General features: G+C 43.7%; 1 protein-coding gene across 1 annotated transcript; it reads left to right on the top strand.

Annotated features, from left to right (window-relative positions):
• The first annotated feature begins 13,648 nt into the window (after nucleotides 1-13,648).
• On the top strand, nucleotides 13,649-59,534 carry LOC145864280 (long-chain fatty acid transport protein 2-like). Its single transcript, XM_082969782.1, has 10 exons — nucleotides 13,649-14,221; nucleotides 23,902-24,123; nucleotides 30,202-30,360; nucleotides 39,903-40,027; nucleotides 40,477-40,671; nucleotides 54,563-54,653; nucleotides 54,851-55,049; nucleotides 55,293-55,390; nucleotides 55,960-56,090; nucleotides 56,290-59,534. The coding sequence occupies exons 1-10, from the start codon at nucleotides 13,744-13,746 to the stop codon at nucleotides 56,461-56,463; spliced, it is 1,872 nt and encodes a 623-aa protein (XP_082825908.1). The 5' UTR covers nucleotides 13,649-13,743; the 3' UTR covers nucleotides 56,464-59,534.
• The last annotated feature ends 10,991 nt before the right edge of the window (nucleotides 59,535-70,525 follow it).

Genomic DNA, 70,525 nt, shown 5'->3' with positions numbered 1-70,525 from the left:
CCAGTCCAGCCTGTTTTAGTCAGTAATAACTGTTACCTGGTATCCAGTCCAGCCTGTTTTAGTCAGTAATAACTGTTACCAGGTATCCAGTCCAGCCTGTTTTAGTCAGTAATAACTGTTACCAGGTATCCAGTCCAGCCTGTTTTAGTCAGTAATAACTGTTACCTGGTATCCAGTCCAGCCTGTTTTAGTCAGTAATAACTGTTACCTGGTATCCAGTCCAGCCTGTTTTAGTCAGTAATAACTGTTACCAGGTATCCAGTCCAGCCTGTTTTAGTCAGTAATAACTGTTACCTGGTATCCAGTCCAGCCTGTTTTAGTCAGTAATAACTGTTACCTGGTATCCAGTCCAGCCTGTTTTAGTCAGTAATAACTGTTACCAGGTATCCAGTCCAGCATGTTTTAGTCAGTAATAACTGTTACCAGGTATCCAGTCCAGCCTGTTTTAGTCTGTAATAACTGTTACCAGGTATCCAGTCCAGCCTGTTTTAGTCAGTAATAACTGTTACCTGGTATCCAGTCCAGCCTGTTTTAGTCAGTAATAACTGTTACCTGGTATCCAGTCCAGCCTGTTTTAGTCAGTAATAACTGTTACCCGGTATCCAGTCCAGCCTGTTTTAGTCAGTAATAACTTACCTGGTATCCAGTCCAGCCTGTTTTAGTCAGTAATAACTGTTATCTGGTATCCAGACAGTTCTAAGAGCATCCCAAAATTGCACCCTATTCCCTATAGTGAACTACTTTTGACTAGATCCCTATGAACCCTGGTGAAAAGGAGTACACTATCATATAGGGAATAGGGTGCCATTTAAGGGAAAGCTATCTCTGCAGTCCTTGACTGGGGGCCTCATTCCTCCAGTTGGGGTTTTTGAGCAGTCCTCGACCGGGGGCCTCATTCCTCCAGTTGGGGTTTTTGAGCAGTCCTCGACCGGGGGCCTCATTCCTCCAGTTGGGGTTTTTGAGCAGTCCTCGACCGGGGGCCTCCTTCCTCCAGTTGGGGTTTCTGAGCAGTCCTCGACCGGGGGCCTCCTTCCTCCAGTTGGGGTTTCTGAGCAGTCCTCGACCGGGGGCCTCATTCCTCCAGTTGGGGTTTCTGAGCAGTCCTCGACCGGGGGCCTCATTCCTCCAGTTGGGGTTTCTGAGCAGTCCTCGACCGGGGGCCTCATTCCTCCAGTTGGGGTTTCTGAGCAGTCCTCGACCGGGGGCCTCATTCCTCCAGTTGGGGTTTCTGAGCAGTCCTCGACCGGGGGCCTCATTCCTCCAGTTGGGGTTTCTGAGCAGTCCTCAACCGGGGGCCTCATTCCTCCAGTTGGGGTTTCTGAGCAGTCCTCGACCAGGGGCCTCATTCCTCCAGTTGGGGTTTCTCAGCAACAGCACAGCAACAACTGGCTGGATGATAACTGTTTGATTATCGAGTAGGACTGCATCCCAAATGGGACCCTTTTCCCTATACATGTATAGTGCACTACATTTGACCAGAGCCCTAAGGGCCAGATAGTCAAAAGTAGTTCACTATATAGGAAATTAGACCCTGGTCAAAAGTGGTTCACTATACAGGAAATAGGACCCTGGTCAAAAGTAGTTCACGATACAGGAAATAGGACCCTGGTCAAAAGTAGTTCACTATATAGGAAATTAGACCCTGGTCAAAAGTGGTTCACTATACAGGAAATAGGACCCTGGTCAAAAGTAGTTCACTATACAGGAAATAGGACCCTGGTCAAAAGTACATACTGCAGCTACCTGCGTTATCTGTCAGCAACAGAGAGCAGATATTACATCTATATAGACTAGGTAGAGCCTATACCTTGACCAGGGGTCAGAGAGCAGATTTTACATCTATATAGACTAGGTAGAGCCTACACCTTGACCAGGGGTCAGAGAGCAGATATTACATCTATATAGACTAGGTAGAGCCTACACCTTGACCAGGGGTCAGAGAGCAGATTTTACATCTATATAGACTAGGTAGAGCCTACACCTTGACCAGGGGTCAGAGAGCAGATTTTACATCTATGTAGAGCCTACACCTTGACCAGGGCAGAGATAGTGGCTGTGTACCACCCTCAAATTCATATCTGGGCATCAGACAGTTCCACTGCTTTTATTATAATCAATTTTTCATATCCGTGATTAATTTAGACCTGGGACACCAGGTGGGTGCAATTAATGATCAGGTGGAACAGAAAACCAGCAGTAGTCTGGATTTGAAAACCCCTGGTGTATGGTAGAAGTCATGGGTCAACAATGAAACCCGTTAACAGAAATAGGAAATAAAAGAATGAAAACTGATATGTTTATTGATGTATTTATGAAGCCATGGTCTAATGTAAAACCCACAGCCATAAACACAGAGACAGTGATTGAACGGTGTTGCTGAGATTTATTACAATGTAATAAAAATGTATGTTTGAGCCTTCTGACTCTCCCAACAGGACAGGCATGATTAGCTTAATCAGGTAATATTAATTACAGAGAAATCATTTTATAAGTTAGCATGTCATATCACTTAATCCGGCATAGCCAAAGACACGACATTTGGAGCCCCCGTGCGAGGAATCTAAAATAGGATGAAGGTTTCATTTTGATTCAGCATATAGAAAATTGAAAAGCAGATTACATAATATACCAAGTTGATTATATACATTATGGGAATTGTAGACTGGAAATATTGGTGCGTGTGTGTTCCGGAGAATAGCCTCCGTGTTGTGCTCTGACGTAGTCAGTGGGTAGCATAAACTATACATGTATGTATGATGGCTGATAAAGCTATCTGAGAAATAGCGCGTTTAGCCAAACGCTAAGTATTTCTGCCTCTCGCGTTTCAGACGCGTGTTGGCTAGGTCATTATTAATTTCTCGAGCGAGGACAAAGAGCCAGCCGATTGAAATTTAGGAGAGATTAGCTTGACCAGCGATAAGTATCTCTCTGTCTCTCGCGTTTCGATGCGAGTAGACCACGGTGCAATTCGTTGTTTCCCGCGAGTTCCGGTTAAAACATCGTCAAATATCGCCGAAAAGGGTTTGAACATAATACGTTATAAGTAAAACCTTTCCCTTGCCAAGGGAATCCTATGTTGAGCATTTTTCAGGCATAAAGTAGCATTAGCTTGCTCGAGATGCTAAGCAAAAAAAAAAAAAGAGGGAAAACAGCCAATTTGTTTTGTGCCACATTGTAAGTCATCCGACTTGCGGAACGAAAGTCCCGCCCTGGGTACTTCCGTTTGATTTCAGTGTGTGCCCTCTGAAGAAGTCACCAATACTTTCCTTCAAATAATTAGTCAGGTGACACTCAAGTCGTTACTCGTGATATCCAGACGGATATCGATGTCTTTTTCAATTGAACTAATAAGTGAAATTGCCAGATTTACATTCTCAAGTTTAAATAATATCCAAATTGATGAGTTTTCTAAATGAGACATTGTAATCTTTTTCCACATTAACCTAGATGAATAAACCTCTCAGGTTAATTCAAGTTTAAATCCCATATAGCCTATACAGGTTTGATTTATCATTAAAATTGATCAATCAGTAAAATTTGGTTTTTGCAAAACCCATTCAGTAATCCAGTACTGACAGAAGTCCCGCCCAGCGGGAATCCCATGTGGCTTCGGCCCAAGGACCATAGTGGGGAGTGTTCCCAACATTTAATCTACTGTTTACACTTATGATATCCAATCAATGGAGATTGTATGGATTATCATCTCATTCAATTTAATAAGTTAAATTGTTTAACAAACCTTAATGTTCTTGCAATCAAATGAGACACTTTTTAAATTTTCCACATTTAACCTAGATGAATAAACCTCTCAGGTTAATTAAAGCTTAAATCCCAAATAGCATATACAGGTTTGATTTATCATTAAAATGGATCTATCAGTAAAATTTGGTTTTTGCAAAACCCATTCAGTAATCCAGTACTGACAGAAGTCCCGCCCAGCGGGAATCCCATGTGGCTTCGGCCCAAGGAAGAAGTGTACCATAGTGGGGAGTGTTCCCAACATTTGATCTACTGTTTACACTTATGATATCCAATCAATGGAGATTGTATGGATTATCATCTCATTCAATTTAATAAGTTAAATTGTTGAACATACCTTAATGTTCTTGCAATCAAATGAGACACTTTTAAACTTCCCATATTAACCTGGATTGAGCAACCTCAGGTTAATTCAAGTTTAATACCCAGATAGCCTACCCAGGTAGGATTAATCATTGGCATTGATTAATTAAGTCAATTTGCTTTTGCAAATTCATTCACGTCCAACTTCCACATTACTGGTACAGTACTGATGGTTCGTCAACATCTATAAATAGATTAAACTTGTCTTTGCAGCTTCCAATGAATTCCAAACCCAAACATTGAAAAAAAAATAGGAACATTTTTCCTCTACATTTTTCTAATAATGTGCAAGCTACCAAAGGAGGTGGTCACCACTCCTCCGCTAATTAGTGAACCTCCACCCATAAAAGGATTGATCTCTGACCTCAGCAGTGATACCAACCCTAATTATGCCATTAGAAAAACAACAGCCGAAATTGCGAACGCTCTCCAAAATCAACCATCAAATACAGGCTTTGTGACTGTTCTCTCCATTTTAGCACTTGTGTATCGCCATCAAAGGTTGGCATCGGTCCAATACCACAGTGCACAGCTGAAGCACGTGCAAGACATGGCTAACATGAGGGCACAGGTGGAGAGAACTGAGCAACTATTGACAAAAGCAGGAAATGAAAACATTATGCTAGTCGAGGAACTGCGTTTGAAATCGGAACAATTAAAAGTAATTGCAAATACTTATGACGATGAACGAGCACAAACTCTCCAACAAAATCGTCATCTGCAGGAACAACTCGATTTAGCCAAAACTAAATACGAGGTAGTCCACGCCAAACTAGATAAATCTGTTGAGTTATCTACAAACAGGAGCACGCAATTCCATAACATGCAGGCAGTTTTGTTGAACGTTACTCAAGGTAACAATGTTCTACTCCAAATTCTGCAGACCAAAGACGATCAGTTGATGAACACAATGACAAAGTTGGATGACAAATCATCAGAACTTATTGAAGTCGCTGACCAAATGAATGATGAGAGAACTCAGGTGATGAGGATGGAAATATTGATTTCTAAGCAAGCAAAGGAAATCTCATCACTGAATCTCGCTCCGTACTCGAGACCTCTATCTGCAAACCATGACAGATAAGTTTGAGACCGAAAGGAGCAGGTGTGACACTCACGTGTCCAAAATTGGTACTCTAAGCGCTCAAGTGGACTCTGCAATGCAGCAGAAGACCACCCTTAGGTACCATCTGGAGGAAGTCCAGAATGGTCACGCTCTACAGCATGACTACCCATCCAAGCAACCGGAGTCCGGTACTCAAAGGAGTGAAGACGATAGGTTTCAGACATTGCCTCCATCAGGTGTCCCTCAGTCTTCTCCTCTTGGCCATTCGGCACTGAGTAATATGGAGCCTCTTGGCCAACAAAGCCAAAGCTTGGCTTCTCTTGGCCTGTCGGCCCCAATTTCTCCACAGGATGAAGCCAGGATGGCGCGGAATACCTTGACAAACTTGTCAAGAATTTCCCCACCTTTGACCCCGTTCCAGGTCAGCCAAACGATACTGAGACGTTCCTAGCTGACATAGAGGACGCGTTGGGTGGCTACCCGAATGCTACGGGTTCTGACAGGGTTTACCTATTGAAGCGAACGTCGAATAGACACGTGACGAGGTTCATTCGCCTACAACAGCAACACGTGCTAAATGACTACGCTAAACTTGCCACAGCTTTGATATTAGTGGATATTAATTCAGTGGTTCTGCGACTCGCAAACACGATAGCTCACTGGCTAACACCGTCAAACAAGCTCGGAACGAACACCCACAAGCTTTCTATCATAGGCTTCGTTCAGCTTACTTTGGCCTACTCACGGAAACAGGAATGGAAGAGCTGTTACCATTCAAACAAATGTTTCTGTCGAACATGTATCCCACCTTCATTACCTACTTGGGCCCTGCAGCCCACGTTGGCTTGCCTATCTTACAACTCAGAGAGCTTGCAAGCACAGCTTTTGAGGCATCAAAAGTTCACAACGCTAAGAGCCCTGACCACTCGGTTTTGAAGTTTGACCAGGAGCACTCACTCCAGTTAGAGGGTGCATTATCAGGTATTGGAGCGCCGAGAGATGACGCACCACAACAGTTTCTACCACGAAACCATGATTCCAATAACCTCCGCGGTCGAAATAACTGTAAAGTACGTAGCCATCAACATGACTACCGCTACAATCGACCCGTTCGCTACGTTCCTGCACCCAACCCACAAAAAGTGTCAGAGCACAAGGGTAACAAAGGGTTGAAGGACGATCAAAACGTAGACCAATGTTCTCCAGAAGTCCCACTACGGGAAGAACTTAAGCGAGAACAATTTGAGAAAAGGGTAAAAGATAAGTCACAAGGACTAGACGGGGAATTACCGGACACCAGGTCCGCAGAAATTAACACCCATAGCAAGGACGTTAAAGTTCAAATTTCTCCCGCTCTCATTCAAGACCCTATCCAGGGCCCGCTTGATCAAGCAACAAGCCCCAGGGCTTTGTCTGTAGACTCTGATACAAAAGTTGCAAAGAAAAAGGTCAAACGCTTCGTTAAAGCCAAGCCCACTCAAAATCGGAAAAGTCAATCTGCTTCCACCTTGAACAGAAATGGCACATCACGTCGTTGCGAACGACCACTCCACTTTGTGGGGAATATGTCCACTAACCACGAATCTAAACGGCCATACCTGGAAACAGTCCTGGAGGACTGCTTAACTTGTCATGCGCTAATTGATTCGGGTGCGACAATATCACTCATCTCTCAAACATTGTTTGATGATCTCAAAAGGGCTTTGAAGCCAACTAAACGTTGGTTAAAAGTGGAACGATGCGACACTAAACTTCGAGGGGTCACTCAGACTACCTCGCCTCTCACATTGAGAGTCATGCTGAAACTACACTTCCAGGACGTATCGCTCGTTCACCCTGTGTATGTTACCAGCCTCGAAACTGTAACCCTGCTACTTGGAGCAGACTTGATGGATCGGTTACTCCCATTGATGGATTGGAAAACCAACCAGGTATGGTCACAGGCCACAGTGCCTTCTCCACTGACCACACTGTCTTCCCCTAACGCTAGCTGCAACGCAGTCCTTCACGAGGGGTATCTGTCGAAAGCACCCCTTTGGGAAAAGACATTTAGAAACCTCTTGGTGCAGAATCCGATCCAAGGAGATATTACGATATCTCGACACATTCCATCAGCCAATCTGATTGACCATTCTTTTCATGATTTCGAGCCAGCTGTCTCTGTGAATGAGCAACTTCCCTCCTCCTTGCAGTCGTGCAATACGGTAGTTGAGATGAACTTCTCTTGCCCTTTGGACACTTCCGCAAGCACTGCGGCCGTCTCAGCAAGAAAAACATTGATGCGCAGAGTACACTCTGCTTCCGATGATACACCTTCCGCTTTGTTGGGGACTGTCACCCCTTACAATGACACTAATGGCGTCAGTCCAGCAACTGACCCGATGACTCCCACTGGTGAAACACTTTGCGATATCACAGACCGATATCCTCGTCTCAGTTTGCAGGTACTGAAGAGGTTGCCACACGCGGACGCGGTGGTGACTGACAGACCTCGACAGCCACTGAGGGTGTTGAAGCACAAACACCAGGAGATTTGGTTGAAAGGGTACAGCCATTCTCATAATAACGCGGCCACTGACAACTCGTACATAGGGTCCGACCTTTTCGTTTGCGCCTCGGTCACCAACACCACCCGCTGGTGGGGGGTCCCGAGACACAAAGGGGGGGAATAGTAGCCCAGACCCATGATGAGCCTCATTGAGGCCGGTGGGGGGGTCGAGACTACGGAAAACACCGTACGAGGCCGCCAGAGCATAAATCAAATCTAGTTGTAAACTCCCCTATGAGAACAGTGAGGAGCAGACAGGCCCCTAGACGGGGATTATCTTAGAACACGTCTAAGATAGTACTGAGGTGTACCACACTGGTCGTAAAGGAAGTCCAATGGACTTGTCCACCTCCAAAACAAATGGCAACAATAATCATTCCTTGAAATGTGTAGGTTCAACTACAATACAACTAGTAATATGCTCCAATCATGTGTTCCGGTAGATAATATTTCAGAATAAATCGGTAGGACAACTGGACCCCTTGAATACCAGTACCAATACCACAGTCAGTCCAGCAACACTCAGTAAGAGGATTAGTAACCTCACAAGTTAAATTGCTATTGATAATAGCGACATAGGAGTCACTCAGAGTGCAACACGGGGAAGGGAATCTCCATTGCACTCTTCCAATGGTTAACACATGCCACTAATAAATAGAACCCTCCGTTCAGGAGAAAATTATTAGAAGTCATGAACCATGATCACACCACGTACGACTGGTCTAATACTTAGAGTACTTCCGTCGTGAGGTTAGCTCCTCCGTGGATAACATAGCTATGAAATTGACTTCATACCTACTGCCACTACAATAGTGGAAGACACAGTGACTTGTAGAAAACTACTACAGACTCCCTTGACACCAATTCTGACTGACCTCCAGGCATTGACCTGAAAATTACCTGACTACGTCAGACTCATTCTGAACAAGTTGTAATCTGCCAGGATACTTGGTTTTCTTCCCTTGACATGCGCGATTGTGTAAGCATAAACGCACATGCACAACGGAACATCCAATTAGGATTTATGCTAGGATCACTTAAGGGTCCAAGCAAAATACCAGCCTTAGTAAAGTTGAACATTTACTTCCAGGCCTTTGACTCTACAGCACTCACCAGTTTTCTAACCAGAAGTCCATAGCTCATCCTGTAGACTGCCCAAAACTAGTGCCTTACAGCTGTAGACTTATCATATAGTTGTCAACTTAGGATAGTACCCTAAGCGCCACCCCGCAAATTAGGAAAGCCCTAGATATGACATTAGACAATGCCATGATAGGGTCATTTTGCCAAGACCATGGACGTAGATAGAATACAGTCCAATTAGATGATTACGGTGGCATAACTATATTTTGTTTTGTTTATGCTTTCATTCATTTTGTTTCATTTTCTTCGGCACATAGAAAGTGATAGAGCCATAAACAACTCCCCCATACAACCATCAGTTAGTGCCACAACGCCGCTCATTTGGGGGGAAATGTAATGATATATTTCATGAGTGTGTGTGCGTTGTTAACATCTGCCTAAGTTACTGCCCAGATATTCCAGTCTGGACGACCAGACGACGGGTCCGGAACGGCGATCCCAATCCGGACATCCGCTGCCGAACCATGGAACGGACTTCTTCATTTGCAGAGACCCTACCCGGGTCGACCACCAGAGGGGGGACTGCAATAGCAACCACCAACTGGACATCTACTGCCCAGCCTTGGAGCGGATTTCTTCATTTGCAGACACCCTACCCGGGTCGACCGCCAGATGGGGACCACAACGATGATCCACAACTAGGACAACCCACGTTCATTTTTATGTTGGGTTATAACATGCAGGTTAATCGCAAGATTGAACCCAACCTGGGGGGACTGTCATGACGTTGGCCTGTGGGTAAGGTTTATGACCCCCCCCCCCATAAATACCTTTTACCACTTCCCCTCTCTGAATCTACTGAAGGACTTGAATAGCCTGTGTTAAATATAGAGAGTCTGGGAACATCAAACAAATGGGGAAAGGTACCACATATTTTGTTAATAAAACCAGTTGGAAATATGCTTGGGAACGTAATGAGTATGTATGTCAGTTCGGTTGTCATCTGAGACATGACTGATGACAGGACGACATAAACTGTATCTGAGAAAGTATGCACCCTCTAGTTATCAGAGTCACATGGAATTGTTATGCAATTGAAATGTTTGATATTGAAAATGTTTGTTAGGAGATGAAATGTAATTTTAGCTTCCGAATGAGAGATTTGGGTTTTCATAAGGAAAGTGCCCTGCTCGATCAGTGGCCCAACCCTGTGAAGAGACAGGGGTTATAAACGATGAAACACCTCCCTCCCCCTCTCCACTATATAATACTTTGACGAAAAGATAACCAGGTTGTTCCAGTACGGGAGGTCTGCAGCCTCTACGTTAGAAGGACACACATGTCAAGTACAGAACTAAGCCAACCTCGGCGTGAGCTCTGGTATGAACTGGTATGAACTTTGAGCTTATTCACTACAGAAGTGCTACTTCCTAGCCGTTGAGTTAGCAGCGGCCGCTGCTAACGTGGGTTAGGAAAGGACGGACGACGGATCCAGTCTAACAACCAGACGAAGATACCACCACGTATCCAATGGACCACCATTGACATTCTTCCGAAAACAGGGAGATCTGTTGGCCAATCCGGCCAGCATCTACGACCAATCTACCGAAGCGCAGCTCAGAGTAAATATTTATTGCATTTTCCTTTTCCAAATGGGCGGTAATTTAGAATGCTTAAGATAATGTATTTACGATAGCATAGCTGCTGTTTCTGTGTTCCTAAATCTTCCCGCTCTTTCATTCAAGCCCAACCCCTTTCCTTTGTGTAACTAGCTTTCATACAGGTTCCGTCCACCAGGACGTTTTCTGTATGACATCATTGTATTCTGTGTATTTGTAATTCTGTGTGATTAGTTAGGTATTTAGTAAATAAATAATTAAACCCAATTTTGTATTGCTGATTCAACTTGTTAGCCAGGGTTCGTGAAGATAACCAAGAATTTACAACTTTCATTATGAGACTGAAAATAAAACAAGGGTTAATATTGACTGCTATCGATGTAAAATATTACAAAGTATTTTAAGAGTTTATTCGGAAGATAACGGCTCTATAATCGTTCTTCCGTGGTGCCCCGACTTTCTAGTTAATTACATTTACATGATTAGCTTAATCAGGTAATATTAATTACAGAGAAATCATTTTATAAGTTAGCATGTCATATCACTTAATCCGGCATAGCCAAAGACACGACACTGCCTATGCTGTTACAGCCCCACTGTCACGTCCTGACCATAGTAAGTTGTTATTTTCTATGGTAGAGTAAGTCAGGAGGTGTTTGTCTGTTTTTGTATTTCTATGTTGGTTTTGTTTGGTATGATCTCCAAATAGAGGCAGCTGGTTGTCGTTGTCTCTAATTGGAGGTCATATTTAAGCTGATGTTTGTTCGACCTGTTTTTGTGGGTGATTATATTTTGAGTAGTGTGTTCTCTCTTCGTCACGGTTTGTTGTTTTTGTTAGTTCAAGTAATTAGTGTATTGCATTACGTTTCACGAATAAATAAAGATGTGGAACTACAAACATGCTGCATTTTGGTCCGATCCTTCAGACAGCCGTGACAGAATCACCCACCAAAAAAGGACCAAGCAGTGTGGTAAGGAGTATCTGGAGGAATGGACTTGGGAGGAGATTTGGGATGGTAAAGGACCCTTGAGGCAGGCTGTCGCTGGAGGCTCCAGACAGGGGAGCGTCGCTGGAGGCTCCGGACTTGGGAGCGTCGCTGGAGGCTCCGGACTGGGGATCGTCTCAGGAGGTTCTGGACTGGGGACCGTCGCTGCAGGCTCCGTGCCATGGATCATCACTGCAGGTTCCGCGCCATGGATCATCACTGGAGGCTTCTTTCGTGGAGCTGGAATAGGTCTCACCGGACTAGAGAACGTCGCTGAGAGTTCTGGACTAGGGAACGTCACTGGAGGCCGGGTGTGCGGAGCAGGCACAGGGTATACTGGGCCGTGGACGCGCACTGGAGGTCTGGAGCGTATGGTACGAGGCGTTGTGACAGGTCGCACAGGTTTGTGTTGGCGAACTGGGGTTACCGTGCGTAGATAACCTGGACCGAGAAAACGCACCGGAGACCAGGAACGCTGAGCAGGCATACTCCTTCCTGGCTCAATGCCAACTCTAGCACGGCACCTGTGAGGAGCTTGCACCGAGCGCACCGGGCTGTAGCTGCGCACTGGCAACACAGTGCGTTTCTCAGCATAACATGGTGCTTGCTCGATCACTTGCCCCCCACAGTAAGCACGGGGAGTTGGCTCAGGTCTCCAACCTGACTCTGCCAATCTCCTCGTGTGCCCCCCCCCCCCCCACAATTTCTTGGGGGGCTGTCTCTCGCCCTTGCCTCGTTGTTGGTACAGCGCCTCATAATGACGCCGCTCCGCTTTAGCTGCCTCAATCTCCTCCCTCGGACGGCGATACTCCCCAGCCTGCCTCCAGGGTCCTTTTCCATCCAGAATTTCCTCCCAGGTCCATTTCTGTTGCTCCTGGGCACGCTGCTTGGTCCTTTTGTGGTGGGTAGTTCTGTAATGTGCGTCGTATAGAGGGGACCAAAGCACGGCGTGTTGAGTGCTCATAATTATTCTTTAATGAAAAAAACGAAACACTTCACAAAGAAACAAAAACGACAGCAAACAGTTCCGTCAGGAAACATACAACTAAACGGAGAACAACTACCCACAAACACAATAGAAAAAAACCCAACTTAAATATGATCTCCAATTAGAGGCAACGAGGACCAGCTGCCTCCAATTGGAGATCAACCCAAAAGACCACATAGAAATAATAACCTAGAAAAACACCCCAAAACACCCCCTACTCTACTATAGAAAATGACATCTTACAAGGGTCAGGACGTGACACACACAGGCCATAACATAATACAATGTCTACTCTCAAACAAGGCGAAATTATATAGATCTATGGATAGAGGTCAGCAGGGGTAAACTGGGACCAGAAATCAGCTCCGGAATTTGTAACTGATAAGAGAATTATATAATAAAGGTAAATGAATAAAGAATCCATTATTAATTAGTAGTTATGTAGCATGGGTAATAAATAATTAAAGTACTGAACGTTAGTCCCGTAAGGTCTAGTAGAGACCCGGAAGGGAGAGAAATGTGTGTGTGTGTGTGTGTGTGTGTGTGTGTGTGTGATTAGTGGGCCTAAGGGAATTGTAGATATGTGTGTGTGAAGAGACCGGGAGTAGCCTTCAAGGTTCTCCTAATCTTGGGGGAAAGGAACAGGCAGCACTGGATAGTGATTAACAGTGGTGGGAAGTCCGGGGAGGGATACTATTCACCTACTGTTTGTGGGTATGTATGTGCGTAGGTTATCTACTGTTTGTGTGGAGGTGTGAGCGGGGAGAGAGGACAAAATGAACTTCTTTGTTAATGTTCGGAAGAACGTTCTCTGAATAAACTGTACAGACCTTTTGCAGAAAGCTGAGTCCTTGCCTAATTATTCTTTACCCAGTGTCTTTCAAACCTTGGGAATTAGTCAAGGCTTATTGATTGTTAATTATTATCATGGGGATAAAATAATTCCTTTGACACTAACATAGGGCCCATTTTAAAAGAAATTCATAGGGCCGGCCCATTATTATCCAGATCATTTTCATTGTGCACCCTGAAAAAAAGTTTGACTGGCCAAATTGGCAAAGAAATCTGCCCATGGAGGTCAATGCCCTAGAGGTGTCTGTCTAATGTCACTGCCATGGTCATAATTAGAATAGAATAGCCTGCTACTTCCTTACTTTATATTCCTCGCAAAGCCATTGGCTGTTGGGGATTTCACACCTACATGCGTCCAAAGGTCGTGGAGAGTTGTGGACTGGAGGTGTTGCAATAACCCGTTACTTTCTTAAACAGCACAGCCAAGAAGGAGACACCTTTTATTGACAATCACAAAGAAGTAGACCTTAACTTTCAATATGTACGTGTTATTATATACCATATTGGCAGGATTGGCTATACTGCCACTCTTCCTTTATCTCAGAAATCCTTACCTTATGCAGGACCTGCACTACACAGTGACTTGCATCGTACTCGGGTTCCGAATGAACAGAATCAAGAGGAGCAAACCGTTCTACAGCATGCTGGACTGTTTTCTCGATAAGGTCAAAAAACACCCCAACAAACAGTTTATTGTATTCGAGAAGAGTTCGTATACATACCGGGATGTTGACAAGCAGAGCAACAAGTTGGCCCGGGCGCTCTCACAGCACGCCAGCGTGAAGGAAGGGGACACTGTCGCCCTCTTCATGGGTAACGAGCCCATGTATGTGTTTATCTGGCTGGCCCTGGCTAAACTTGGATGTACAGCTGCTCTGCTCAACTACAACATCAGGTCCAAGTCCTTATTGCACTGTTTCACCTGCTGCAGAACCAACGTGCTCCTGGCTGCTTCAGGTAAGCCCAGCCCACTTACCTTGTGTAATATTCGTATGTGTAAACATATTGAATTGGATGCATTTTACCGCCGTACCATACTGTGCTATGATTGGTTAAGACCACCCAGATGGTTAGGTCATGGTCTGTTGATCATGGTTGGAGATAGGTGAACATGCCAGTTGTAGCTAGCTAATAAAGAGCTACGTTAAGAAATATCCTGTAGAACTGCATTTTATTATTTTGTACAAAGCGTGCAAAACAAGACATGGTGTCAGAGTAAAAGGTCTTAAAAGATGGATTTTGCTGGAGTTCCTTCTCCTCGAATGGACTGGGAGTCTACAAACTTACCCGATGCATGGCGTAAGTACAAACAGCATGTGGAGCTTATGTTCACGGGTCCTCTGAAGGAAAGAGGAGAAGAGGAAAAGTGCAGCTACCTGCTCCTCTGGATCGGTGAAAAAGGGAGAGATATTTACAACACATGGACACTTACCGAGGCCGAATCAAAAGTACTGAAAACATACTACGATTGTTTTGAAGCATATGTTGTGCAGAAGACCAATACGATTTTCGCTAGGTACAAATTCCATGAGAAAGTACAGGGAGCTAGCGAGTTTTTTGAACAGTTTGTGACTGAGCTGCGTCTGCTTGTGAAAGACAGATTATGCCAACAAGGATGAGATGGTCAGGGACCGTATTGTATTTGGAATACACTCACCGCGAGTGAGAGAAACTTTTGAATGTTGGGTCTGAGCTAACGCTGGACAAAGCTATCGACATAGCCAGATCTCATGAGCTAGCACAGGCTCAGATGAATACCATTTTGCGCGGCAGCACGAGCGCATCACGTGAACACGCAGTCATCAAAGCACACCTCCGGTGCCCTGAGAGCGCGTTTTAGAACGGAGAGAGACATAACTCCAAAACAGAGCGACACAGACTCAAAACATGTGGATATTGTGGATGAAGTGCATGGTGAACAAGGAAATTGCCCAGCTAAAGGCAAACAGTGTACTAGATGTGGAAAATGGAATCACTTTGCAAAAGTGTGCAGAGCTTACCGTGGAAAAACAGTACACGCAGTGAGTGAAGATGAAATGCCAATCAAAGAGTCAATCGCTGATTAACTGTTTATTGATTCAGTGACACAGAAAAGTCAAATATCAGAGACAGAGCAAGCCTTTACTGACATTGAGATAGGAACACAAGGCACAGAGCTAAAGTTCAAACTAGACACTGGTGCACAAGTTAACATTATTCCTCTGAATAAGCACCGCAGCTTGACATCTGAGTGCGAGCTACAGCCCACCATGCGCAGACTGACTGGTTATGGTGGTGAACAGCTCATGCGTCCAAAGGTCGTGGAGAGTTGTGGACTGGAGCTTCACAGCACCACATCTGCAGCTGCGATACACAAGCTGAAAGCAGCCTTTGCCAGGCATGGCATTGTAGAGACTTTAATATCTGACAATGGGCCATGTTACAAATGAAATGAGTTTGAATCCTTCACAAAAGCATGGGAGTTCACACATGTCACCACAAGCCCGCATTTCCCTCAAAGTAATGGCCTTGCTGAAAAATCTGTGCAGATTGCTAGATCACTCATGGACAAAGCAAAAGCAGACAAGAGAGACCCCTACCTCAGTCTCCTTGAATACCGCAACACTCCAGTTGACAACTTCAAATCACCAGCCCAGCTGTTGATGAGCCGCAGACTTCGCTCAGTCCTTCCCTGCACCAACCTGGCTGAGCTGGACCCAAGGAAAGAGCAAAAAATTATTTTTTTTAAACCCTAAGCTAGTCTTGCCTGCTTCAAGAACAGCTAGCTAACTAACCAATACAATACAGTGAGTGGTCCGCCCAGTTCTAACTAGGGTGCTTAGACAAAGTTTTCTTACGGGTAATGTATGCCCAAGGGCGACTTGGCTTGGTATCCCCTTTTCCCACCAACAAACAAACAGCCATACACCACAGCAATACATACTCACATGATAATGGACAATGTGAGATGAAGGCGCAAAAACAAAAGAGAGATAGCTCCAGAGACAACTGATTGGGTTTCTTTTAAACCAAGGGAAAAGGGGATGTGATTGGGTAAGGGAAAAGTAGCAGGTGTGTCTTCAGATTTGTGACTGATGACTGCCACCTGTGACTAGGGCAGAAGGAGAGAAAACAAATACACACAGGATACCTGTATCCGTAACACTCCCACCCTTAAAAGAACAACCCTATAAGGATTGCAATCAAAGTATTTACAACGAATACTAACAAGTTCAACAAGCAACGGCAACCTAACGAGACATACAAAAATTATACATTTTAAACACGAGACAAAGCATCTGCCAATAAATTTTCAGAACCCTTTTTGTGGCGGATCTCCAATTCATAATTCTGCTCAATAAGGGCCCAACGCATAAGGCGCTGGTTCTGGTTGTACATACGGTGGAGAAACACTAAGGGGTTATGGTCAGTATATACTATCATTGGTAGGGCACTGGAACCAATATATACTTCAAAGTATTGCAGAGCTAACAACTAAGCTAGAGCTTCTTGTAGGATGGTTGCATAGTTAGCCTGACATTTGTTCAACTTTCGAGAAAGATAACAAACAGGATGATCCACTCCACTCTTGTCCTGCTGCAGTAGAACAGCACCAGCACCTCTGGCACTAGCATCTACCTCAAGTTTAAACGGTCGTTCAAAATCCGGAGCAGCAAGTACAGGGGTATTACGTAAGAGTGCTTTAGCAGTATCAAAAGCTACCTGACAATCAGGGGACCATTCAAACGATCTAGCTAGACTGAGCAAATCGGTCAATGGAGCAACTACTGCAGACATTTTTACAGAAACTACGGTAGTAGCCAACCATCCCTAAAAAGTGCCGTAGCTCTCATCTGGTGGTAGGTGAGGGGAATGCAGTTATAGCCTAGACCTTGGTATCAACAGGGCGCACCTGTCCATGGCCGACCTCTTTGCCGAGATAGGTAACCGTGGCCTTCCCAAACTCGCACTTTGCCAAGTTCAGGGTTAGAGAAGCAGCTGCCAAACGTTCACATACTACCCTTAGAGAGTTAACATGATCTGACCACGCAGACAAATAAATCACTAGATCATCAAGGTAGGCACTACAATTGGGAACACCAGCTAATACAAAGTTAACCAGTCGTTGGAAAGAGGCTGGTGCATTCTGCATAGTTACATAAGTACCAGCACCAACAGTGTCGATACAGTCGTCCAGTCTGGGTAACGGGAACGAATCTGGCATTAAGTTTCACTTAATTTCTTTTCAATTAACCTGTTAGGGCTAGGGGGCAGCATTGACACGGCTGGATAAAAAACATACCCGATTTAATCTGGTTACCACTCCTACTCAGTAACTAGAATATGCATATACTTATTACATATGGATAGAAAACACCCTAAATTTTCTAAAACTGTTTGAATGGTGTCTGTGAGTATAACAGAACTCAAATGGCAGGTCAAAACCTGAGAGATTCCTTTACAGGAAGTGGCCTGTCTGACCATTTGTTGAACTTCTTTTCCATCTCCATCATTTACTAAGGATCTCTGCTCTAACGTGACACTTCCCACGTCGTCCATAGGCGCTCAGAGCCCGGGAAAAAACAGAATGTCGTCATTCCAGCCCCAGGCTGAAACACATTATCGCCTTTCTCAAGTGGCCGATCAAGAGACACTAGCTTATGCGCGTGACCCCGACCGCCCCCGCCTTTGGGATTTTTTCCTCTGTTTGCCGAAAAGGAGATTCCCTGTCGGAATATTATCGCTTTTCTACGAGAAAAATGTCGTAAAAATTGATTTTAAACAGCGGTTGACATGCTTCGAAGTACGGTAATGGAATACTTAGAATTTTATTGTCACGAATTGCGCCAAGCGCGTGACACTTCTTTACTATTTCGGATAGTGTCTGGAACGCACGAACAAAACGCCGCTATTCGGATATAACGATGGATTATTTTGGACCAAACCAACATTTGTTATTGAAGTAGCTGTCCTGGGTGTGTATTCTGACGAAGACAACAAAAGGTAATGACATTTTTATAATAGTAAATATGATTATGGTGAGTGCTAAACTTGCCGGGTGTCTAAATAGCGAGCCCGTGATGCCTGGGCTATGTACTTAGAATATTGCAAAATGTGCTTTCACCAAAAAGCTATTTTAAAATCGGACATATCGAGTGCATAGAGGAGGTCTGTATCTATAATTCTTAAAATAATTGTTATGCTTTTTGTGAACGTTTATCGTGAGTAATTTAGTAAAATGTTAGCGAATTCCACTACAGCGGTCACCCGGCTGTAGTGGACGAGAAACAGCCTGTTTAATTATCAAAGTATCTTTTCATACTCCTCTGTGAGGAAGGCAGAGCTTCCTTTGCGAGAGCACAGGCTTGGTGTAGGCGCTCACGAAAGCGACTAACGTAGTCCAACACATTCTCATCTCCCGCACACAACTCTTGGGACAAAAACTGTTCTTTAAGAACTTTCATTGGTCCTCTCACTGTGTGACCAAACACAGCCGGGCTGAACGCTAGGGACTCCTGTACAGTATCACGAGCAGCAAACAAAACTAGAGGAACTCCCTCATCCCAATCTTTCTCAGATTCCAAACAATATTTATGTAGCATAGACTTCAGTGTCTGATGCCAATGTTCAAGTGCACCCTGAGACTCTGGGTGATATGCGCTTGATACATGGTGCGTAATTGACAAGGATTTTAACACCTGCTTGAAGAGCTTTGATAGGAAATTGGTACCCTGATCAGTGTGTACCACCTTAGGTAACCCAAATGTCATGAAGAATTTAATTAAGGCTTTACTCACTACCGGAGCTGTAATCCTTCGCAGAGGAATGGCCTCGGGGTATGTTGTTGCCATACACATAACCGTAAACAAAAACTGGTTACCCGATTTTGTCTTCGGTAACGGTCCAACACAATCAACCACCACATGTTCGAATGGTTCACCTATGACAGGTATTGGACAAAGAGGAGCGGGAGGAATAACCTCATTTGGTTTTCCTGTTATTTGACATGTGTGGCATGTCCGACAGTACTGAGCCACATCTTGTTTTAAACTTGGCCAAAAGAAATGTCGAAGGACCCGATCATAAGTCTTGGTGATTCCTAAATGACCGGACCACTGGTGATCATGAGCAAGGGATAACACATTTTGTCGAAGGCTGTAGGAATCATTATTTGGTAAACAGCATTCCAATCTCCGCCCGCGTCAACATGGGATGTCCATTTACGCATGAGGAGATTACCATCAATGAAGTAAGCCACGTTCTTCTTCTTTACTTCTTCCAATGAGACAACCCTAGAAAAACATTTAGCAAGCCTGTTGTCAACCTTTTGGTTAGCAATCAGCTGCTCACGAGTGACTGGTAACTCTATTGCATCATCAATAGGTTCAATATACTTTGATTCTGCCCTGGGCTGTTTGTAAGAGGGGATCAGCTTCCCAGATGTAGCACACAACCCATCCTCTTGATCAAACTCATTGAACAGAACAGTGTTCGACAAATCTATTACGTCACCCACTTGTCGTGCCTGAGCACGAGTGACAGCACAAGCGGGGAACACGTGGATAATTCTGTGCCAACTCACTGGAGAGAGAGTGGTCACTTTTATCCAATACGGGTACTACCTTTCCTCCGGCAATATCGTTACCCATTATAAAGGTCACACCTTTTACTGGCAACATAGGACGTACCCCCACTCTGAATATTCCACTGATTAACTCAGAGTGTACACTAACAAAGTGCAATGGCACTGGGACAAAACCCATTTCAATACCCTGAATTAACACACTGGAACCACAGTAGGTATTGTCGGAGAAGGGCAACACATCAGACAATATAAACGGCCGCGTATTTCTAAGGATTTTAAAACCTCTTACATCTAGACGTTCCGCTAGCGGAACACCTGCTCCAATATCCAATGATAGGCGTGACGCGAATTACAAATTCCTCAAAAATACAAAAACTTCAATTTCTCAAACATATGACTATTTCACAGCATTTTAAAGACAAGACTCTCCTTTATCTAACCACACTGTCCGATTTCAAAAAGGCTTTACAGCGAAAGCAAAACATTAGATTATGTCAGCAGAGTACCCAGCCAGAAATAATCAGACACCCATTTTTCAAGCTAGCATATAATGTCACAAAAACCCAGAAGACAGCTAAATGCAGCACTAACCTTTGATGATCTTCATCAGATGACACACCTAGGACATTATGTTATACAATACATGCATGTTTTGTTCAATCAAGTTCATATTTATATCAAAAAACAGCTTTTTTACATTAGCATGTGACGTTCAGAACCAGCATACCCCCCATTCAAACAGTTTTAGAAACTTTAGAGTGTTTTCTATCCAAAGCCAATAATTATATGCATATTCTAGTTACTGGGCAGGAGTAGTAACCAGATTAAATCGGGTACGTTTTTTATCCAGCCGTGAAAATACTGCCCCCTAGCCATAACAGGTTAAAGTAGGCAATTTAGTGGCTCTACTCTCAGTATGAGCCGAAAACACGCTCTTGTGCGTCAACACAAACTCGTCTGCCAACACAATCGCTTCTGACAGGGAGGATACTTTGCTCATTTTGGTAAACTACAATGCGTTCGGGTAAGCCATTTTTAAACTCTTCCAACAAGATTAACTCCCGGAGAGAGTTGAAATCAGTTACCTTGCTAGCAGCATGCCATTTATCAAACAGATTTCCCTTGTCTCTAGCAAATTCTACATAAGTCTTACTAGGAGACTTTCTATGAGACCTAAATCTCTGTCGGTATGCCTCAGGAACAAGCTCATAGGCGCGAAGAACAGTAGCTTTGACCACCTCATAATTCAAACTGTCTTCCAGAGGTAGTGCTGACAAAACCTCTTGGGCTTTACCAGTTAATTTACACTGAAGTAATAAGCACCATACCTCTTCAGGCCATTTCAATGCTACGGCTATACATTCAAAAACACTAAAATAGGAGTCAACCTCTGACTCTCTAAACAAAGGTACCAAGGCAATCTGCCTACTAATGTCAAACATGTTGGAAGACACAGCTGGTGAGGACAACTCACTACCAGGCACAGCAGAAACAGATGCTAGCCTCGCTGTCTCTTCCTCCAGTTCCATCTGGCGCATTTTGAACTCCAACTGCCGCTGTTCACTTTCTGCCTTATTTTTTACACATCTCCAATTGCCGCTGTTCTCTTTCTGCCTCCATTTCCAAATTGAGATTTTCTCGGCTAATTTGGGCTCTCTCTTCCGCCTCCAGTTGGAGCTGTGTCGAACGGCCATCCCTCATGCCATCACTGTTTGACAGTGGGGAGAGTGGCTCAAAACAGGGCAATGTGGCTGGAGCTTTAGCCTCGCCCTCGTTCTCAGACACCAACGGGCTTACAGGAGCAGCAACATTCCCTACATGGGTAGTAGGCTCAGGCAGCGGTAACATGGATGTCAGTAAAGGAATATCCCGGATGAGACACTACTTATGTTACGAACCCCTTTGGCCCTGCAGTCTAGGTGGGATGGAAACGAGACCCGTAACATATCTCATGCAAATCATAACAGTGAAAAGGAACAGTGAGAACTAAAAACAACAGACAACCTAAACCTACCGCCAAACACTTTAGGTTTATTGTTCAAACACACGGTAATGGGGGGAGGGGGGGGGGGGGGGGGGGAGGGGCTGAGCTGGACCCAAGGAAAACCCTAAGCTAGTCTTGCCTGCTTCAAGAACAGCTAGCTAACTAACCAATAAAATACAGTGGGTGGTCCGCCCAGTTCTAACTAACTAGGGTACTTAGACAAAGTTTTCCTATGGGTAATGTATGCCCAAGGGCGACTTGGCTTGGTATCCCCTTTTCCCACCAACAAACAAACAGCCATACACCACAGCAATACATAGTCACATGATAACGGACAATGTGAGATGAAGGTGCAAAAACAAAAGAGAGATAGCTCCAGAGACAACTGATTGGGTTTCTTTTAAACCAAGGGAAAGGGGATGTGATTGGGTAAGGGAAAAAGAGCAGGTGTGTCTTCAGATTGGCGACTGATTGGCGACTGATGACTGCCACCTGTGACTAGGGCAGAAGGAGAGAAAACAAATACACACAGGATACCTGTATCTGTAACAAAATGCATGAAAAACGTGCACAGAGACAACAACAACAAAAGCGATACTACGACAGGTCAGCTAGACCACTGCCACCACTGATCGACGGAGAGTCAGTTAGAATCCAGGAGCATGGCCTCTGGAAGCCAGCAGTCGTCATCCAACCAGCTGACACTGAACGTTCATATCACGTCCGCACAGCAGAAGGAGCAGTGTACCGCCGCAATCGTCGTCACCTACTGAACACAAAAGAACAACACACTGATGAGATGAACTGTTCCCCTGAAAGAGAACGTGATGGACTAAACCCACACACAGCACAACATACACCACACTTACCTGCAACACCACAAGAGCTGTTGACTGACACAGAAGCATGCTCAGCATCATATCGCACAAGGTCAGGAAGAGAGGTCAAGCCCAGAGCTGTCCTCGACCTGTGAAATGTGAAAGGGTGTAGGCGGATCGCTGCCCTAAAAGAGTTCCAGACTGTAAACTTGTTATTGAAGTTCACTTGAAATGCTTTGGTATTGTATTTGTTGAAATGTTAAGATGTCATTTCTACAGTGAAAGCTGAGTTGCTGAGAATCCCTTGTTCGAAACGCAACAGTATGTTGGATCATTGTTTCAGAGTCTATGTTGATTGAGTTGGTGTAGTATGCAATATAAATGGTTATTTACCTTGAGTTCAAACTGCAGAGCATGTATTGAAAAGAAACGCTTAGAATATGTAAAAAAATTTATTTTGTTTTTAAAGAAGGGGGATGTATATGAGTAAACATACTGAATTGTAATTGGATGCATTTTACCGCCGTATCATACTGTGCTATGATTGGTTAAGACCACCCAGATGGTTAGGTCATGGTCAGTTGATAGGTGAACATGCCAGTTGTAGCTAGCTAATAAAGAGCTACGTTAAGAAATATCCTGTAGTACTGCATTTTATTATTTTGTACAAAGCCTGCAAAACAAGACACCTTGGTGTTGCTGTTTACAATATTATTGTTAATACATCTATTTTGAATAATAATTAATATATCTATAATAACTAGTGTAGAGACCCATGGTTGTTTGATCGTCAGGTAGCCTAGTGGTTAGAGCGTTGGGCCAGTAACCAGCAGGTAGCCTAGTGGTTAGAGCATTGGGCCAGTAACCGAAAGGTAGCCTAGTGGTTAGAGCGTTGGGCCAGTAACCGAAAGGTAGCCTAGTGGTTAGAGCGTTGGGCCAGTAACCGAAAGGTGTTGGGCCAGTAACCGAAAGGTTGCTGGATCGAAGTCCCGAGGTTACAAGGTAAAAATCTGTCGTTCTGCTCCTGAGCAAGGCAGTTAACCCACTGTTCTCTGGGTGCTTAAAACGTGGATGCTGAGTAAGTCAGCCCCCACACCTCTATGATTCAGAGGGGTTGGGTTAAATGCATTCAGCTGTACAACTGACTAGGTATCCTCCTTTCCCTCTATGCAGCTAGTGGGAGGCAGTGCTAGTAGTGTGCAGGCCGGAATTAATAGGATTCTGTCTCATGCTTGCTCTGTCTATGTCCCTCCCTCTCTTCTCCCCCCAGAGTTGCGTGGAGCGGTAGAGGAAGTGCTCCCCACCCTGAGGGAGCAGAGTGTAAGTGTGTTTGTGCTGGGTGAGGAGGAGGAGAAGTGTGTGACGAAGGGCTTGAATACTCTGAGCAGCAGCAGGATAAAGCAGTACTCAGATCAACCTCTAGACCCACAGCTCAGGTCAAAGGTCACCTTAAAGAGCCCTGCCCTCTACATCTTTACGTCAGGAACTACAGGTAAGCTGGGCCAAAACAAGCTGGACTGGACTGGCCTGGATATGCATCCAGCATAGTTGCAGGAAGTGTGCTAGAAAGAACAATGTGAAAAATAAAATGTCCAGACCAGTACAGTATGACTCTGGTCAGCCCTGTAGTGTGAATTAGACAGAATACTACTGATGTCCAGACCAGTACAGTATGACTCTGGTCAGCCCTGTAGTGTGAATTAAACAGAATACTACTGATGTCCAGACCAGTACAGTATGACTCTGGTCAGCCCTGTAGTGTGAATTAGACAGAATACTACTGATGTCCAGACCAGTACAGTATGACTCTGATCAGCCCTGTAGTGTGAATTAGACAGAATACTACTGATGTCCAGACCAGTACAGTATGACTCTGGTCAGCCCTGTAGTGTGAATTAGACAGAATACTACTGATGTCCAGACCAGTACAGTATGACTCTGGTCAGCCCTGTAGTGTGAATTAAACAGAATACTACTGATGTCCATATTAGTACAGTATGACTCTGGTCAGCCCTGTAGTGTGAATTAGACAGAATACTACTGATGTCCGTATTAGTACAGTATGACTCTGGTCAGCCCTGTAGTGTGAATTAGACAGAATACTACTGATGTCCATATTAGTACAGTATGACTCTGGTCAGCCCTGTCGTGTGAATTAAACAGAATACTACTGATGCCCATATTAGTACAGTATGACTCTGGTCAGCCCTGTCGTGTGAATTAAACAGAATACTACTGATGCCCATATTAGTACAGTATGACTCTGGTCAGCCCTGTAGTGTGAATTAGACAGAATACTACTGATGTCCAGACCAGTACAGTATGACTCTGGTCAGCCCTGTAGTGTGAATTAAACAGAATACTACTGATGTCCATATTAGTACAGTATGACTCTGGTCAGCCCTGTAGTGTGAATTAGACAGAATACTACTGATGTCCATATTAGTACAGTATGACTCTGGTCAGCCCTGTAGTGTGAATTAGACAGAATACTACTGATGTCCATATTAGTACAGTATGACTCTGGTCAGCCCTGTAGTGTGAATTAGACAGAATACTACTGATGTCCATATTAGTACAGTATGACTCTGGTCAGCCCTGTAGTGTGAATTAGACAGAATACTACTGATGTCCATATTAGTACAGTATGACTCTGGTCAGCCCTGTAGTGTGAATTAGACAGAATACTACTGATGTCCATATTAGTACAGTATGACTCTGGTCAGCCCTGTAGTGTGAATTAGACAGAATACTACTGATGCCCATATTAGTACAGTATGACTCTGATCAGCCCTGTAGTGTGAATTAGACAGAATACTACTGATGTCCAGACCAGTACAGTATGACTCTGATCAGCCCTGTAGTGTGAATTAGACAGAATACTACTGATGTCCATATTAGTACAGTATGACTCTGATCAGCCCTGTAGTATGAATTAGACAGAATACTACTGATGTCCAGACCAGTACAGTATGACTCTGGTCAGCCCTGTAGTGTGAATTAGACAGAATACTACTGATGTCCAGACCAGTACAGTATGACTCTGGTCAGCCCTGTAGTGTGAATTAGACAGAATACTACTGATGTCCAGACCAGTACAGTATGACTCTGATCAGCCCTGTAGTGTGAATTAGACAGAATACTACTGATGTCCAGACCAGTACAGTATGACTCTGGTCAGCCCTGTAGTGTGAATTAGACAGAATACTACTGATGTCCAGACCAGTACAGTATGACTCTGATCAGCCCTGTAGTGTGAATTAGAAAGAATACTACTGATGTCCATATTAGTACAGTATGACTCTGGTCAGCCCTGTAGTGTGAATTAGACAGAATACTACTGATGTCCAGACCAGTACAGTATGACTCTGGTCAGCCCTGTAGTGTGAATTAAACAGAATACTACTGATGTCCAGACCAGTACAGTATGACTCTGGTCAGCCCTGGAGTGTGAATTAGACAGAATACTACTGATGTCCAGACCAGTACAGTATGACTCTGGTCAGCCCTGTAGTGTGAATTAGACAGAATACTACTGATGTCCATATTAGTACAGTATGACTCTGGTCAGCCCTGTAGTGTGAATTAGACAGAATACTACTGATGCCCATATTAGTACAGTATGACTCTGGTCAGCCCTGTAGTGTGAATTAGACAGAATACTACTGATGTCCATATTAGTACAGTATGACTCTGGTCAGCCCTGTAGTGTGAATTAGACAGAATACTACTGATGTCCAGACCAGTACAGTATGACTCTGATCAGCCCTGTAGTGTGAATTAGACAGAATACTACTGATGTCCAGACCAGTACAGTATGACTCTGGTCAGCCCTGTAGTGTGAATTAGACAGAATACTACTGATGTCCAGACCAGTACAGTATGACTCTGATCAGCCCTGTAGTGTGAATTAGACAGAATACTACTGATGTCCATATTAGTACAGTATGACTCTGATCAGCCCTGTAGTGTGAATTAGACAGAATACTACTGATGTCCAGACCAGTACAGTATGACTCTGGTCAGCCCTGTAGTGTGAATTAAACAGAATACTACTGATGTCCAGACCAGTACAGTATGACTCTGGTCAGCCCTGTAGTGTGAATTAGACAGAATACTACTGATGTCCAGACCAGTACAGTATGACTCTGGTCAGCCCTGTAGTGTGAATTAGACAGAATACTACTGATGTCCATAGACCAGTACAGTATGACTCTGGTCAGCCCTGTAGTGTGAATTAGACAGAATACTACTGATGTCCAGACCAGTACAGTATGACTCTGATCAGCCCTGTAGTGTGAATTAGACAGAATACTACTGATGTCCATATTAGTACAGTATGACTCTGATCAGCCCTGTAGTGTGAATTAGACAGAATACTACTGATGTCCAGACCAGTACAGTATGACTCTGGTCAGCCCTGTAGTGTGAATTAAACAGAATACTACTGATGTCCAGACCAGTACAGTATGACTCTGGTCAGCCCTGTAGTGTGAATTAGACAGAATACTACTGATGTCCAGACCAGTACAGTATGACTCTGGTCAGCCCTGTAGTGTGAATTAGACAGAATACTACTGATGTCCATATTAGTACAGTATGACTCTGGTCAGCCCTGTCGTGTGAATTAAACAGAATACTACTGATGCCCATATTAGTACAGTATGACTCTGGTCAGCCCTGTCGTGTGAATTAAACAGAATACTACTGATGCCCATATTAGTACAGTATGACTCTGATCAGCCCTGTAGTGTGAATTAGACAGAATACTACTGATGTCCATATTAGTACAGTATGACTCTGGTCAGCCCTGTAGTGTGAATTAGACAGAATACTACTGATGTCCAGACCAGTACAGTATGACTCTGGTCAGCCCTGTAGGGTGAATTAGACAGAATACTACTGATGTCCAGACCAGTACAGTATGACTCTGGTCAGCCCTGTAGTGTGAATTAAACAGAATACTACTGATGTCCATATTAGTACAGTATGACTCTGGTCAGCCCTGTAGTGTGAATTAGACAGAATACTACTGATGTCCATATTAGTACAGTATGACTCTGGTCAGCCCTGTAGTGTGAATTAGACAGAATACTACTGATGTCCATATTAGTACAGTATGACTCTGGTCAGCCCTGTCGTGTGAATTAAAAACAATACTACTGATGCCCATATTAGTACAGTATGACTCTGGTCAGCCCTGTCGTGTGAATTAAACAGAATACTACTGATGCCCATATTAGTACAGTATGACTCTGGTCAGCCCTGTAGTGTGAATTAGACAGAATACTACTGATTTCCAGACCAGTACAGTATGACTCTGGTCAGCCCTGTAGTGTGAATTAGACAGAATACTACTGATGTCCATATTAGTACAGTATGACTCTGATCAGCCCTGTAGTATGAATTAGACAGAATACTACTGATGTCCAGACCAGTACAGTATGACTCTGGTCAGCCCTGTAGTGTGAATTAGACAGAATACTACTGATGTCCAGACCAGTACAGTATGACTCTGGTCAGCCCTGTAGTGTGAATTAGACAGAATACTACTGATGTCCAGACCAGTACAGTATGACTCTGATCAGCCCTGTAGTGTGAATTAGACAGAATACTACTGATGTCCAGACCAGTACAGTATGACTCTGGTCAGCCCTGTAGTGTGAATTAGACAGAATACTACTGATGTCCAGACCAGTACAGTATGACTCTGATCAGCCCTGTAGTGTGAATTAGAAAGAATACTACTGATGTCCATATTAGTACAGTATGACTCTGATCAGCCCTGTAGTGTGAATTAGACAGAATACTACTGATGTCCAGACCAGTACAGTATGACTCTGGTCAGCCCTGTAGTGTGAATTAAACAGAATACTACTGATGTCCAGACCAGTACAGTATGACTCTGGTCAGCCCTGTAGTGTGAATTAGACAGAATACTACTGATGTCCAGACCAGTACAGTATGACTCTGGTCAGCCCTGTAGTGTGAATTAGACAGAATACTACTGATGTCCATATTAGTACAGTATGACTCTGGTCAGCCCTGTCGTGTGAATTAAACAGAATACTACTGATGCCCATATTAGTACAGTATGACTCTGGTCAGCCCTGTCGTGTGAATTAAACAGAATACTACTGATGCCCATATTAGTACAGTATGACTCTGGTCAGCCCTGTAGTGTGAATTAGACAGAATACTACTGATGTCCATATTAGTACAGTATGACTCTGGTCAGCCCTGTAGTGTGAATTAGACAGAATACTACTGATGCCCATATTAGTACAGTATGACTCTGATCAGCCCTGTAGTGTGAATTAGACAGAATACTACTGATGTCCAGACCAGTACAGTATGACTCTGATCAGCCCTGTAGTGTGAATTAGACAGAATACTACTGATGTCCATATTAGTACAGTATGACTCTGATCAGCCCTGTAGTGTGAATTAGACAGAATACTACTGATGTCCAGACCAGTACAGTATGACTCTGGTCAGCCCTGTAGTGTGAATTAGACAGAATACTACTGATGTCCAGACCAGTACAGTATGACTCTGGTCAGCCCTGTAGTGTGAATTAGACAGAATACTACTGATGTCCAGACCAGTACAGTATGACTCTGATCAGCCCTGTAGTGTGAATTAGACAGAATACTACTGATGTCCAGACCAGTACAGTATGACTCTGGTCAGCCCTGTAGTGTGAATTAGACAGAATACTACTGATGTCCAGACCAGTACAGTATGACTCTGATCAGCCCTGTAGTGTGAATTAGACAGAATACTACTGATGTCCATATTAGTACAGTATGACTCTGATCAGCCCTGTAGTGTGAATTAGACAGAATACTACTGATGTCCAGACCAGTACAGTATGACTCTGGTCAGCCCTGTAGTGTGAATTAAACAGAATACTACTGATGTCCAGACCAGTACAGTATGACTCTGGTCAGCCCTGTAGTGTGAATTAGACAGAATACTACTGATGTCCAGACCAGTACAGTATGACTCTGGTCAGCCCTGTAGTGTGAATTAGACAGAATACTACTGATGTCCATATTAGTACAGTATGACTCTGGTCAGCCCTGTCGTGTGAATTAAACAGAATACTACTGATGCCCATATTAGTACAGTATGACTCTGGTCAGCCCTGTCGTGTGAATTAAACAGAATACTACTGATGCCCATATTAGTACAGTATGACTCTGATCAGCCCTGTAGTGTGAATTAGACAGAATACTACTGATGTCCATATTAGTACAGTATGACTCTGGTCAGCCCTGTAGTGTGAATTAGACAGAATACTACTGATGTCCAGACCAGTACAGTATGACTCTGGTCAGCCCTGTAGGGTGAATTAGACAGAATACTACTGATGTCCAGACCAGTACAGTATGACTCTGGTCAGCCCTGTCGTGTGAATTAAACAGAATACTACTGATGTTTATGCCAGACAGGTAAATATTCTTAGATAGCACAACTCTGATTGGTCAAAGATATAAGGTACCATTTGAGATTTACATCAGCCTTGATTGTCTGTTTCCTGCCCTTCCTGGTGTCTCGTCCTCAGGTCTGCCGAAGGCTGCGGTCATCACACATGAGAGGCTGTACATGGCCTCCTCTATGCAGGCCATCTCAGGTGTGGCCTCTGATGATGTCATCTACATCTACCTGCCTCTCTACCACACCGCCGGCTTCATGATGGGTCTGACTGGAGCCATAGAGAGAGGTACTCTACTGTGATGTACAGCACAGTTGGTGAGAGTGTTGTTCTGGCAGCGGCCAGGTCGTGGGTTCAATTCCTGCATGGATAACATGCACCTCATAGCAGTGCAGTATATGGGAGAAAGATATGAGGTGTGAAGAGCTGAACTGGTTCAGAACTTCTTAAGAACTGGTTCTGAACTTCTTTAGATCTGGTTCAGAACTGGTTCAGAACTTCTCTAGATCTAGTTATGAACTTCTCTAGATCTGGTTCAGAACTGGTTCAGAACTTCTTTAGATCTGGTTCAGAACTGCTTCAGAATTGCTTCAGCACTGGTTCCATGCCATCTCTAGCAATTACAATAACTACATTCAAATGGAATTCAAATGGAGAGAGAAAAACATAATAATTGAAATTCTCTATAAAAATTACTCTGCTAGCCGCCTGACTTGGCACTGATGATGAAGATAAAAAATGCAAATGTCTCTGAATACACGTTCCATATTATTTGAGGGCCGTCATGTGTAATAATGTTGTTATGATGTTGACCAGGGTTTACTAAGGGTTGTTTAATGGAGTGTCTCTTTACTCTGGGCGTTGGAGTAGAGGTGACTTGGCTCTGAGGTGACTTCTAGTATTTCAAACCAAAGTTCCTGAGTGTATTCAAAATGGCATCCTATTTCCTTTATACTGCATTGCTTTTGTTTTTGACCAGGGTCCATGTGGCTCTGGTCAAAAGTAGTGCACTATATATAGGGAATAGGGTTACATTTGAGACGCAGCCCCAGAGTTCCAAGCTGTTTATGTCAATAATGACCTTAGACTCTCAAATCAACCAGGACAAATTCCTAGGCCTTAGGGGTGCTGTAGCCTTTAACTAGGGCCCGGAGTTATTCCTTCCTGGTCCAGTAACATGGTCAGGAACAACTCCTGGCCCTAACCAGAACCATTCAAAGGGGACTGTGCTTTAGTTAGTTAGTTAGTCACGGTTGTCGTAGGGTAGAGTGGACCAAAACGCAGCAGGAATATGTGCACTCATCTTCTTTTTATTAAGGACAGGGAAGGTAAACCAAAACAAACACGTACACAAAAACACAACGACTAGCAGGCCGGTAACAGGCCGGTAAGGCACAAAGATATACACAGCACAATCTCCCACAAAATACTAATACAAACACATACCTATTTATAGGACCCTCAATCAGAGGCAACTAGAAAACACCTGCCTCCAATTGAGAGTCCAACCCCCAATAAACTAAACATAGAAATACAAATGACTAGACTAAACATAGAAATACATAAACATAGAACAGTGCCCAAAACCCCGGAATAATAAATCAAACACCCTCCTATAAACACAACCAGCCCGAACCACATAAAACAAATATCCCCTGCCACGTCCTGACCAAACTACAATAACAAATAACCCCTTCTACTGGTCAGGACGTGACAGTACCCCCCCCCCCCCCCCCCCAAAGGTGCAGACCCTGGATGCACCTCACACAAATAAACAAAATAACCCCAAAACAAAATAAATCCCCTAAACTAAAGGGAGGGAAGGGAGGGTGGGTGCCGTCACCGACGACACTCGTGCATACACCCCCCCCCCCCCAAACCTTCTACATTGGAGGTGGCTTAGGCTCGGGCCTAAAACCACCCCCTGACCAGTCCACTCCTCCCAAATACCTCGGCCTGACACGTCACTGTAGACCCTGTACTATACTTTATGAGCTCTGGACTGTAGGACGACTCTATGAGCTCTGGACTGTAGGACGACTCTATGAGCTCTGGACTCTAGGAGCTCTGGACTGTAGGCAGACTCACTCGGTTCCGGGCTGTAGGCTGACTCACTCGGTTCCGGGCTGTAGGCCGACTCACTCGGTTCCGGGCTGTAGGCCGACTCACTCGGTTCCGGGCTGTAGGCCGACTCACTCGGTTCCGGGCTGTAGGCAGACTCACTCGGTTCCGGGCTGTAGGCCGACTCACTCGGTTCCGGGCTGTAGGCCGACTCACTCGGTTCCGGGCTGTAGGCCGACTCACTCGGTTCCGGACTGTAGGCCCGTCTCACTCGGTTCCGGACTGTAGGCCCGTCTCACTCGGTTCCGGACTGTAGGCCGTCTCACTCGGTTCCGGACTGTAGGCCGTCTCACTCGGTTCCGGACTATACACTGTTGCCGGATACTCTGGATGGGGTACTGTTGCCGGATACTCTGGACGGGGTACTGTTGCCGGATACTCTGGACGGGGTACTGTTGCCGGATACTCTGGATGGGGCACTATCTTCAGACACTCTGGACGGGGCACTGTCTTCGGACACTCTGGACGGAGTACTGTCGTCGGAAGCTCAAGACTGAGCTGACGCACTGGAAGCCTAGTGCGTGGGGCTGGTAGTGGAGGTACCAGACTGGAGACACACACTTTAAGGCTAGTGCGAGGAGCGGGAACAGGACATCCTGGACTGGGCTGATGCACTGGAAGCCTAGTGCGTGGTGCTGGTACTGGAGGTATCAGACTGGAGGCACGCACTTCAAGGCTAGTGGGAGGAGCGGGAACAGGCTGAATTGGACTGGGCTGATGCACTGGAGGCCTGGTGCGTGGTGTTGATACTGGATATACCGGGCCGTGGAGACGCACTGGCGGTCTCGATCGCACTTCCTGCACAACCCGTCCTGGCTGGATGGAACTAGTAGCCCTGCACAAGCGAAGTGCTGGCACAGGGCGAACTGGGCTGCCTGATGGTTGCCGTGCGTAGAGCGGGCGAAATCATGCGCACTTCCGCGTACTCCGGCGCTCTCTTTTCCACCTGCTTCTCATAAAAAGCACGGGGAGCTGGCTTAGGTCTACTGCCTGGCCCAGCCAAACTACCCGTGTGCCCCCCCCAAAAAATGTCTTGGGGGTGCCTCTCCGGCTTCCTAGCCAGCCGTGTTCCCCAGTAGCGTTCCCGGTCCTCACCAGACTTCCTCCATGGACCCTCTCCGGCCAGAATTTCCTCCCAAGTCCAAAACTCCCGACAGTCCACCTGTTGCTCCTTCCTCCACTGCTTGGTCCGTGTTTGTGGGGAGATTCTGTCACGGTTGTCATAGGGTAGAGTGGACCAAAACACAGCAGGAATATGTGCACTCATCTTCTTTTTATTAAGGACAGAGAAGGTAAACCAAAACAAACACGTACACAAAAAAACACAACGACTAATAACAGGCCGGTAAGGCACAAAGCTATACACAGCACAATCTCCCACAAAATACTAATACAAACACATACCTATTTATAGGACCCTCAATCAGAGGCAACTAGAAAACACCTGCCTCCAATTGAGAGTCCAACCCCCAATAAACTAAACATAGAAATACAAATGACTAGACTAAACATAGAAATAAATAAACATAGAACAGTGCCCAAAACCCCGGAATAATAAATCAAACACCCTCCTATAAACACAACCAGCCCGAACCACATAAAACAAATACTTAGTCAGTACTTAATATTTAGTCAGTCAGTTAGTTAGTTTGTAGGTAATACTTTTGTCAGTCAGTGAGTTAGTTTGTTAGGTAATCATTTATTTAGTCAGTCAGTTAGTTAGTTAGGTAATCATTTAGTCAGTCAGTTAATGAGTTAGTTAGGTAATCATTTAGTTAGTCAGTCAGTTAGTTAGGTAATCATTTAGTCAGTCAGTGAGTTAGTTTGTAGGTAATCATTTTGTGAGTTAGTTAGGTAATTATTTAGTCAGTCAGTCAGTTAGTTTGTTAGGTAATCATTTAGTCAGTCAGTTAGTTAGTTAGGTAATCATTTAGTCAGTCTGTGAGTTAGTTTGTAGGTAATCATTTTGTGAGTTAGTTAGGTAATGATTTAGTCAGTCAGTCAGTTAGTTAGTTAGGTAATCATTTTGTCAGTCAGTTAGGGAGTTAGTCGGGTAATTATTTAGTCAGTCAGTCAGTTAGTTAGGTAATTATTTAGTCAGTCAGTGAGTTAGTTTGTAGGTAATCATTTTGTCAGTCAGTTAGTTAGTTAGTTAGTTAGGTAATCATTTAGTCAGTTAGTGAGTTAGTTAGTTAGTTAGGTAATCATTTAGTCAGTCAGTGAGTTAGTTTGTTAGGTAATCATTTTGTCAGTCAGTTAGTGAGTTAGTTAGTTAGGTAATCATTTTGTCAGTCAGTGAGTGAGTTAGTTAGTTAGTTAGTTAGTTAGGTCATCATTTAGTCAGTCAGTCAGTCAGTCAGTCAGTCAGTCAGTCAGTCAGTCAGTCAGTCAGTCAGTTAGTTAGTTAGTTACTTAGTTAGATACTTAGTTAGTTAGTTAGTTAGTTAGTTAGTTAGTTAGTTAGTTAGTTAGTTAGTTAGTTAGTTAATCATTTAGTCAGTCAGTCAGTTAGTTAGTTGGTTAGGTAATCATTTAGTCAGTCAATCAGTTAGTTAGGTAATCATTTAGTCAGATAGTGAGTTAGTTAGGTAATCATTTAGTCAGTCAGTCAGTTAGTTAGTTAGTTAGTTAGGTAATCATTTAGTCAGTCAGTCAGTTAGTTAGTTAGTTAGCTAATTATTTTGTCAGTCAGTTAGTTAGTTAGTTAGGTAATAATTTAGTCAGTCAGTCAGTTAGTTAGGTAATCATTTAGTCAGTCAGTGAGTTAGATTTTAACTAGGGCCCAGAGTTATTCCTTCCTGGTCCAGTAACATGGTCAGGAACAACTCCTGGCCCTAACCAGAACCATTCAAAGGGGACTGTGCTTTAGTTAGTTAGTTAGTTAGTCAGATAGTTAGTTAGTTAGTTAGTTAGTTAGTTAGTTAGTTAGTTAGTTAGTTAGTTAGTTAGTTAGTTAGTTAGTTAGTTAGTTAGTTAGTTAGGTAATCATTTAGTCAGTCAGTCAGTCAGTCAGTCAGTCAGTCAGTCAGTTAGTTAGTTAGTTAGTTAGGGTTAGGGTTAGGGTTAGGGTTAGTTAGTTAGTTAGTTAGTTAGTTAGTTAGTTAGTTAGTTAGTTAGTTAGTTAGTTAGTTAGTTAGTTAGTTAGTTAGTTAGTTAGTTCATCTTCTTTTTATTAAGGACAGAGAAGGTAAACCAAAACAAACACGTACACAAAAAAACACAACGACTAATAACAGGCCGGTAAGGCACAAAGCTATACACAGCACAATCTCCCACAAAATACTAATACAAACACATACCTATTTATAGGACCCTCAATCAGAGGCAACTAGAAAACACCTGCCTCCAATTGAGAGTCCAACCCCCAATAAACTAAACATAGAAATACAAATGACTAGACTAAACATAGAAATAAATAAACATAGAACAGTGCCCAAAACCCCGGAATAATAAATCAAACACCCTCCTATAAACACAACCAGCCCGAACCACATAAAACAAATACTTAGTCAGTACTTAATATTTAGTCAGTCAGTTAGTTAGTTTGTAGGTAATACTTTTGTCAGTCAGTGAGTTAGTTTGTTAGGTAATCATTTATTTAGTCAGTCAGTTAGTTAGTTAGGTAATCATTTAGTCAGTCAGTTAATGAGTTAGTTAGGTAATCATTTAGTTAGTCAGTCAGTTAGTTAGGTAATCATTTAGTCAGTCAGTGAGTTAGTTTGTAGGTAATCATTTTGTGAGTTAGTTAGGTAATTATTTAGTCAGTCAGTCAGTTAGTTTGTTAGGTAATCATTTAGTCAGTCAGTTAGTTAGTTAGGTAATCATTTAGTCAGTCAGTGAGTTAGTTTGTAGGTAATCATTTTGTGAGTTAGTTAGGTAATTATTTAGTCAGTCAGTCAGTTAGTTAGTTAGGTAATCATTTTGTCAGTCAGTTAGGGAGTTAGTCGGGTAATTATTTAGTCAGTCAGTCAGTTAGTTAGGTAATTATTTAGTCAGTCAGTGAGTTAGTTTGTAGGTAATCATTTTGTCAGTCAGTTAGTTAGTTAGTTAGTTAGGTAATCATTTAGTCAGTTAGTGAGTTAGTTAGTTAGTTAGGTAATCATTTAGTCAGTCAGTGAGTTAGTTTGTTAGGTAATCATTTTGTCAGTCAGTTAGTGAGTTAGTTAGTTAGGTAATCATTTTGTCAGTCAGTGAGTGAGTTAGTTAGTTAGTTAGTTAGGTCATCATTTAGTCAGTCAGTCAGTCAGTCAGTCAGTCAGTCAGTCAGTCAGTCAGTCAGTCAGTTAGTTAGTTAGTTAGTTAGTTAGTTACTTAGTTAGATACTTAGTTAGTTAGTTAGTTAGTTAGTTAGTTAGTTAGTTAGTTAGTTAGTTAGTTAGTTAGTTAGTTAATCATTTAGTCAGTCAGTCAGTTAGTTAGTTGGTTAGGTAATCATTTAGTCAGTCAATCAGTTAGTTAGGTAATCATTTAGTCAGATAGTGAGTTAGTTAGGTAATCATTTAGTCAGTCAGTCAGTTAGTTAGTTAGTTAGTTAGGTAATCATTTAGTCAGTCAGTCAGTTAGTTAGTTAGTTAGCTAATTATTTTGTCAGTCAGTTAGTTAGTTAGTTAGGTAATAATTTAGTCAGTCAGTCAGTTAGTTAGGTAATCATTTAGTCAGTCAGTGAGTTAGATTTTAACTAGGGCCCAGAGTTATTCCTTCCTGGTCCAGTAACATGGTCAGGAACAACTCCTGGCCCTAACCAGAACCATTCAAAGGGGACTGTGCTTTAGTTAGTTAGTTAGTTAGTTAGGTAATCATTTAGTTAGTCAGTCAGTTAGTTAGGTAATCATTTAGTCAGTCAGTGAGTTAGTTTGTAGGTAATCATTTTGTGAGTTAGTTAGGTAATTATTTAGTCAGTCAGTCAGTTAGTTTGTTAGGTAATCATTTAGTCAGTCAGTTAGTTAGTTAGGTAATCATTTAGTCAGTCAGTGAGTTAGTTTGTAGGTAATCATTTTGTGAGTTAGTTAGGTAATTATTTAGTCAGTCAGTCAGTTAGTTAGTTAGGTAATCATTTTGTCAGTCAGTTAGGGAGTTAGTCGGGTAATTATTTAGTCAGTCAGTCAGTTAGTTAGGTAATTATTTAGTCAGTCAGTGAGTTAGTTTGTAGGTAATCATTTTGTCAGTCAGTTAGTTAGTTAGTTAGTTAGGTAATCATTTAGTCAGTTAGTGAGTTAGTTAGTTAGTTAGGTAATCATTTAGTCAGTCAGTGAGTTAGTTTGTTAGGTAATCATTTTGTCAGTCAGTTAGTGAGTTAGTTAGTTAGGTAATCATTTTGTCAGTCAGTGAGTGAGTTAGTTAGTTAGTTAGTTAGGTCATCATTTAGTCAGTCAGTCAGTCAGTCAGTCAGTCAGTCAGTCAGTCAGTCAGTCAGTCAGTTAGTTAGTTAGTTAGTTAGTTAGTTACTTAGTTAGATACTTAGTTAGTTAGTTAGTTAGTTAGTTAGTTAGTTAGTTAGTTAGTTAGTTAGTTAGTTAGTTAGTTAATCATTTAGTCAGTCAGTCAGTTAGTTAGTTGGTTAGGTAATCATTTAGTCAGTCAATCAGTTAGTTAGGTAATCATTTAGTCAGATAGTGAGTTAGTTAGGTAATCATTTAGTCAGTCAGTCAGTTAGTTAGTTAGTTAGTTAGGTAATCATTTAGTCAGTCAGTCAGTTAGTTAGTTAGTTAGCTAATTATTTTGTCAGTCAGTTAGTTAGTTAGTTAGGTAATAATTTAGTCAGTCAGTCAGTTAGTTAGGTAATCATTTAGTCAGTCAGTGAGTTAGATTTTAACTAGGGCCCAGAGTTATTCCTTCCTGGTCCAGTAACATGGTCAGGAACAACTCCTGGCCCTAACCAGAACCATTCAAAGGGGACTGTGCTTTAGTTAGTTAGTTAGTTAGTTAGTTAGTTAGTCAGATAGTTAGTTAGTTAGTTAGTTAGTTAGTTAGTTAGTTAGTTAGTTAGTTAGTTAGTTAGTTAGTTAGTTAGTTAGTTAGTTAGTTAGGTAATCATTTAGTCAGTCAGTCAGTCAGTCAGTCAGTCAGTCAGTCAGTCAGTCAGTCAGTCAGTCAGTCAGTCAGTTAGTTAGTTAGTTAGTTAGTTAGTTAGTTAGTTAGTTAGGTAATCATTTAGTCAGTCAGTTAGTTAGTTGGTTAGGTAATCATTTAGTCAGTCAATCAGTTAGTTAGGTAATCATTTAGTCAGATAGTGAGTTAGTTAGGTTATCATTTAGTCAGTCAGTCAGTTAGTTTGTAGGTAATACTTTTGTCAGTCAGTGAGTTAGTTTGTTAGGTAATCATTTAGTCAGTCAGTTAATGAGTTAGTTAGGTAATCATTTAGTCAGTCAGTCAGTTAGTTAGGTAATCATTTAGTCAGTCAGTGAGTTAGTTTGTAGGTAATCATTTTGTGAGTTAGTTAGGTAATTATTTAGTCAGTCAGTCAGTTAGTTAGTTAGGTAATCATTTTGACAGTCAGTTAGGGAGTTAGTCAGGTAATCATTTAGTCAGTCAGTGAGTTAGTTTGTAGGTAATCATTTTGTCAGTCAGTTAGTGAGTTAGTTAGTTAGGTAATCATTTTGTCAGTCAGTGAGCGAGTTAGTTAGTTAGTTAGGTAATAATTTAGTCAGTCAGTGAGTTAGTTAGTTAGTTAGTTAGTTAGTTAGGTAATCATTTAGTCAGTCAGTTAGTTAGTTTGTTAGGTAATCATTTAGTCCGTCAGTTAGTGAGTTAGTTAGATAGTTAGGTAATCATTTAGTCAATCAGTCAGTCAGTCAGTCAGTGAGTTAGTTGGTTAGTTAGTTAGTTACTTAGTTACTTAGTTACTTAGTTACTTAGTTAGTAATCATTTAGTCAGTCAGTGAGTTAGTTAGTTAGGTAATCATTTAGTCAGTCAGTGAGTGAGTGAGTGAGTGAGTGAGTGAGTGAGTGAGTGAGTGAGTGAGTGAGTGAGTGAGTGAGTGAGTGAGTGAGTGAGTGAGTTAGTTAGTTAGTTAGTTAGTTAGTTAGTTAGTTAGTTAGTTAGTTAGTTAGTTAGTTAGTTAGTTAGTTAGTTAGTTAGTTAGTTAGTTAGTTAGTTGGTTAGTTAGTTAGTTAGTTAGTTAGTTAGTTAGTTAGATAATCATTTAGTCATTCAGTTAGTGAGTTAGTTAGTTAGATAGTTAGGTAATCATTTAGTCAGTCAATGAGTTTGTTAGGTAATCATTTTGTCAGCCAGTTAGTTACGTAATCATTTAGTCAGTCAGTTAGTGAGTTAGTTAGATAGTTAGGTAATCATTTAGTCAGTCAGTGAGTTAGTTAGTTAGTTACTTAGTTACTTAGTTACTTAGTTAGTTACTTAGTTAGTTAGGTAATCATTTAGTCAGTCAGTGAGTTAGTTAGGTAATCATTTAGTCAGTCAGTGAGTGAGTGAGTGAGTTAGTTAGTTACTTAGTTAGTTAGTTAGTTCGTTTGTTAGTTAGTTAGGTAATCATTTAGTCAGTCAATGAGTTTGTTAGGTAATCATTTTGTCAGTCAGTTAGTTAGGTAATCATTTAGTGAGTCAGTTAGTTAGTTAGTTAGATAGTTAGGTAATCATTTAGTCAGTCAGTGAGTTAGTTTGTTAGGTAATCATTTTGTCAGTCAGTTAGTTATTTAGTTTGTTTGTCCATGAGGTTCTGAGCTCAGTTGAATGCTTTATCTTCTCCTCTCAGGCAACACCGTTGTCCTGAGGCGTAAATTCTCTGCCTCTAACTTCTGGGATGACTGCAGGAAACACAAGGTGACTGTGATCCAGTACATAGGAGAGATCATGAGGTACCTCTGTAACTCACCCAAGGTACTGGAACACATGCCTCCTGTTACTTTCATCATTCAGACCATTAAAGACCAAAAATAAATGGGCTGGTAGTATTAAATCACTAATCAATGTAAACCAAATACCTGTACATCCTATCCTCTCTCCTCTCCACTCCTCCTCTCTCCTCCTCTCTTCACCTCTATCCTCTCTCCTCTCCGCTCCTCACCTCTCTCTGATCCTCACCTCTTCTCTCCTCTCCTCTCCTCTTCTCTCCTCACCTCTCCCCACCTCTTCTCTTCTCTCCTCCCCTCTCCCCTCCTCTCCTCTCTTCTCCTCTCCTCTCCTCTCCTCTCCTCTCCTCTCCTCTCCTCTCCTCTCCTCTCCTCTCCTCTCCTCTCCTCTCCTCTCCTCTCCTCTCCTCTCCTCTCCTCTCCTCTCCTCTCCTCTCCTCTCCTTTCCTCTCCTCTCCTCTCCTCTCCTCTCCTCAGAAAGATAATGACAGGCATCACAAGGTACGTCTGGCCCTGGGTAACGGGCTTAGAGCAGACACCTGGTCAGAGTTCCTGCAGCGTTTTGGTGACGTCCGTATCTGTGAATGTTATGGAGCCACCGAGGGACACGTCGGCTTCATGAACTACATCGGGAAAGTCGGAGCGATCGGCAAAGAGCATTTTCTTCATAAAGTGAGACTACTGTCTGGGACAATAATGGCTCCTGTGTTCCAAATATCAGCCTATTCCCTTTATAGTGCACTACTTTCAACCAGGGTCAATAGGGCTCTGGTCAAATGTAGCGCACTATATAGGGAATAGGGTGCCGTTGGGATGCAGACACTGAGCTTCTGAGAAAGACTACCTTGTTTCTATTCCTGACAGTCTATGTGAGATGTATTATGTCAGTGTGATGAAGTGTGTCAGGACACTGTTCTGTATGGAAACTCAAGTAGAAGTAGAACATCTTTGTTTTCTGGTGGCACGATACTACCTTCATTGTTATTAGATGCTCGTATTACATAGCTATTACATAGGTATTACTCTCCATACATACATTACACTACATACATACATTACACTACATACAGTAGATACATTACACTACATACATACATTACACTACATAGATACATTACACTACATAGATGCATTACACAGATACATTACACTACATAGATACATTACACTACATAGATACATTACACTACATAGATACATTACACTACATAGATGCGTTACACAGATACATTACACTACATACATCTATTACACAACATACATACATTACACTACATATATACATTACGCTACATACATACATTACACTACATAGATACACTACATACAGTAGATACATTACACTACATACATCCATTACACAACATACATACATTACACTACATATATACATTACACTACATATATACATTACACTACATACATACATTACACTACATAGATACATTACACTACATATATGCATTACACTACATATATACATTACACTACATATATACATTACACTACATATATACATTACGCTACATACATACATTACACTACATAGATACACTACATACAGTAGATTCATTACACTACATACATCCATTACACAACATAGATACATTACACTACATACAGTAGATACATTACACTACATAGATACATTACACTACATACAAACATTACACTACATAGATACATTACACTACATACATACATTATACTACATACAGTAGATACATTACACTACATAGATACATTATACTACATACATACATTATACTACATACAGTAGTTACATTACACTACATAGATACATTACACTACATAGATACATTACACCACATTCATACATTACACTACATAGATGCATTACACTACATACAGACATTACACTACATAGATACAATACACTACATACAGTATATACATTACACTACATAGATACATTACACTACATAGATGCATTATACTACATAAAGTAGATACATTACACGTCATAGATACATTACACTACATAGATGCATTATACTACATAAAGTCGATACATTACACTTCATAGATACATTACACTACATAGATACATTACACTACATACAGTGGATACATTACACTACATACAGTAGATACATTACACTACATAGATACATTATACTACATAAAGTAGATACATTACACTACATAGATACATCATTTACATTTACATTTACGTCATTTAGCAGACGCTCTTATCCAGAGCGACTTACAAATTGGTGCAATCACCTTATGATATCCAGTGGAACAACCACTTTACAATAGTACATCTATATATTTTTTGGGGGGGGAGGGTTAGAAGGATTACTTTATCCTATCCCAGGTATTCCTTAAAGAGGTGGTGTTTCAGGTGTCTACGGAAGGTGGTGATTGACTCCGCTGTCCTGGCGTCGTGAGGGAGCTTGTTCCACCATTGGGGTGCCAGAGCAGCGAACAGTTTGGACTGGGCTGAGTGGGAATTGTGCTTCCATAGAAGTAGGGAGGCGAGCAGGCCAGAGGTGGATGAACACAGTGCCCTTCTTTGGGTGTAGGGCCTGATCAGAGCCTGAAGGTATGGAGGTGCCGTTCCCCTCACAGCTCTGTAGGCAAGCACCATGGTCTTGTAGCAGATGCGAGCTTCAACTGGAAGCCAGTGGAGTGTGCGGAGGAGCGGGGTGACATGAGAGAACTTGGGAAGGTTGAACACCAGACGGGCTGTGGCGTTCTGGATGAGTTGTAGGGGTTTAATGGCACAGGCAGGGAGCCCCGCCAACAGTGAGTTGCAGTAATCCAGACGGGAGATGACAAGTGCCTGGATTAGGACCTGCGCCGCTTCCTGTGTAAGGCAGGGTCTGCGAATATTGTAGAGCATGAACCTACAGGATCAGGTCACCGCCTTGATGTTAGCGGAGAAAGACAGGGTGTTGTCCAGGGTCACGCCAAGGCTCTTAGCACTCTAGGAGGAGGACACAATGGAGTTGTCAACCGTGATGGCGAGATCATGGAACGGGAAGAGCTCCCGGGGAAGGACTGCATACATTACACTACATATATACATTACACTACATAGATACATTACACTACATAGATACATTACACTACATATATTCATTACACTACATAGATACATTACACTACATACAGTAGATACATTACACTACATACAGCAGATACATTACACTACATAGATACATTACACTACATACATACATTACACTACATAGATATATTAGACTACATAGATACATTACGTACATACATTACACAGATACATTACACTACACATATACATTACACTACATGGATACATTACACTACATAGATACATTACATTACATACATACATTACACAGATACATTACACTACATAGATACATTACACTACATAGATACATTACACTACATAGATACTGTCACGACTGTCTAGGACCAGTGGAGAGGTGGAATCAGGAGCAGGAGACAGAGGGCCGGAGCAACGGTGTTTTAATAATATTATTGACACGCAATAGCCATAGGGCACCAGGCGCGTGGCGAAGTCTGCCAGGGGAAAAACACCTCCCCAAAAAAGCGCACTGGAAACGAAAGCGCACGGGGCGCAGCCCGGCAATAATAATCTACAATAACAATTTATAATCACAACTGTCCTGAGTGGACAATAAACAATCCCGCACGAGAACCCCAACTGAAAATACACACTAAATAACCCCCCACTAATGACAAACACAAAACAGGTGCGAGATAGACAGACAGACAAAACCAAAAGACACAGAAACAACGATCGGTGGCAGCTAATAGGCCGGCGACAACGACCGCCGAGCGCCGCCCGACCGAGGAGGGGCGCCACCTTCGTTACATACTGTGACAGTACCCCTCCCCTGACGCGCGGCTCCAGCCGCGCGCCGACGCCGGCCTCGGGGACGGCCCGGAGGGCGAGGCGCCGGCCGATTCGGACGGCGACGGTGGAATTCTTGTAGCATAGGTGGATCTAGAATGTCCGCCGCCAGAACCCAGCACCTCTCCTCCGGACCGTACCCCTCCCAGTCCACGAGGTACTGCAGGCCCCCGACCCGACGTCGGGAGTCCAGGATGGCTCGGACTGTGTACGCCGGGGCCCCCCCGATGTCCAGGGGGGGCGGGGGGACCTCCAGCACCTCATCGTCCTGCAGTGGACCAGCTACCACTGGCCTGAGGAGAGACACATGAAACGAGGGGTTAATACGGTAATATGAAGGGAGTTGTAACCTGTAACACACCTCGTTTATCCTCCTCAGGACTTTGAACGGCCCCACAAACCGCGGACCCAGCTTCCGGCAGGGCAGGCGGAGAGGCAGGTTCCGGGTCGAGAGCCAGACTCTGTCCCCCGGATTATACACGGGGGCGTCACTGCGGTGGCGGTCAGCGCTCACCTTGTGACGTTCACCAGCCCTCCTTAGGCACACCTGGACACCATTCCAGGTCTCCTGAGAGCGCTTCACCCATGCATCCACCGCAGGAGCCTCCGTCTGGCTCTGTTGCCATGGCACCAGGACCGGCTGATACCCCAATACCACCTGGAAGGGTGATAGGTTGGTAGAGGAGTGGCGCTGAGAGTTCTGGGCCATCTCGGCCCATGGCACGAACTGCGCCCACTCCCCTGGCCGGTCCCGGCAATACGACCGCAGGAACCTGCCCACATCCTGGTTAATGCGCTCCACCTGCCCATTACTCTCGGGGTGGAACCCCGAGGTCAAGCTGACCGAGACCCCCAGCCTCTCCATAAACGATCTCCACACCCTGGACGTGAACTGGGGACCCCGATCAGATACGATGTCCTCGGGCACCCCATAGTGCTGGAAGACATGGGTGAACAGGGCCTCCGCGGTTTGCAGGGCCGTAGGAAGACCGGGCAAAGGGAGCAGACGGCAGGACTTAGAGAACCTGTCCACAACGACCAGGATCGCCGTATTACCCTGGGACGGCGGGAGATCCGTGAGGAAATCCACCGAGAGGTGAGACCAAGGCCGCTGTGGAACGGGGAGGGGCTGTAATTTCCCTCGAGGCAGGTGCCTAGGAGCCTTGCACTGAGCGCATACCGAACAGGAAGAGACATAACGCCGAACATCCTCAGCCAAGGTGGGCCACCAGTACCTTCCCTTCAGGCCCCGCACTGTCCGTTCCACCCCAGGATGACCCGAGGAGGGTAGAGCGTGGGACCATCGGATCAGACGATCGCGGACACCAAGCGGAACGTATTTCAGGCCCACGGGACATTGAGGAGGAGTGGGTTCTGACCGACCCGCCCGCTCGATGTCCGCATCCACCTCCCATACCACCGGTGCCACCAGACAGGAGGCGGGGAGTATGGGAGTGGGATCGATGGTCCGCTCCTCGGTGTCGTAGAGACGCGACAGTGCGTCAGCCTTCCGGTTCCGGGAACCTGGAATGTACGAGAGGGTAAAGTGAAACCTCGTAAAAAACATGGCCCACCTTGCCTGACGGGGATTAAGCCTCCTCGCTGCCCGAATATACTCCAGGTTACGGTGGTCGGTCCAGATGAGAAAAGGGTGACGTGCCCCCTCAAGCCAATGTCTCCACACTGTCAAAGCCCTGACCACGGCTAACAGCTCCCGGTCCCCCACATCATAGTTGCGCTCCGCCGGGCTCAGCTTCTTAGAAAAGAAGGCACATGGGCGGAGCTTCGGAGGAACGCCCGAGCGCTGCGATAGCACAGCTCCTACCCCAGCCTCGGACGCGTCCACCTCCACTATGAATGGCAAGGAGGGGTCCGGATGCGCCAGGACAGGTGCATTGGTAAACAGAACCTTCAGACGATGGAAGGCTCTGTCCGCCTCTGCTGACCATCGTAGCCGCACCGGCCCCCCCTTCATCAGTGAGGTAATGGGAGCCGCCACCTGACCAAAACCCCGGATAAACCTCCGATAATAATTAGCGAACCCCAAGAACCGCTGCACCTCCTTCACAGTGGTTGGGGTGGGCCAATTACGCACAGCCGTCACGCAGTCACACTCCACCTCTACCCCCGAGGTGGAAATGCGATATCCTAGAAATGAGACGGCTCGTTTGAAGAACTCGCATTTCTCAGCCTTGACGTATAGGTTATGCTCCAGCAGCCGCCCAAGCACTTTACGCACAAGGGACACATGCTCGGCGCGTGTGGCGGAGCAAATCAGGATGTCATCGATGTACACCACCACACCCTGCCCGAGCATGTCCCGAAGGACCTCGTCCACAAAGGATTGGAAGACAGCGGGAGCGTTCTTTAACCCATACGGCATGACGAGGTACTCATAATGGCCCGATGTGGTACTAAATGCGGTTTTCCACTCGTCTCCATCTCGGATACGCACCAGGTTATATGCGCTCCTGAGATCTAATTTCGTGAAGAAGCGCGCCCCGTGAAATGACTCCACTGCCGTAGCAATGAGAGGTAGCGGGTAACTGAAACCCACTGTGATAGCATTTAGACCTCTATAGTCAATGCACGGGCGCAGACCTCCCTCCTTCTTCTTCACGAAAAAAAAACTCGAGGAGACGGGGGACTTAGATGGCCGAATGTATCCCTGTCTCAAGGATTCAGTGACGTATGTATCCATAGCCACTGTCTCCTCCTGAGACAGAGGATAGACGTGACTCCTAGGAAGAACCGCGTCGGCCTGGAGGTTTATCGCACAATCCCCTCGTCGATGGGGGGGTAATAGAGTCGCCTTCGTCTTACTGAAGGCGATAGCCAAATCGGCATACTCTGAGGGAATGTGCACGGTGGAGACTTGGTCTGGACTCTCCACCGTAGTCGCACCGATGGAAACTCCTATGCACCTACCTGAGCACTCCCTCGACCACCCCGTAAGAGCCCTCTGTCTCCACGAAATCTGCGGGTTGTGCGTGGCTAGCCAGGGGATTCCCAGTACCACCGGAAACGCTGGGGAGTCAATGAGGAACAGGCTGATACGCTCCTCATGACCCCCCCACGTCTGCATAACCAGTGGCACTGTGACCTCCCCTACTTGGCCTGACCCTAGCGGTCGACTATCTAGGGCGTGCACAGGGAAGGGGTGGTCCAGCTGAACCAGGGGAATCCCTAACCTCTTCGCTAACCCACGGTCCATAAAACTCCCAGCTGCACCTGAATCGACTAGTGCCTTATACTGGAAGTGAGGGGAAAAATCAGGAAAACAAACAGAGGTGTACATGTGGTCGACAGGGGGCTCTGGGTGTGGCTGGTGCGGACTCACCTGGGGGTTCGAAGTAGTGCTCTGCCTGCCCTCCGAACTCCCGGGGGGACCACTCCAGCACCGGTCCACAGTGTGTCCTCTGCGTCCACATCGGGTGCAGGAGAGACCCCCCCCTCCGGTCCTCCTCGACGCAGTCCCCCCTATCTCCATGGGCTGTGGAGCGGGGGGACTGGGAGGCGGAACGAACAGGCCCCGACTGGAACGTCCCCGGGAAGCCAGCAGGTTGTCCAGTCTAATGGACAAATCCACCAGTTGGTCTAAGGTGGAGGTGTTGTCCCTACAGGCCAGCTCCCGGCGGACGTCCTCGCGAAGGCTACACCTATAGTGGTCTATCAAGGCCCGCTCGTTCCACCCCGATCCAGCGGCGAGAGTCCGGAATTCTAGGGCGAAATCCTGAGCGCTCCTCGTCTCCTGTCTCAAGTGGAATAGCCGCTCACCCGCCGCCCTGCCCTCCGGGGGATGATCGAAAACCGCCCGGAAGCGGCGGGTGAACTCAGGGTAGTCGCCCCGAGCCGAGTCTGGGCCATCCCAGACCGCATTGGCCCATTCCAGGGCTCGACCCGTGAGACAGGAGACGAGGACGCTCACTCTCTCTTCGTCGGAAGGGGGGGGGCGGACGGTCGCCAGGTATAGTTCCAATTGGAGCAAAAACCCCTTGCACCCAGCGGCCGTCCCATCGAACTCCCGGGGAGGAGTAATCCGGATACCACCGGCGGCCGCTTCAGGGGGTGTGTGTAGGGGCGCAGGGTGAGGGACCGGAGCTGGTCCAGCTGGGGAAGCACCTCTCTTCCAGTTCTCCAACCGGGCCAACACCTGGTCCATGGCCGAGCCGAGGCGGTGGAGGAGGCTGGCGTGTTGAGAGACCTGCTCAGCCATGGACGGCGCTTCTGCTCCTGCTGACTCCATATTCGGTGCGGGATTCTGTCACGACTGTCTAGGACCAGTGGAGAGGTGGAATCAGGAGCAGGAGACAGAGGGCCGGAGCAACGGTGTTTTAATAATATTATTGACACGCAATAGCCGTAGGGCACCAGGCGCGTGGCGAAGTCTGCCAGGGGAAAAACACCTCCCCAAAATAAGCGCACTGGAAACGAAAGCGCACGGGGTGCAGCCCGGCAATAATAATCTACAATAACAATTTATAATCACAACTGTCCTGAGTGGACAATAAACAATCCCGCACGAGAACCCCAACTGAAAATACACACTAAATAACCCCCCACTAATGACAAACACAAAACAGGTGCGAGATAGACAGACAGACAAAACCAAAAGACACAGAAACAACGATCGGTGGCAGCTAATAGGCCGGCGATGACGACCGCCAAGCGCCGCCCGACCGAGGAGGGGCGCCACCTTCGTTAGATACTGTGACAGATACATTACACTACATAGATACATTACACTACATACACACATTACACTACATAGATACATTACACTACATAGATACATTATACTACATACACACATTACACTACATAGATACATTACACTACATAGATGCATTACAGTACATAGATGCATTACACTACATAGATGCTTTACACTACATACATTATACTACATACATACATTACACTACATACAGTTGAAGTCGGAAGTTTACATACACTTGCAAAAATTCCCAAAAATGGCTTTAGAAACTTCTGATAGGTTAGTTGACATAATTTGAGTCAATTGGAGGTGTATCTGTGGATGTATTTCAAGGCCTACCTTCAAACGCAGTGACTCTTTGCTTGACATCATGGGAAAATCAAAAGAAATCAGCCAAGACCTCAGAAAAAAATGGTAGACCTCCACAAGTCTGGTTCATCCTTGGGAAAAATTTCCAAATGCCTGAAGGTACCACGTTCATCTGTAAAAACAGTAGTACGCAAGTATAAACACCATGGAACCACGCAGCCGTCATACCGCTCAGGAAGGAGATGGCTTCTGTCTCCTAGAGATTAACGTACTTTGGTGCGAAAAGTGCAAATCAATCCCAGAACAACAGCAAAGGACCTTGTGAAGATGCTGGAGGAAACAGGTACAAAATAATCTATATCCACAGTAAAACGAGTCCTATATCGACATAACCTGAAAGGCCGCTCAGCAAGGAAGAAGCCACTGCTCCAAAACTTCCATGAAAAAGCCAGACTACGGTTTGCAACTGCACATGGGGACAAATATTGTACTTTTTGGAGAAATGTCCTCTGGTTTGATTTAACAAAAATAGAACTGTTTGGCCATAATGACCATCGTTATGTTTGGAGGAAAAGGGAGGAGGCTTGCTAGCCGAAGAATACCATCCTAGGCATTCCCTGTGGCTCAGTTGGTAGAGCATGGTGTTTGCAATGCCAGCATGATGGTAGAGCATGTGGGTTCGATTCCCACGGGGGTCCAGTACAAAACAAACAAACAAAAAAAATCCCAACCGTGAAACACGGGGTGGCAGCATCATGTTGTTGGGGTGCTTTGCTGCAGGAGGGACTGGTGCACTTCACAAAATAGATGGCATCATGAGGAAGGAAAATTATGTGGATATATTGAAGCAACATCTCAAGACATCAGTCAGGAAGTTAAAGCTTAGTTGCAAATGTATCTTCCAAATGGACAATGACCCCCAAGCATACTTCCAAAGTTGTGGCAAAATGGCTTAAAGACAATGAAGTCAAGGTATTGGAGTGGCCATCACAAAGCCCTGACCTCAATCCTATAGAACATTTGTGGGCAGAACTGAAAAAGCGTGTGCGAGCATGGAGGCCTAAAAATCTGACTCAGTTACACCAGCTCTTTCAGGAGGAATAGGCCAAAATTCAACCAACTTATTGTGGGAAGCTTGTGGAAGGCTTGACCTAAGTTAAACAATTTAAAGGCAATGCTACCAAATACTAATTGAGTGTATGTAAACTTCTGACCAACTGGGAAAGCTGAAATAAATGATTCTCTACTATTCTGACATTTCACATTCTTAAAATAAAGTGGTGATCCTAACTGACCTTAGACAGGGCATTTTTACTAGGATTAAATGTCAGGAATTGCAGAAAAAACTGAGTTGTAATGTATTTGGCTAAGGTGTATGTAAACTTCTGACTTCAACTGTACAGTCGTAGCCAAAAGTTTTGAGAATGACACAAATATTAATTTTCACAAAGTCTGCTGCTTCAGTTTGTATGATGGCAATTTGCATATACTCCAGAATGTTATGAAGAGTGATCAGATGAATTGCAATTAATTGTAAAGTCCCTCTTTGCCACGCAAATTAACTGAATCCCCGACAAACATTTCCACTGCATTTCAGCCCTGCCACAAAAGGACCAGCTGACATCATGTCAGTGATTCTCTCGTTAACACAGGTGTGAATGTTGACGAGGACAAGGCTGGAGATCACGCTGTCATCTGATTGAGTTTGAATAACAGACTGGAAGCTTCAAAAGGAGGGTGGTGTTTGGAATCATTGTTCTTCCTCTGTCAATCATGGTTACCTGCAAGGAAACACGTGCCGTCATCATTTCTTTGCACAAAAAGGGCCTCACAGGCAAGGATATTGCTGCAGGGTAAGATTGCACCTAAATCAACCATTTATCGGATCATCAAGAACTTCAAGGACAACGGTTCAATTGTTGTGAAGAAGGCTTCAGGGCGCCCAAGATAGTCCAGCAAGCGCCAGGACCATCTCCTAAAGTTGATTTAGCTGTGGGATCGGGGCACCACCAGTACAGAGCTTGCTCAGGAATGGCAGCAGGCAGGTGTGATTGCATCTGCACGCACAGTGAGGCGAAGACTTTTGGAGGATGGCCTGGTGTCAAGAAGGGCAGCAAAGAAGCCACTTCTCTCCAGGAAAAACATCAGGGACATATTGATATTCTGCAAAAGGTACAGGGATTGGACTGCTGAGGACTGGGGTGAAGTCATTTTCTCTGAGAAATCCCCTTTCCGATTGTTTGGGGCATCCGGGAAAAAGCTTGTCCGGAGAAGACAAGGTGAGCGCTACCATCAGTCCTGTGTCATGCCAACAGTAAAGCATCCTGAGACCATTCATGTGTGGGGTTGCTTCTCAACCAAGGGAGGGGCTCACTCATAATTTTGCCTAAGAACACAGCCATGAATAAAGAATGGTACCAACACACCCTCCGAGAGCAACTTCTCCCAACCATCTAGGAACAGTTTGGTGATGAACAATGCCTTTTCCAGCATGATGGAGCACCTTGCCATAAGGCAAAAGTAATAACTAAGTGGCTCGGGGAACAAAACATCGATATTTTGGGTCCATGGCCAGGAAACTCCCCAGACCTTAATCCCATTGAGAACTTGTGGTCAATCCTCAAGAGGCAGGTGGACAAACAAAAACCCACAAATTCTGACAAACTCCAAGCATTGATTATGCAAGAATGGGCTGCCATCAGTCAGGATGTGGCCCAGAAGTTAATTGACAGCATGCCAGGGTGGATTGCAGAGGTCTTGAATAGAAGGGTCAAAACTGCAAATATTGACTCTTTGCATCAACTTCATGTAATTGTCAATAAAAGCCTTTGACACTTATGAAATGCTTTTAATTATACTTCAGTATTCCATCGTAACATTTGACAAAAATATCTAAAGAAGCAGCAAACTTTGTGGAAATTAATATTTGTGTCATTCTCAAAACTGTTGGCCACGACTGTACATACATTACACTACACAGATACATTACACTACATAGATACAGTACACTACATACATACATTACACTACATACATACATTACACTACATAGATATATTACACTATATACGTACATACATTACATTGATACGGTGTAGATAGATGCATTACATTGCATAGATGTATTACACTACATAAAGTGGCTTGCGAAAGTATTCAGCCCCTTGGCATTTTTCCTATTTTGTTGCCTTACAACCTGGAATTGATTTTTGGGTGGTTTGTATCATTTGATTTACACAACATGCCTACCACTTTGAAGATGCAAAATCTTTTTTATTGTGAAACAAACCAGAAATAAGACAAAAAACAGAAAACTTGAGCGTGCATAACTATTCACCCCCCCAAAGTCAATACTTTGTAGAGCCACCTTTTGCAGCAATTACAGCTGCAAGTCTCTTGGGGTATGTCTCTATAAGCTTGGCACATCTAGCCACTGTGATTTTTGCCCATTCTTCAAGGCAAAACTGCTCCCGCTCCTTCAAGTTGGATGGGTTCCGCTGGTGTAAAGCAATCTTTAAGGCATACCACAGATTCTCAATTGGATTGAGGTCTGGGCTTTGACTAGGCCATTCCAAGACATTTAAATATTTCCCCTTAAACCACTCGAGTGTTGCTTTAGCAGTATGCTTAGGGTCATTGTCCTGCTGGAAGGTGAACCTCCGTCCCAATCTCAAATCTCTGGAAGACTGAAACAGGTTTCCCTCAAGAATTTCCCTGTATTTAGCGCCATCGATCATTCCTTCAATTCTGACCACTTTCCCAGTCCCTGCCGATGAAAAACATCCCCATAGCATGATGCTACCAGTACCATGCTTCGCTGTGGGGATAGTGTTCTCGGGGTGATGAGAGGTGTTGGGTTTGCGCCAGACATAGTGTTTCCCTTGATGGCCAAAAACCTACATTTTTGTCTCATCTGACCAGAGTACCTTCTTCCATATAATTAAGCAATGGCTTTTTTCTGGACACTCTTCCATAAAGCCCAGCTCTGTGGAGTGTACGGCTTAAAGTGGTCCTATGGACAGATACTCCAATCTCCACTGTGGAGCTTTGCAGCTCCTTCAGGGTTATCTTTGTTATCTTTGTTGCCTCTCTGATTAATGCCCTCCTTGCCTGGTCCGTGAGTTTTGGTGGGTGGCCCTCTCTTGGCAGGTTTGTTGTGGTGCCATACTCTTTCCATTTTTTAATAATGGATTTATTGGTGCTCCGTGGGATGTTCAAAGTTTCAGATATTTTTTTATAACCCAACCCTGGTCTGTACTTCTCCACAACTTTGTCCCTGACCTGTTTGGAGAGCTCCTTGGTCTTCATAGTGCCACTTGCTTGGTGGTACCTCTTGCTTAGTGGTGTTGCAGACTCTAGGGCCTTTCAGAACAGGTGTATATATATTGAGATCATGTGACAGATCGTGTGACACTTAGATTGCACACAGGTGAACTTTATTTAACTAATTATGTGACTTCTGAAGGTAATTGGTTGCACCAGATCTTATTTAGAGGCTTCATAGCATAGGGGGTGAATACATATGCACTCACCACTTTTCAGTTTTAAATTTGTTTTGATAAAAGTAATTTCTTCCATTTCACTTCACCAATTTGGACTATTTTGTTTATGTCCGTTACATGAAATCCAAATAAAAATCTATTTCATATTACAGGTTGTAGTGCAACAAAATAGGAAAAACGCCAAGGGGGGGTGAATACTTTTGAAAGGCACTATACAAGCGTTATACTATGTACATGCATTACACTACATATATGCATTACACTACATAGATACATTACACTACATATATGCTTTACACTACATATATGCATTACACTACATCGACACATTACACTACATATATGCTTTACACTACATATATGCATTACACTACATAGATACATTACACTACATATATGCTCTACACTACATAGATGCATTACACTACATAGATACATTACACTACATATATGCATTACACTACATAGATACATTACACTACATATATGCTCTACACTACATAGATGCATTACACTACATAGATGCATTACACTACATATATGCATTACACTACATAGATGCATTACACTACATAGATACATTCAACTACATAGACATATTACACTGTATATGTACATACATTGTTATTATTTGACCCTGCTGGTCATCTATGAACATTTGAACATCTTGGCCATGTTCAGTTATAATCTCCACCCAGCACAGCCAGAAGAGGACTGGCCACCCATTATAGCCTGGTTCCTCTAGGTTTCTTCTTAGGTTTCGGCCTTTCTTGGGAGTTTTTCCTAGCCACTGTGCTTCTACACTTGCATTGCTTGCTGTTTGGGGTTTTAGGCTGTGTTTCTGTACAGTACTTTGTGACATCAGCTGATGCAAGAAGGGCCTTATAAATAGATTTGAGTGAGTGATTGATATGGTGTATCATTGTTTTCTATTGTTATGTGTGTTGTCTGTCTGTCTGTCTGTCTGTCTGTCTGTCTGTCTGTCTGTCTGTCTGTCTGTCTGTCTGTCTGTCTGTCTGTCTGTCTGTCTGTCTGTCTGTCTGTCTGTCTGTCTGTCTGTCTGTCTGTCTGTCTGTCTGTCTGTCTGTCTGTCTGTCTGTCTGTCTGTCTGTCTGTCTGTCTGTCTGTCTGTATGTGTGTTCGCAGGCAAGCTTCTCCTACGCTCTGATTCAGTATGACACAGAGAGAGAGGAACCTGTCAAAGACTCCAGAGGTTTATGTATCAAAGTCCCTAAAGGTGAGAACACACACATATACACACACACACACACACACACACACACACACACACACACACACACACACACACACACACACACACACACACACACACACACACACACACACACACACACACACACACACACACACACACACACACACCCCCCCCCCTATTCACACAGACACCCCATTACTTGTTGTTTTGGTCCTCAGGAGAAACTGGATTGCTGGTTGCCAAGATTACGGTGCAGACTCCGTTCAGTGGCTATGCTAATAACCAGCAGCAGACAGACAGGAAGAAGCTGAGAGATGTGTTTGTTAAGGGAGATCTGTACTTCAACAGTGGAGACCTGCTGAGGATCGACCACGAAGGCTTTATTTACTTCATGGACCGCATTGGAGACACCTTCAGGTCAGAAACGCTTTAGCTGTTTTACTTTAGTAGTTATCAACTAAAGGTTTAATAATGAGCTGGGTTTAATACTATAGATGTAATGTTATTGTCCTGTCCTGTCAATCACCTGCAGGTTGAGTTATGAGCTGGGTTTCTCTAGGTTTCTTCCTTCCTGGAAGTGTTTGCAGTCTGCTTCTGCTTGCTCTTTGTGTTCTAGGCCAGGCTACTGTCTGAATTAATTTGATATGAGTTAACATCCAGGTGGAAAGGAGAGAACGTGGCCACCACGGAGGTGACTGAGCACCTGATCATGGTGGAATGTATCGAAGAAGCCAACGTCTACGGTGTCAAGGTTCAAGGTGATTTTGCATTTCAGTCATTTAGCAGATAATCTTATCCAGAGGTAGCTAGGTTCATTTAACAGACTCTCTTATCCAGAGGTAGCTAGGTTCATTTAGCAGACTCTCTTATCCAGAGGTAGCTAGGTTCATTTAACAGACTCTCTTATCCAGAGGTAGCTAGGTTCATTTAGCAGACTCTCTTATCCAGAGGTAGCTAGGTTCATTTAACAGAGTCTCCTATCCAGAGGTAGCTAGGTTCATTTAACAGACTCTCTTATCCAGAGCGACTTACAGTCACCTCATTAAACATATCTTTTTTATAGAATAGTTTTATTCATAGGATGTTTTATATACACTACACACAGTTGACATAGTATATATAGCTACATATAACAATACACACCTACACACCTACAACACACACAGTCACATCATTGTGTAGTTATTAACCCAGTGTGTTCTTCTCATGTTGGCTGTGAAGGACCAGGACTTTAAAGGGGGAGAATTTAAAATCAATGGGAATTTCTGAAAATGTATTAAAGTCAGCTGTCTCTCTTGGTGATCCTGCTTTGTGACGTACCCCACAGGACACGAGGGGAGGGTTGGAATGGCAGCGGTCAAACTGAAAGATGACATGGAGTTTGACAGTAAAGCCACACTGGAGCACGTCAAGACCTGCCTGCCCAGCTACGCTAGACCACGCTTCATACGCATACAGGTGATCCCGTGGGAATAATGTTCAAATTACAATCATCGTCATGATACCTTTTATTTACAAAGCGCTTAAAGCTACCATCTGGGATATGTTGAAGAGATTCCCTGATCCCAGATTGTACTTTTTTAAAGATTTTCTCAAAACGCTTAAGATTCATAAAACATACATTTTAACGTAATTTATTTTATTTTAAAAATCCCAGAATTCCTTGGCTGTCACTGGAACGTTCAAGCAGATGAAGGTGAAGCTAGCCGAAGAGGGATTCAACCCATCCGTGATGCAGGATCGATTATACTACCTGGAGGACAGTAAGGGATACATCCCCATGACACAGGAGATGTACCAGTCTATTTCTGATGGAAAGATACACTTATGATTGATTTTCTTTTACAGATTTTCTAACTGTTAATCTCTTATTTTACAATTAACTGTCAAATTATTCACTGTTGTGTTTAAATGAAAGGGAGCAAAATACTAATGTCAAAGACCAAGTATTAACATTTTGTGCATTTTATGACTATTGAGAGAAAAAAAAAAAATGAAAACTGAACATTTTATGGAACATTATTAAATAAATAAATCTAGATTGATTTTGTAATAAATACTAAAGACATATTGTGTATCTATCTGAGATGTGTGGCTGTGTCACTTAAAAAAATGATATCTGATAAAAAATAATAAATAAAAGACCTCAGAGCTCTGCCATCTCTGCACCCTGAAATCACAAAGGTGTTTGTGGGAAACATTTGGTAGGGAGACTACAGGGTCGTATGCATCGGGAACCAAATGGAAGAAAACGGATTGGACCAAGGTGGGACTACCTGAACTTGTACAATAAGAAACATTCATTTTCATTTTCCATTGCAAAACATTTTGCTACGGTGTGCCTAATGAATATGACCCAGGAGCTAACCTTGGCTACAGTAGAGCAGGAAAGTTAGTGGTATCTATTGTAGTCACAGAGGAACAAGACCAACAGCTGAGTCTCCTACACCCAGAGGAGGACCAGGGATTTGGGGAGATCTGAGCTTTGGGGCGATCTGAAGTCCCCTGACAGGGCAGCACACCTGGTAGCGCCCACACTGCACCCACAGGTGGCAGAAACTGGGCAAGCTGTAGAACTTGGTGAGCTTTCTCAGGACCCGTTTTCCCAGCTGGTTGGAATTGGTTGGAGAAGGCCACTCTGGGATCTGAAAGAGGCCTGAGGGGCTTGGGCCTGAGGAGAGACGCCTGAGCTGGGTGTCATTTAGGGGGGGGATGAGGTCTGGGTCTTTATGTCCAGGCTGCGAGTCCGTGACAGAGCTAGAGAGAGGCTTAGAAAGGGGATCAGTGTTATGACCAAACAGGGGCCCAATGGGGCCAGGTAAGGGCTCACTGCTGCAGCTCAGAGAGCGTACTCTCCTCCTCGACCTGTTCTCAGACCCTTTATCCATCCAGAATGGTGGTTGTGGTCTAAATCCAGTCTTATCACTGTCCAAGTGGAGCTGTGGTTGGACCCTCTGAACTCTGAAGGCAGAAGTACAGGGGATATCTTTAGGGCCGACTCTGGCTCCTGTCTCTGGGTCCTGGCTGGTCTGGGCCTGGCTGGTCCCGAGCTCTCTGGATCCTGTCTTGGGGCTGGTCTGTGTTGTGCCGGCCTCTAGCTCTTTGGATCCTGTCTTGGTGCTAGTGTGTGTCTGGCCGGCCTCCAGCTCTTTGGATCCTGTCTTGGGGCTGGTCTGTGTCGGGTCGGCCTCCAGCTCTTTGGATCCTGTCTTGGGGCTGGTCTGTGTCGAGCCGGCCGCTAGCTCTTTGGATCCGGTCTTGGGGCTGGTCTGTGTCGGGCCAGCCTCCAGCTCTTTGGATCCTGTCTTGGGGCTGGTCTGTGTCGGGCCAGCCTCCAGCTCTTTGGATCCTGTCTTGGGGCTGGTCTGTGTCGGGCCGGTCTCTTGCTTTTTGGGTGTTTTTAGTGTTTCATCCTCTGTGTCACTGATGGCCTTTTCAATCTCCTTTGGTTTCCTAGTCATGAGAGAGGCAGCCAAGCCCTCTGCCGCTGCTGTTGTGTGATTCTCCGAATCACTGTTTGTCTCTGACAGCTTTTCAACAGTTTTTCTGACTGGAGACTGCTGCTCCTCCATGTTACTGACCGCCTGTTTTTCGGCCTCCTCGGCCAGAAGGTCGGCGGCCATTTTGTGAATGATGTTCCAGTCCCTGATGATGTCCTCTGAGGTGGTCAGCTGTGACGTCACGGTGAAGCGGATGATGCGTTTCCTATCGATGTCGGCGTGGACAAGGTACATGGTGCCGGACCACGTCAGTCGCCGTAGCAACTCCTGAGTCAGAGCATTCCCTTCCTGAGAGAGATGGAGGGTGAGTCAGAGAGAGAGGGAAGGGGGGGAGAGAGAGAGGGGTAGACAGAGAGAGGGGGGAGACAGGGAGAGAGAAGGGGGAGAGAGAGAGAGATTTGACAGTTGAGAGATACCTATGATTGGCCCTTTTCTCATTGACGTAAGTTTAAGGAGAGGCAGTGCGACTTGAGTTGGGTTCAATACTTAGGCCGGGATTCAATCCAAATCAGCTTGGAGTTTTGTTCAATACTTAAGCCCGGATCTAATCCAGTCAGGTTGGAGTTGGGTTCAATGCTTAGGCCGGAATTCAATCCATTCAGGTTGGAGACAATGCTGCTTTTAAAGGCAATGTTCCCACGTTAGCAGAGACCTCATTTAAATGCTGCATATGTAGACTCAACCAGAAATAACCTTTAAGTGGAGCATTGTCCAAAGACTGTGATCGGATTGAATCCTAGCCTTAGAGGTGGGTTGGGCACACCCAGGTTATCCACGTGAAGGAATGATCTCTATCAGTGTTCTGCCCTTCACCTTGAGCAGCATAATAACACACATACCTGTTACCCGACAGGCTTAAACAGACAATGACTGACTTTTGAACTACTGGCTGTGATAGCAGTTGACCTCTAAGCTGTACATTGCCATGAACAAGCCCTGTCAATCATTATCCAGCTCAGAGCAACTAACTGACTTCTGACCTATACAGTGTTGGAATCGGCTAAACTTTGATCATTGAGGTTGTAAATTAATGATATGAAATGAAAGAGACTGGGTGTTATGTTAGAAGTTAATGGTTCTCTGAAGAAAGACAGGGCTTCGGAATGTATTGGGGGGATGAGAGGAGAGCAATGTGTGAAACAGGGGAGACAGATGGAGATCTGTTGATTAGATGAAGGAGGGCTTGAGGTCAGGATGTGAGGACAGATTCTCTTAAGACAGTAATAAAGGTTTGTTGTCCTGTTACCGTTTTTCATTCGCTTCCTGTAGAGCCATAAACTGTAAGGATTGGAGAGAGGGAGTGTCTTAAGTAGGATGTATATAACTGATGGAGAGAAATGTTTTGCTGTCTGATTTCAGCTGTACAGAACCTTTGGGAAAGATTAAACTTGGTTAAAGCTTCTCTAGTGTCCGTGAGTTATTTACTCAGAAAAATAAGAACCTAACAGGCTACATGCAGACAGTTATGGACTAGGCTACATGGTAATACACTATATGACTGTACAGACTCCTGTCTCTATGACTGTACAGACTCCTGCCTCTAATGGTAATAAACTATATGACTGTACAGACTCCTGTCTCTAATGGTAATACACTATATATAGCTGATGTTCTGAAAGAGCTGCAAAATCTGGACCCCTACAAATCATCCTGGCTAGACAATCTGGACCCTTTCTTTCTAAAATTATCTGCCGAAATTGTTGCAACCCTTATTACTAGCCTGTTCAACCTCTCTTTTGTGTTGTCTGAGATTCCAAAGATTGGAAAGCAGCTACGGTCATCCCCCTCTTCAAAGGGGGGTACACTCTTGACCCAAACTGCTACAGACCTATATATATCCTACCCTGCCTTTCTAAGGTCTTCGAAAGCCAAGTCAACAAACAGATTACTGACCATTTCGAATCCCACCGCATCTTCTCCGCTACGCAATCCGGTTTCAGAGCTGGTCATGGGTGCAACTCAGCCACGCTCAAGGTCCTAAACGATATCGTAACCGCCATCGATAAGAAACAGTACTGTGCAGCCGTATTCATTGACCTGGCCAAGGCTTTCGACTCTGTCAATCACCACATCCTCATCGGCAGACTCAATAGTCTTGGTTTCTCAAATGATTGCCTCGCCTGGTTCACCAACTACTTCTCTGATAGAGCTCAGTGTGTCAAATCGGAGGGCCTGTTGTCCGGACCTCTGGCAGTCTCTATGGGGGTGCCACAGGGTTCAATTCTTGGGCCGACTCTCTTCTCTGTACAAATCAATGATGTCGCTCTTGCTGCTGGTGAGTCTCTGATCCACCTCTACGCAGACGACACCATTCTGTGTACTTCTGGCCCTTCTTTGGACACTGTGTTAACAACCCTCCAGACGAGCTTCAATGCCATACAACTCTCCTTCCGTGGCCAACAACTGCTCTTAAATAAAAGTAAAACTAAATGCATGCTCTTCAACCGATCGCTGCCTGCACCTGCCCGCCCGTCCTGCATCACTACTCTGGACGGTTCTGACTTGTGGACAAATATGTGGACAACTACAAATACCTAGGTGTTTGGTTAGACTGTAAACTCTCCTTCCAGACTCACATCAAACATCTCCAATCCAAAGTTAAATCTAGAATCGGCTTCCAATTTCGCAACAAAGCATCCTTCACTCATGCTGCCAAACATACCCGCGTAAAACTGACCATCCTTCCGATCCTCAACTTCGGCGATGTCATTTACAAAACAGCCTCCAACACCTTACTCATGGATGCAGTCTATCACAGTGCCATCTGTTTTGTCACCAAAACCCCATATACTACCCACCACTGCGACCTGTACACTCTCGTTGGCTGGCCCTCGCTTCATACTCGTCACCAAACCGACTGGCTCCAGGTCATCTACAAGACCCTGCTAGGTAAAGTCCCACCTTATCTCAGCTCGCTGTTCACCATAGCAGCACCCACCTGTAGCACGTGCTCCAGCAGGTATATCTCACTGGTCACCCCCAAAGCCAATTCTTCCTTCGGCTGTCTCTCCTCCAGTTCTCTGCTGCCAATGACTGCAACGAACTACAAAAATCTCTGAAACTGGAAACACTTATCCCCCTCACTAGCTTTAAGCACCAGCTGTCAGAGCAGCTCACAGATTACTGCACCTGTACGTAGCCCATCTATAATTTAGCCCAAACAACTACCGCTTCCCCTACTGTATTTTTTTATTTATTTATTTATTTGCTCCTTTGCACCCCATTATTTCTATTTCTACTTTGCACTTTCTTCCACTACAAATCTACCATTCCAGTGTTTTACTTGCTATATTGTATGTACTTTGCCACCATGGCCTTTTTTTGCCTTTACCTCCCTTATTTCACCTTATTTGCTCACATTGTATATAGACTTATTTTTCTACAGTATTATTGACTGTATGTTTGTTTTACTCCATGTGTAACTCTGTGTTGTTGTATGTGTCAATCTGCTTTGCTTTATCTTGGCCAGGTCGCAATTGTAAATGAGAACTTGTTCTCAACTTGCCTACCTGGTTAAATAAAGGTGAAATATTATTATTTATTTTTTTAAATATGACTGTACAGACTCCTGTCTCTAATGTTAATACACTATATGACTGTACAGACTCCTGACTCTATGACTGTACAGACTCCTGTCTCTATGACTGTACAGACTCCTGCCTCTAATGGTGAATACACTATATGACTGTACAGACTCCTGTCTCTAATGTTAATACACTATATGACTGTACAGACTCCTGTCTCTATGACTGTACAGACTCCTGTCTCTAATGGTAATATACTATATGACTGTACAGACTCCTGTCTCTAATGGTAGTACACTATATGACTGTACAGACTCCTGTCTCTAGTGGTAATACACCATATCACTGTTCAAATGACAATTTGAATTAGAAAATCATTATTGTTCACCAAATGTGTGCATTTGTCTTTGGCTTCACAATAACATGATTGACATACAAAAAATAAAAACATGTAAAAGATGAATGTTTGTGTTTTTCTCCCAACGTTCCAGAGAGACAACGACAGAGAGCACAAAGTCAGGCTGGCCATTGGTAACGGTGTGAGAGCAGAGATATGGAGGGAATTCCTGAACCGCTTTGGGAACATCTACTTGAGGGAGTTTTATGCTTCAACTGAGGGCAATGTGGGATTGATCAACTACACCGGGAAGATAGGAGCTATCGGACGAGTCAACTACCTACACCGGGTAAGGACTGACTCCTGAACAGCCCTGTGTCCTGGGCCCGGATTCATAATGCCTCTCAGAGTGATGATCCCTGTTCACGAAACCTTATTCATTATGATCTAAAAGGATAAACTGGATCCTAGATCAGCACTCCTACTCTGAGACACTTTATGACTAAGGGGCCTGAAGATCTGACTCCTAAAGAACCAGGGTTGGGGACAATTCCATTTAATTTCAGTTACTGAATTGAAATGGAATTGACTCCAACTCTACTGAGATAGCATGCTTCCCTCTACATTTACATGACATTTGAATCATTTAGAAGACGCTCTTATCCAGACTCACAGTTAGTACATTTATCTTAAGATAGCTAGATACTTTTATTTGTATTAAATTGGTAAAGGTAGTACTTCTTACATTGGACATTTTATCAGGGTTGGGGTCCGAACATCAACTGAAATTCCGTGTCTTTATCACAGTGATGTCATAGAGGTGTCTCTCCTGTCTCTTATAGAAGCTGAACCAATCAGAGACTCTACCGGACTGTGTGTAGAAGCTCCTAAAGGTGAGATGCTGTTTCATAGGTGTGTTAGTGTTGGCCTTTATTTAACCAGGGAGGTTATTGTGGACACATTCTGGTGTACAATAATGACCTGAAAATCACACCTATCTCAATGTACATTATGCTATTCATGTGTGGGGGTTTGACCGTTTCCCTAAGGAAGAGACAGGAATGTTGGTGTGGGTATACATTATGGTGTGTGTGTGTGTGTGTGCGTTTGTCTTCCTGAAGGTGAGACAGGACTGTTGGTGTCCAAGATCACAGACATCGCTCCTTTTGTTGGATACGCTAACAGCCAGCAGACAGAGAAGAAGAGACTGAGAGACGTGATTCAGAAAGGAGATCTGTACTTTAACAGTGGAGACCTGCTGAAGATAGGCCAGGACAACTTTATTTATTTTCAGGATCGAGTCGGAGATACATTCAGGTACATTTCCTGACCTACAGTATGGCATTCCAAATATTTGGAACCATATTATATTATATTTAGTTGAGTTGTATTGACCCATACAGGTAGAAGGTATAGAACATATTATATTATATTTAGTTGAGTTGTATTGACCCCTACAGGTGGAGGGAGAGAACATATTATATTACATTTAGTTGAGCTGTATTGACTCCTACAGGTGGAAGGGAGAGAACATATTATATTACATTTAGTTGAGCTGTATTGACTCCTACAGGTGGAAGGGAGAGAACATATTATTTTATATTTAGTTGAGTTGTATTGACCCCTACAGGTGGAGGGAGAGAACATATTATATTACATTTAGTTGAGCTGTATTGACTCCTACAGGTGGAAGGGAGAGAACATATTATTTTATATTTAGTTGAGTTGTATTGATCCCTACAGGTGGAAGGGAGAGAACATATTATATTTAGCTGAGTTGTATTGACCCCTACAGGTGGAAGGGAGAGAACATATTATATTTAGCTGAGTTGTATTGACCCCTACAGGTGGAAGGGAGAGAACATGTTATATTTAGCTGAGTTGTATTGACCCCTACAGGTGGAAGGGAGAGAACATATTATTTTATATTTAGTTGAGTTGTATTGACCCCGACAGGTGGAAGGGAGAGAACATATTATATTATATTTAGTTGAGATGTATTGACCCCTACAGGTGGAAGGGAGAGAACATATTATATTTAGTTGAGTTGTATTGACCCCTACTACAGGTGGAAGGGAGAGAACATATTATATTTAGTTGAGTTGTATTGACCCCTACAGCTGGAGGGAGAGAACATATTATATTTAGTTGAGTTGTATTGACCCCTACAGGTGGAAGGGAGAGAACATATTATATTTAGTTGAGTTGTTTTGACCCCTACAGGTGGAAGGGAGAGAACATATTATATTTAGTTGAGTTTTATTGACCCCTACAGGTGGAAGGGAGAGAACATTTTATATTTAGTTGAGTTGTATTGACCCCTACAGGCCACAACTGAAGTAGCTGACATCCTCACCCTGATGGACTTTGTCCAAGAGGCAAATGTCTACGGTCTTCAAGTACCAGGTAAATCTAACCCTAACCTTAATCCAAGTTCTAGATAAATCTAACCCTAACCTTAATCCAATTACCAGGTAAATCTAACCCTAACCTTAATCCAAGTACCAGATAAATCTAACCCTAACCTTATTCCAAGTACCAGATAAATCTAACCCTAACCTTAACCTCTTGACGTTCGCCTAGGATAGGGGGCGCCACAGCGCATTTTGAAAAAAATTCGTGCCCATTTTAAACGGCCTACTACTCACTCTCAGAAGCTAGGATATGCATATAATTAATACTTGTGGATAGAAAACACCCTAAAGTTTCTAAAACTGTTTGAATGGTGTCTGTGAGTATAACAGAACTCATATGGCAGTCAAAACCCCGAGACAGATCGAAACAGGAAGTGGAATTTTGAATTGCGAACTCAACTTCATCACGTTGCCTATTAATCACACCGTTAGCTATGGTTCATTGAGCACTTCCTATTGCTTCCACTAGATGTCCCCAGTCTTTACAAAGTGATTTGAGTCTCCTACTGTGAAAACTGACAGAATGACACGCTGTGGAACGTGGTCACACGGAGAGGGCCATCACCATTATGACGCCGGCGCCCCTAGCTACCCTCCCCTTTCGAAACATTTTGAAACACAATGCAATCGTCCCCCTCGAATCTTATTGGAGCTCTGGTTGAAAAAGGCCCTAAAGATTTATGTTATACAACGTTTGACATTTTTGAACGAACCTAAATAAGAAAAAAATTCATTTTGTTGAAAGAGTAGCCCCGCGCACGTCGGAACTTTTGGTGCAGCCTTCAGAATGCGCTAACAACAACAAGCTAATGGAACATAAAGGATGAACTTTTTCGAACGAAAATACATTTGTTGTGGACCTGGGACTCCTGGAAGTGCCTAAGGATGAAAATAATCAAAGGTAAGGGATTATTGACAATAGTATACAAGACTAGATTTGATATGCGATTGTTCCAAGATGGCTAGCCTATTGCTATTGCTAGCCTATTGTTCTGAGTATCGCATCCCCTTTTATCGCAAAGTGTGATTACCCAGTAAAGTTATTTTTAAATCTGGCATTACAGGTGCTTTCAAGAGATATTCATCTATAAATCTTAGAATGACAATATTACATTTTAAAAATGTTTTCGAATAGTAATTTAGTAAATTGTAGCGCTGTTTCATCGGATGCATTTGAGGGAAAATAGTTAGTCAACGTTACGCACCGATGTAAAATGCTGTTTTTATATATAAATATGAACTTTATCGAACAAAAGAATGCATGTATTGTGTAACATGATGTCCTAGGTGTGTCATCTGATGAAGATTGTCAAAGGTCAGTGCTGCATTTAGCTGTTTTTTGGTTATTTGTGATGCATGTGGTTGGTCGGAAAATGGCTATGTGGCTACTTTTACGATATACTCCTCTAACATAATCTAATGTTTTGCTTTTGCTGTAAAGCTTTTTTGAAATCGGACAACGTGGTTCGATTCAGGAGAGGTGTATCTATAAAACGATATAATTTGAAAAAAAAATTGCAAAAAAAAAAAATTATTACATTTTGTTATGGTAATGGCGATAGGATTTTTCGCTGGAGGCCGCACAGGGGTTAATCCAAGTACCAGGTAAACCTAACCCTAACCTTAATCCAAGTACCAAGTAAATGTAACCCTAACCTTAATCCAAGTACCAGGTAAATCTAACCCTAACCTTAATCCAAGTACCAGGTAAATGTTTCCCTAACCTTAATCCAAGTACCAGATAAATCTAACTCTAACCTTAATCCAAGTACCAGATAAATCTAACCCTAACCTTAATCCAAGTACCAGGTAAATCTAACCCTAACCTTAATCCAAGTACCAGGTAAATCTAACCCTAACCTTAATCCAAGTACCAGGTAAATCTAACCTTAATCCAAGTACCAAGTAAATCTAACCCTATCCTTAATCCAAGTACCAGGTAAATCTAACCCTAACCTTAATCCAAGTACCAGGTATATCTAACCCTAACCTTAATCCATGTACCAGGTAAATCTAACCTTAATCCAAGTAGCAGTTAAATCTAACCCTAACCTTAATCCAAGTACCAGCTAAATCTAACCCTAACCTTAATCCAAGTAACAGGTAAATCTAACCCTAGCCTTAATCCAAGTACCAGATAAATCTAACCCTAACCTTAAACCAAGTACCAAGTAAATCTAACCCTAACCTTAATCCAAGTACCAGGTAAATCTAACCTTAATCCAAGTACCAGGTAAATCTAACCTTAATCCAAGTACCAGGTACATCTAACCCTAACTTTACTCCAAGTACCAGGTAAATCTAACCCTAACCTTAATCCAAGTACCAGATAAATCTAACCCTAACCTTAATCCAAGTACCAGGTAAATCTAACCCTAACCTTAATCCAAGTACCAGGTAAATCTAACCCTAACCTTAATCCAAGTTCCAGGTATATCTAACCCTAACCTTAATCCAAGTACCAGATCAATTTAACCCTAACCTTAATCCAAGTAGCAGGTAAATCTAACCCTAACCTTAATCCAAGTAGCAGGGAACCCTAACCTTTACCTTAAAATCAAATTAACATAGTACAAAAATCCCCATAATAATCTGTCAGTTTACACTGGAGATATCTTGCATTGGCGTCTCAATCCACCACATCCGCCGATGTCGCACTTCCGCATCTGCAGTGAAAGGTGACTGAGCTAGAGCGATTTTTGTCAGACCAATAGGACAAGCACTTCAGAACAAACTTGTTAATCAATGTGTTTGTATGGGCTAATAGCAGTAAGGACAAATTCACTTTTATATCAAGTCAGTTTTTTCTATCTTTTTTTTATACTTCAAGGGGTCTTAAAATTCTAAATCAAATATTTAAATTATCTTTGGTATGACCTTCTTAAAACAATTCCATATCGCTTAGTAGAACGCCCCCCCCCCCCCCCCCCCACCCATTAGACAGGGCTTAGACTGCAGAGGGTTTTACAGGGTAAGCAGTCCATTCACTCTGACATAATAAACCAATAGGTCCCAATCATAAGAATACAAAAACACAACCATCACTATAAGCATTTCCCAATTGAAATGTACAACTATTGCTTCCCATTGCAAACATCTTTTTCACATTCAACACACAAAGTAACCAGCGTTGCAAAATACATTTTGAAATCCATGTTATTCAATTATTGCACCCACACCGCTCGCGCACGCCAACGAGCGTCTGCGTTGCCAAGGGCTAAAATAGAAGTCCTTTCTATTTCTGACGCAGATCGCGCTGCAAGTCCTGCCTCTCCCATCTCCTCATTGGTTTATAGAAGCAGGTACCCACATGCCATCTCCTCATTGGTTATACCCACGTGGGTGATTGAAAGACGAACTGATTTGCCGGTTGTCGTGGTAATACTATGAAAGTGTAGATGCCATCACCATTTAATTTCAAAGATGAAAAAGCCTGAAAGGAGGAGAGATGACTAGAAACAATTCAGTTAGCTGTTTCATGTGTGGATTAATTGTCGGAGTAGAGGACCTTGTGCATTTCAGGTAAAATAACAACTCAATGTTTATATCCCAGGACAAATTAGCTAGCAAGTGCAGGCAAACTAGCTAAATTGCCATACGTGTTTAATGTTTTTCGACCTGTCCCCAAATGAATGTTATTGGATCAGAGTTTGTTTTGGTATTTTAACCTGCGTGTCGTGATTGCGTTTGGTGTAGGGGGACAAAATGAATTTATGCAAGATAGCGCACGATGGCGCATGCGCAGCCGGTTTGGGTTCCGTGTCACAGTATGATGCGTTCTGGTTGTTTAGCTGTTGGAATGAGGGATTGTTGTATCCTGTCTCCAAGGCAACGAGGGGAGGATAGGAATGGCTGCCGTCACGGTGAAGGGGGGAGAACAGTTTGATGGCAACAAAACATTCAGCCATGTAGCCAGCTACCTACCGGTGTATGCACGGCCCCGCTTCATACGCATCCAGGTAACTATTCAAAAGTCTTCCTTCCTTATATTACATCATTAATTGTAGACAATTCATATTGTTATTTATTTTAAAGTAGAATCAAAAAATGTTTGCTTTTATTTCAACCTATGGGTTGAAAAACGCTATGTGGGAGTATATCGGAGTGCGTGGACTCTTTTTGTGGTTGTGAGATCAGGGGTTATGTGGATCAAAAATGGACTTAAGTGGTGGACGTGGCAGAGAGCGCGATCAGCCCGTTGGTGTGGCTGCATTTTAGAGGCCCCCATCTTGGTGATGTAGAGAAATATTTGCATTTTGAAGCAAATTTCCTACAATTCTACACGTCTCAATGGAGCTGAAACAAGTTTTAGCTGTTTTAAAGCTAATTTCCTGCAATTCTAGGCATTTAGCCATGTTCAATGCTGTGTTCTTTTGTTCAACCTAAAAAACAAAATCTATACTATCCAGGCTGTATCACATCCGGTCGTGATTGGGAGTCCCATGGGCGACGCACAATTGGCCCAGCGTCGTCCGGGTTTGGCCAGGGTAGGCCCTCATTGTAAAAAATTATTTGTTCTTAACTGACTTGCCTCGTTAAATAAAGCTTAATGTCACGTCCTGACCAGCAGAGGGAGTAGTTGTTTAGTATTTTGGTCAGGACGTGGCAGAGGGATGTTTGTTTTGATGGTGGGGGATTTGTGTGTGTTGTAGAGGGGTGTTTGATTTATGTGTTCCTGGGTTTTGGGTGTATGTTCTAGGTTAGTATGTTCTAGGTTGTATTTCTGCATTCTGTCTAGTTTAGATTTTCTATGTTTAGGTTTGGGTGCTGGACTCAGTTGGAGGCAGGTGTTTCTCGTTGCCTCTGATTGAGAGTCCTATATATGGGTAATTGTTTGGTGTAGTGTTGTGGGAGATTGTTTCTTGTTTTGCGTGTGTGAGCATGACAAGACTTTGGTTGTTCGTTGTTGTTTTGTTATTTTGGTGTTCACTTTATTTTCAAATAAATATCAAGATGAGCATCCACATTCCTGCTGCGTTTTGGTCCTCCATTCCAGACGACAACTGTTACACTTAAATGTAAAAATAGAACAAATCTATAATGCTAGATTCATTGTTTTTGTAATGTTCTATTCTCCCTGACTGATCTCTCCCTGGAGATGAATAGTGAATAGTCCACTGAGCTAAAAGCCTGTGTGTGTTTACATGTCTCTCTGTGCCATTTCTTTCTTTCTTTCTCTCTTTCTTTCTCTCTTTCTTTCTTTCTCTCTCTTTTTCTCTTTCTCTCTTTCTCTCTGTGTCTCTCCACCCCCATCCAGAATGCGGTGGAGGTGACGGGGACCTTCAAGCAGATGAAGGTGAGGTTAGTGGAGGAAGGTTTCGACCCGGCCAGCATCACAGACCCTCTGTACATCCTACAGGAGAGAAAGCAGAGTTACACACCAATGACTGGCCAGATCTACAGCTCCATAGTGGCAGGCATCATCAAGCTGTGAACAGATCTGTGGTGATACTACTCCTGGGTCCTATTCATTAGGGCATGCAATGGAAAACGTTTCAAAAATGTTTTGCAACGGAAAACAAAAATGAGCATTACTTAGTCCCTCCCTGTTTTAGTCCACGCCAGCCCTAATTCTTCACCTGCGGGATCGTCTGAGACCAGCCACCCGGACAGCTAATGAAACTTGGGAGTATTTCTGTCTGTAATAAAGCCCTTTTGTGGGGAAAAACTAATTCTGATTGGCTGGGCCTGGCTCCCGAGTGGGTGGGCCTATGCCCTCCTATGTCCACCCATGGCTGCGCCCCTGCCCAGTCACGTGAAATCCATAGATTAGGGCCTAATGAATTTATTTCAATTGACTGATTTCCTCATAAGAATTGTAACTCAATAAAATCATTGAAATTGTTGCATGTTGTGTTTCTATTTTTGTGTTTATATTAGTGAACCTTTGTGGAAACAGTGCCACTCTTCGTCCCAGCGACTGTAATAGTTTTTGTTTTGTTGTTTAAGCAGAGGAAAGGAGTATCCGTCAGTGTGGTAAAACATTTTCTATAAAAACTCTTCACCAAAAAAACCTATCATAATAATTTCTGAAGCACAGTAACTACTCTCATTACTGCCAGAACACTGCATTTCCTGTCCAGCCTGTTTTAGTCAGTAATAACTGTTAACTCGAAAT

Source organism: Salmo salar, chromosome 26 (genome assembly GCF_965601325.2).
Source record: "Salmo salar chromosome 26, fSalSal1, whole genome shotgun sequence".
In the NCBI taxonomy this organism is placed as follows: Eukaryota; Metazoa; Chordata; class Actinopteri; order Salmoniformes; family Salmonidae; genus Salmo; species Salmo salar.
Note: the sequence above shows the minus strand (reverse complement) of the source record. Positions and strands in the feature narration are given on the sequence as shown.

Bases quoted from the DNA above. Each gene is read 5' to 3' on its own strand.
- LOC145864280 (XM_082969782.1), top strand. From the start codon at position 13,744: ATGTACGTGTTATTATATACCATATTGGCAGGATTGGCTATACTGCCA. The intron at 14,222-23,901 runs GTAAGCCCAGCC...TTCTCCCCCCAG, and splicing joins CGTGCTCCTGGCTGCTTCAG to AGTTGCGTGGAGCGGTAGAG. The intron at 54,654-54,850 runs GTGAGAACACAC...TTTGGTCCTCAG, and splicing joins ATGTATCAAAGTCCCTAAAG to GAGAAACTGGATTGCTGGTT.